This window comes from Schistocerca gregaria, chromosome 1, assembly GCF_023897955.1.
Source record: "Schistocerca gregaria isolate iqSchGreg1 chromosome 1, iqSchGreg1.2, whole genome shotgun sequence".
NCBI lineage: Eukaryota > Metazoa > Arthropoda > Insecta > Orthoptera > Acrididae > Schistocerca > Schistocerca gregaria.
The window spans coordinates 803,799,837-803,871,925 of record NC_064920.1 but is presented as its reverse complement, the minus strand read 5'-3'; positions in this window follow the sequence as shown (position 1 = coordinate 803,871,925).

The following is a 72,089-nucleotide window of genomic DNA, read 5'->3' as shown; positions in this document are numbered from 1 at the left end:
ACTTCCTGATCTCAATCAGCGCACACTCCACTGCAGAGTGAAAATCTCAATCTGGAAACATCCCCCAGGCTGTGGCTAAGCCATGTCTCCGCACTATCCTTTCTTTCAGAAGTGCTACTTCTGTAAGGTTCGCAGGAGAGCTTCTGTAAAGTCTGGAAGGTAGGAGACGAGGTACTGGCAGAAGTAAAGCTGTGAGGACGGGGCGTGAGTCGTGCTTGGGTAACTCAGATGGTAGAGCACTTGCCCGCGAAAGGCAAAGGTCCCGAGTTCGAGTCTCGGTCCAGCACACAGTTTTAATACGCCAGGAAGTTCCATACCAGCGCACACTTCGCTGCAGTGTGAAAATCTCAATCTGGAAGCATAAAGTGCTGATAACACCGTCTCACAAGACTACTCAGGATCTCTTTGTCCTTCATAGTGATCACTCAACATTTGTCGATGTTGTTGCCCTGTATATATCCTACCAGGCCTGCAACACTAATCACAGACAGCACTAATGCATTCTCGTTGTCGTTCTGATTGACAGAGAGAACTGTAACTCTAACCATTTATATACAAGCTGATGGTGTGTGCGTGTCTGAAGTTATATTCACATCGGACCATGTCTTCTGGAAGTTTCACTTCTGTTTTTTTCAGGCGGTCTAGATCCTGTGACATGTAAGTAGGCGGAAGTGGGCCTATTGCCTGATCCTAGACATCTACGTTGTTCGGACGTACAGCCACTGGACTTGTAGAGTTATATGAATGCTCCCTAAATGTACTCTGTTACAAGGTGCAGAGAATCATCGTGCCTTTACTGTAGAAGTCTAAGAAGCCATACTCAATACTCCAGCGATACATCAGCGTCTCTAGAGGAAATGTGATCGTTGGTTGGAGCTTGTGTCAGTGCTAACGAAGCCCTTTTGAACACTTTATGTGAACGAAGCTTCGTGTTACATTTCGGTACGTTCTGTTCATACGTATTTACCATGGTTAGCGTATCATAATGAGTTGTGTAAAATGAGCTCCAACGTAGAAACATTTTCCGGACCCATGTCCATGTAACACATATTCTTAATCAAAGTGTGAGGAATGCGTCCTGCAAGTTTGGCCGAACTGTTTTGTTACACGCTGTATAAAAAGACAGAAAGAGTATCTTCTGGACAGAACCATTTTAGAGACAAGCAGCTCTGCATCACATTTCCTTTCATTTTAATACAGGTCGAATATACGTGGTAATACATCAAAGAAGACAGTAGAATTCTAGGAATCTGAACATCTAGGAGAGTGGATTTTGAGTCTTTTGCCATTGTAGAGGATGTGCTACAGAAAACATAAGGAAACTGCCGGCAAGGGACGTTTTGCTTTGCGCTACTGCCATGGAAACAGCAGGAGACTGTGTAGTACAGGGAGGGGATGTCGTCTCTGAGGTTGCAAGTGGCAGAATTCGAGGAAGCTCGGAAATGCCAGTGTCAGACCCACTTGTTGCTAAACGCTTGAAGAGCGGAGCAGTATCTCGTTCGTGGAACAATAGTTGCCAAGAGCACCTACCTCAGCAGATGAAGCCACTGACTAAAGCACGTCAGCAATGAGGCACTCTAGTCGAATCCTGGTACTGGAAATAAATTTCATAATCAAAATTACGCCTGCAAGAGGATAGAAGGTGATGGTGTAATACTTGTAGTCAACAGGTAACTTACATGTCGCTAGGAAAAATAAGTGCGTATAAGTGCGAATTACACGACCGCTACTGCAACCACTAATAGTAAAACATAAAGAAATCGTGTGATATGAATAGTAGTACTGATAGAACATGCACAGTTTATCAACAGTAGATGAACAGTGTCAATTAAAGTACATTTATTATACCGTTTTTTCTCATGGCTGCAATATAGGCATCAGAAGCTGACTAGCATGCGTGCACACACACTCACACACACACACAGACACCTGTATAAGCTGTTTTACTTAAGAAATACAGACAGCCACTGTTGCGACCAAACTACAATTACAAGAAAACTGCTCATACAACGAACATGATTGTGTACCGTATCAAAGGTAAAAGAGGGCAGCTAGGAAAACTTCGGTGCAGTACAAGGGTGAGCATGGAAATCGTAAATATGTGTGTCGGTGAAGGAGTTTTAACTACACTCCTTCTGAGTAAGGGTTCAGAGTCCCTCCTCGCAACGCACATGTATATATATAATCATCAGAGATATTCATGTACTGAAGGACAAAGGCGTAGTTTATCGAATGTATCACAAATAAAGAAACAGAGTTAAGGGCATTCCTTCTGGAAGAGCTATTTCTCAAGTACAAAAATATGTGGAAATAAAACAGGGGCGGTTCCAGATTACGCTACAGTTTATTTACAGTTGCGATTTAGATTAATTTATTAATAATTAGAAGTGCGTTACTGCATTAGCACCATTACATAATGAAGTGCATAAAGTCTGACGACGTTAAATTCTAACGTCCGCTCTACTTTTTCATTTTTACCAGAGTTGTAACGTAGTAAGTAGAATGTTACTAGACTCTGTACTATCTGCATTTCTTTTCTCTTGTAACATAGATGACCTCATCATTCTGTTGTGATAAAATTATACCTCAGGGGTAAAGTAATGTATGTTCATATGATAGTTTCGTGTTTTTGTTTCTGTCGTACAAAGAAAGCAACAAAACAGAAAATACTTAAATGCGGGATACAACATTCCCAGACTATGTGATGGAATATTCTTTGTCTATAAAGAATGACAGCCGGCCTCGGTGGCCGAGAGGTTCTAGGCGCTTCAGTCCGGAACCGCGTGACTGCTACGGTCGCAGGTTCGAATCCTGCCTCGCGCATGGATGTGTGTGATGTCCTTAGGTTAGTTAGGTTTAAGTCGTTCTAAGTTCTAGGGGACTGATGACCTCAGATGTTCAGTCCCATAGTAATCAGAGCTATTTGAACCATTTGAAGAATGACATTTATTCTGTGATGAACCTACTGATTTAGCGTAGAAATAGCTCGGTGAAAATAATTGTAAACTATTACAGTCATGCTACAACACATGCAACTAAACGTTATTTCAAATCATTTAACCTTGAACACCAGTACACGTCGCAGGAATGCAGCAGAAAGAAGAAACGAAGAAGAAGAGCTGCCCGACAACTCGACGAATACCAGTAAGTTGATGATGTGCCTAGAAACCAAAATTTACGAAATTTAGGCTGTTGAACAAACTAATCCGAAGCAGAATTGTGTTCGGGAGCTAACAAAAGAATTATTACGACTGCCATAAGAGAGCAAAGTTATGAAATCTTTCTATTCATTGGTCCCTCTGTGGTACACTGTAGTCAGCACATTTTTTGTAAATACTGTAACTATTTTCTTGTAGATCATTTCTTACCACGACATACTGTAAACTGGAGTAGATGAGGGCAATCTGCACTTAAAGTGGACTGCTTATGATGCTTTTGGGATAAGCAACTGTTCGTTTGCACCATAACTTACGTCTGATGAGGAAAAACACCAGACTGCAGAAGCCGATCAAAATAAGCTTTTTTTGGAGAGATTTGTCGGTAAATCTTATGTTCTTACTTTTACAGGCAGACGAAGAATTTCTTTTTGACTTGAACTTTAAGCTTCTCAAATGCTCGAGCAAACTGGTGCAGTGATAAGACAATGGAATCGCATTTGGGAGGACGACGGTTCAAATCCCCTACCAATTACCTTGATTTAGGTTTTCCGCGATTTGCCCAATTCACATGTGGAGTCTATCCGGATGGTTCCTTTGAAAAGAACGTGGCCGATTTCCTCAGCCACCCTCACCCAATCCAAGCTTCTAATGACTTTGACAGATTCTTAAACCTTAATCTTCCTTAATTTCACAGATGAAATTGTGAATTTCACTGAGCTAATTTTGAGATCAAAGCTAATACTTGCGCTACTGATTTACATTGTTGTTCTACAAATGAAGTAATTTAAGCAGTGTCATCTACAAGTAGAAGATGACACAGACATTAATAAATACGTACATCTTCTTCATCTCAGTTAAATCATTTTGAAGTTATTGTAGAAGATACACTGCAAACAATAGTTTTTCAATTTTTCGATCGGTTCCTGTTGTCTGAACCGAGTTGCAGACTTTTGTAGATGTTCTTTAAAGTAGAGTTACAGTTAAATATAATTAGAGGTAAGTGTGGTTTCATTTTCTTTTGTCTCAAATTCTTTCATTCTGGTTTTATCCAGGAGGTGCAAAAAGTCTTATAGAAATTTCAAAACCCTGGATGAAGTCATAATTCACACTGACTGAAAGATCTGAGAGAGATGACGCTGTGGTTTGTGATGAGCAGGGTTCAGATCCCTGAAAACAAAGAATTTTCTCTGGTAGCAATACTGCACCAACAGTGGCACTCCTTCCGTCGCCACCAATACTTACAAATTCGTTGTTGACACTAGTACTCCACTTGCTATACTTCTGGTCAAATCACATTTTAGCCGTATTTGCCCAACCATCTACTGTGTAATATGTAAACAAAAACAAATAATGTCCCTGAGAAGAGTATGTTTTATCTTTGTAAGAAAATCTTTGTAACAAGCATCAGGTGAACGGTACATGCTGGGTGCTGGCAACTCTTCGTGGCAATCGGCGTTTATATTCATTTCCAGTGAAAAGTGAGTGGTCTCTAACCAGCTGGTAATCACAATGACAGCTGCTAGGTATATGCGAAGTACAAAGCCTCCGATACTGTCACAGTAAGTACAGAATTCATTTCTGGATACAAGTCACCACATAAACATTACTCACGGCGATACATTAAAGCATTTTACGTCTTCTTGTCACAGAGCCAGTGCCCAACATTACGTTATGAAATAGTCCATGTTAACTTCCATGCGCACATTCTGAAGGTGAGTCAGAAATCTTGAACAACTGGTTTATGGAATAAACAAGTATTCCGAGAAGTGACTGGATGCAGTTTTATATTTTTACATATCGAAGGTAGCGTTTCATCTGACTAGCTGCCTGTTCTACGTGTCGGCGAAGTAACCAACAAAAGTCTCCCATCTGTCTGGTGTTGCAACGGCTCCGGTACCGTCTTTCATAACTTTGACGTCTTGATAATAGTACTCACATTGTTCTTCACAGGAATAACCCAAAGAATCGATATAACTGTTTAAAAAATAAATCCCGCGGCGGCTCATCGAACAGTCCAACTTCTTGATCTTTTCCAGAAAGATAATTGTCGCCTAAGACCTTAGTAATAATCTCCTTGAATTTTGTTCTAAGTTGCAATCATTTTTCGAATGTCGTGTCCATCAAGCATGCGTTTCTCTTCTTATAGATGAGGCAGATTCTCGCGGAAATACTTGAAACATTCCCCATTTTTAGGTAAGGGTTTCATGAATGTTCCATTAGCGACATTTAGAAATTTGTGGCAAGGTTCTATGGGACCAAACTGCTGAGGTCATCGGTCCCTAGACTTACTCTCTACTTAATCTAACTTAACCTAACTTACATTGTGCGTTCGAATCTTGTCAGGTTCACATTTTTAAATCTCTATTGAAATTACCTCAATCTTTATTTTATTCAGTTAATTGGTTTAATTTGTTATTTCTCTTTCTTTGTCGCGTCATTTTAATTGTTGTATGAACTTTCCCATTTGTTTAATGTTTTCGTTATATCACTCTTTGTGCAATCGAGATTTTGGTGAATGTGAATTTAATTCTATTTATCTATTACAATATTTAATTATTTCAAAATCCCGATCTATCAGTTAAAAAACAAAAGAGAAAATAGTATATTTATATTTTTGTTACCAGATGTACCATTTTTTTGCACAGTAACCGTCATGCAAACATAACCTAAAAATTGCACTATGGACAAAATAGCGCAGATGAAAATTTAAATGAAGCACTGGTTTATAAGTAAATCGATATTCAAACAAAATTTGAAATAGATATAATAAACACATTAATGTGGGGGAATTAAAGGCTGATAAAAGAAAAAAAAATTAATACATAAAATTAACTAAAAACACATGAACGAAGGTTGCTCGTGGAGAAAGATTGATAGGAAGAAAAATGAGAGGAAACGGAGAAGTTGATATTATGATTAAAAGTATGTGAAGACGGAATTTAATTAAAAATTAATTTAAATCAATTAATTGAATAAAAATGATGACCGAAGTCCTTTCGATAAAGATTTAAAAATAAAAAAGTGTGCATCTGATGAAACTCGAATCTTCTTTCTGCGTGCAAAGCACGCTACACTACATAACCAGACTATATAAAATAGGTTTTTAACTTTATTGAGTACCACTCAAAATTCCCAATTTTTTTTCCTCAGTAACTCTCAAACGAGGGCCTACAGGGTGAATGGCTGCAGTGTGTGATACTGCGATTTTAAACTACATCACTGTATAGATAGTGTGAAAAAGTCGATCGCAGCGCTGGGGATCTCTCGCTGTTAGTTTAACATTTGTGTAGAGTATATACGAAGTATCGAGTGCGTTATACCACTAGCTACAGACACAAAAGGGTTTTGTTTTCAGGCAGTTATGCATAAGTAGATAAATCCGTAAGCAGGCATCCACTGGCAAAATTCCAGAATGGTCACATTTAAAAGAGCATTTCAACTTCCCTCCACATCCTAGTAAAATCGGAGCTTAAAGGCCTTTTCCAATGGCATCTATGTTGTTAATCCGCTGTCTCCCATACTTCCGTCAAGTTGCTTCTTGTTTGCTATTTTCAAAGGCTACTGCTTACGACAGTTGGTTTTGGATATGCTGATTCACTCCACTTATTTCGCATTGTTTATCTGTACATCAGCTCTTTGTTTCTGTGTGTCAGTACACCTTAAAATCCCCGTCGGAGGTTCGAGTCCTCCCTCGGACATGAATGTGTGTGTTGTCCATAGCGTAAGTTAGTTTAAGTTAGATTAAGTAGTGTGTAGGCTTAGGGACCGATCACCTCAGCAGTTTGGTCCCATAAGACCTTACCACAAATTTCCAAATTACACGTTAAAATTCACAACACTTCTCTAAGGTCATCGCCTTCTGAGTGGCAACAGTGCAACTGGGAAATTATCCGTTTACGCCTAATCATAGCAGTTCTGCGGTGCACCCACGCGCGGATGACTCATCATTCCTTTACTTCTTTTTTTCATATCATATAATATCCGGAGTGCAACCAAGTTTACAACCGCAATCTCAGAACCGAACGAGTGTGTGATTAGACTGGTTTTTGTGCACCAACAAAAACGAGCACTCTCATTGCTTCCGATGTTGCTGACCGCAACGGGTGAGTGCGTCAGGCACGCTGTGTAGCGCCGTGTGGTTGGCAGGCATGCAGCAGTGCTGCCAACCACGCGGCAAGGTCGCGCCAAGGCCGCGCCGGTCAGGCACCCCGCGCGCTGCCGGCCGCGGTTCGAATGCCGGCCGTGCTCCGGGCGGGCTACGCTGCGAGATCCGGCCTTTGTTTCCTCTGCCTGCCGAGGTGCCAACGCCAACAGGTTTCACACAAAAATCTCGCTAATTTCGCTCCGGACAACACCTGCGAGGCCGAGTAAATTGGCGCTCTGTCCGCCGCTCATCTTTGTGTGATTATCGTACCTTTGCTGTGGTCGTGGCTGTTTCCTGCGGCCGGTTCGAGGATGTAGGATCTTCAGGCGTCATACTTCGTGGAACTGCGAGGTGCTGAAGTCGGCGATGCGCTCATCGCGGTGACTTCCGCTGTACTTAGGACGGCTGCACATTTCGTAGTCATCGATAATTGGTTTGAGGCGTGTCAGTAATAAAGCTAGTGAGAATAGATGTTCAAGCAGTTTAGCTATAAGATATGCTGGTGTGTCAGCCTCTTTGAAACGCCTCTCGATATTAGTACACCATACATGGCTTATAGTGCTCTCAAAGGGGAAAATAAAATGGAGTGCTAATTGGGTTACTGATTTAGTGACTAACATATCCAGTTCTGTCAGGATGTTTAAGGAACAAAGTGGTTACAGTACCAACAATTCTGAAGGGAAAATACCTTATCCCTCTATTTTGTGAGACACACTTTTGAGTTTGAGTGATGGTACTCCTTTTTTTTAACAACAAAAGAAAAGTACTCCGTCTTCAGGCCCGAGAGGCCTACCGGGACCATCCGACCACCGTGTCATCCTCGGTGGAGGCTGCAGATAGGAGGGGCATGGGGTCAGCACACCGCTCTCCCGGTCGTAAGGTGGTATTCTTGACCGAAGCCGCTACTATTCGGTCGAGTATCTCCTCAATTGGCATCAGGAGGCTGAGTGCACCCCGAAAAATGGCAACAGCACATGGAGGCCTGGATGGTCACCCATCCAAGTGCCGACCACACCCGACAGCTTCTTTTTTTAAAAAAAAGCAGATGGTAATAGAAAGTTAATCACAGCCTCAAAATGATCAGACCGTTAACCTTACTAGACTCCTTTTTTTAAAAATAAAAGAGTCGTCAAACTGAGCACTGTTGAAACTCTATCAACATCACTCAAACTCAAACGGTACTAGATCATCTAATATGGACCATAGCTGCGAGGATGATATCTTTCGGCAAATCATCGCTCGTCTCCTTCCCAACACCAGGAAGGGTTTATGTATAGCAAGCGTCCAAAGAAGCTTGTATATCAGGCAGCTTACTTCTTATCGATAACCTTGGAGATCTAACATCGTGGAAAGCAGCTTATTTTTATTGCATTGTTCCTATTGCTGCTCCTTGGGTTGAAGTATGGCCAAGAATTACATAGATGTAGATCAGCCTAAAAGTGCCTAAATAAGGCGAAAAGTGCAGTTGATAAATAAAAAAAACTAAAATTGCAACCAAGACTGTTTTCTACTAATACTAATCATATCGATATCTTTTTTCACAGGCGACTACAATCGATTTCCTGCCCACATCCGTGTCCAAACGAATCTTGTGCCTCATTTCTAATGATCTAGTGGTAGATGTGATGATAAATCTTTAAATTCACTTTAGTATTTGTTTCGTTGACTCATTTGAGTTTCATGAGCACTAGTAAAAGTTACTGAAATGTAAAATTGTCCTCGGTTCATTATTTTTTCACATTATGAAGAGTGAAAAGAGGTGATACAGCTATCAGCTAAGAAATACTACAAGCCTGGTTTCATGTTTTCAGCTGTTTACACTACACTTTTCACTATTCTCTATTTCTTCCAACTTACCTCAGTCCTTTCACCTTGACTTCGTTGTACACACGGTCCTCAGTAACTTGTATCACCATTCATACTTAGCCTTTTGCACTTGTAAGTATCAGAATTTCTCGATTTGTCTGTCGTCATAACAAATCGATCTAATATAAGCTTTGTGACACCGACGGCACGAGAAAAGCTCCCAGGAATGATAAATTATGGTGTGGTATAGCCTACATTCTGTGTCATTAGAATTCCAGATAAGCTTGCTATGATACTTGACTAACAGTTTTCCACAGATCGATACTCCGTTACCTCTCCTTTCATCGATATCGTATTGCCTGATAAGACACTAAATATAGACTACTGAGCGAGCTGGCGCAGTGGTTAGCCCACTGGACTCGCATTCGGGAGGACGACGGTTCAAACCCGTCTCCAGACGTCCTGATTTAGGTTTTCCGTGATTTCCCTAAATAGTTCCAGGCAAATGCCTGTTGATAAATAAAAAAACTAAAATTGCAACCAAGACTGTTTTCAACTAATACTATTAAACACTGGTTTGCTGATTCATGCCACAGTTGGACTGGAAGAATTTCTATATCTATATGATGTTTTTTCTTGCAGCTGCGCATGCTTTTAGCAGCGTTTTTCGAAATTACGTTCTGTTGGGCCTGTATATTTAACACTGTATAACATTCAATTTCGTAAACACCTGATCCGGCGAAACAAATCCCGTTGAAGTGGGCCAGAAATCCTCCTTCGCAGCTTATTTGAGCAGTTAAGACTATCATATTAATTCGTCGCTTCCAATTTCCATATTCTCCGTATTTCATATAATGAGGTCCTTATGGACGAGTACAAGGAAATAAAATTGTAAGTAGCCCTCAAAACCATGTTTCTCACTCCGTACACGAACAATATTGCTTAATGATCACCCTCTTCGACATCTGATGCTCAGTGTTTTGTTTCCTACTGTGTATAAGCCGACTTCTATACATTTTTTTTACTAAACCGCAAACCGGAATGTGACCTTTGAACGACCAATCTCGTGCAGCTGTGTATGGTTTTTTTACGCTGTGTTACCGTCCTCACTTTAGGCGGCACGTTCCGGTCAAGTGCTTACCTACTATAAAGCTAGAATTTTCCACGCCTTAAAGCTTTTACGCTGTGGGTGATAGTAATCCTTCGGCTTGATATTCTTATCAAATGCTATCACGTCATCTATTGTGCTTTCTGCGGGCTAAAGATTCAAACTCAGAAAAGTACATCGCATTTATAAACTCGAAGTCGCAGCGTGTCCAGACGAGGGGAACGTGTTCCAGACAGTTGCTAACATGGTATTCGCTAAGTAGTTAGCGGGTTAGTGTGATTTTGAAGACCCACAGATGCTTCAGTCGGCGCTAACTTCGCGATTCCTCTCTGCAAGCCACATCGTCCTTGCATGTATCTTGTTGTGAACTAACATTCTGTTCATTATAGATTTTGAGAGCATTACCTCATTTATTTTTTGGTAGTTTGGTCGGTTGAAATCCAGAGAGCATGTCCCGTACTGTAAATAAATATATACATAATGAAGACAGTAATCTTGCAACATTAATTTTTTTCGAAACCTCCAGAGAGCGATACGTCCATTGTGATGCTGTACGCAGAATGTTGTTCCTGTAAAAAGACGACATGGTGCTACAGCTGTCTCCAGCGTTGTCGTGGGGCACACCACTGATGAAATACCTTCCTGTGTTGTCACATCAGGGGCACTCACAACAGCGGCCGCCATGATGACAATCCGTGGTGCTTCAGAAATCATTGTATTGCCTGTGTCGTACTGGTGTCCAAAATCCCATTTTCTGGCTCAAAGTAAAAGCTGATTTTGTGGCTCAGAGTATTCCACGTTTCTGTACGATATTGCACAGCCGAGCAAATATTTAGGCCTTCCTCTCAGGCGCTAGTCGCGTGGTATCACTGAGATGTTGTGTGACGTTGAGTGTTCATGTGTAAGTGACGACAAAAGCGAGCATCAATACCGCGGAACAATGGATCATCTGCTTATCACGCTTGTAACTGTGAACGGCATGTCTCTCAGCACTCTAAGGGCGGCCACCTGAAGGCCACACAACCGAACGCCTCTTCTCGACCATGGTTCGCCTCGGTGCAGCTTCCCAGACGTCATGTGAATTCCGTCATTCGCATGAGGCTGTGACACGGGCGCTATACCCCGCACCTATGTCGGTTGAAGCTCATCATGTCTGGACACCGCGATAAGCACACAACGGCAGTAGTGCATCTTAATCACATCATATTGGCATGTTCCAAGTAAGCGATTGCGCAGTGAGACTTGTATAAGAAATTGGTTGCGAGGGGTTACCCCCTCCCTACCTGTCTTCCTGTTTTACTCCGCCGTTTTGATAAATGCAACTTGCTCACAAACTACTTGATAGCCACTAGCATACAAATTTGATGTATGAACTGCCAAGGTATTCGTTTTCAAATGGCATCAGCCCGATTCATAATCGGGTGCGTATTTTGCTTTTTAATTTGAGTACGGACCTTTATTTGTATATTGCGTTTTCATTGTTGCTCTCTTGTGCATTTTGTGTCACTGTTCTACTGGCACAATTGTACATACCATTGGTTGTATTGTGTTTGTCGTTTTTGGTGTTTCTTTAAGTACGTCTATGTGTATGCTATAATTCTCACATAGTTATATGATGTTACTGGCAGCTCGGTTCCTCAGCTATTGTTGTACTCATTGTATGATGTGGGGTGTTGCCCTTTAATGTTTTGCCTTTCCTATCAGCGCTTGTGTATGTTTTTCGTAATGGTGTGGTGCTATTTGTAATCCCGCTCCAGTGTCTTCGCCACCACTGCCGTTGGCTCCCTGGTGTTTGTCTAATTGTTTTTATTTTACCTTGAGTGTGTGTTTATATGCTAATTTCGTCTTTTTGTGGTGTTCTGCTTTTTTGCCATTATGTTTCTTTGTCACTTTATAATCGTGCTTGGCAGTATGGACCTTGTAACCCAAAGTCAAAATAAAGAAATTAAAAAAAAGAGATAAATCATAGTCTCGATGGGCCGATCTTATTGCTCTCGAATTCCGACACTTGCATGCAGATGTTTCTTTCCCTTACATAGGGCTTAGCAGGATCTTCTCCCAAATAATGAACATTAAAATAAGATTTCTGAATGAGAAACCTGATGCACAGTCTTTCCACAGATACAGAATATAGACAGCGTTACTTCTATTTGTTTAGTGCAGTTGCCCTGAAATGCTAATCATTTGAATATCCACGTATGTAGTACAGTTGTAGATCCCGGCGTTTGGTTTTGTCCTGGGTTGCAGGTTTATCGGGTGAAAATGAAATGTACAGCCTGTCTTTGTTACCCATCTGCAGACGTTCAAGTTCCGCTATCCAACGGTGTCCGTTGGGCATTTTCAAACACTATTCCTCTCAGCGCTCATTCACGAGTATCGCCGTTTTACGAAAATAGTTTTTATGCAATTTCAGGTTGCTTTATGCGGATTAAATCTTGATTAATATTAGGGGAACATTCGCTTATCTCAACTATCACGGTATTACTTCATTAATTCTCAGTGAAATGCGTGAACTTGTAATCGTTCTTTGTTTCTGAGCCAGAGCCTATGACGTGCCTTCAGCACCTCTGTTTGTTAGCTTTATCGAGTTTTCCCTAGCTTAATTGTATGTATCGTTCACAAGAAAATTATATATGTCGAAACAGACACTGCTGCAGCTCCTGGTTTCGATTTCAGTGTGTTTCAGGCTCTGCTGTTGCAACGGTTTCAAGCACACGAAGCCAATACTGATGAACAGAACAATAAACTAGAAAAACAGGAAGCCAGTACTGATGAACAGAAAGCTAGTATTGAGAAGAAAATTGATGGGCAAATGGCAAAACCAGACGCAATTATTGCGGAAAGTAGAAGAACCACTGAAGAGGTTACGACAAAGGTAGCTGAAGTCAAAATGGGTTTGGTAACCGTATATCATTGGCAGGAAGAGGTTTCCGAAAGAGTGGAAGAGCTAGACGAAAATCTATCAGAATTAATCGAACGACTTGAAGACCGAATGACGCCTCAAGGAAGTGACTTGGAGCTGCTATCTTACGGAGTCCCAACGATCTCACGAAACTGCGAGAAGTGTTAAAGAAGTGAACAAGGAAAAAAATGAGTTCTCTTGGTATCAGTGAAAATGAAGAAATACAATCGATGCCACGATTTAAACAAAATCAGACGGATGTTATTACGGAATCATGAGACACTGCACTGTCTTAACGTACAGCTGCTCGCAATTACGAAACTCTAGAGAGTGTGAGTGACATAAATGATAATTTTGGGAATGTACAATAGACAGGGTGAACAGAAACTGAAGAATTTTGGGATTTGCAACAAACATTATGTCGTGTGCATGATACCACATCATGACTGAATGCAAACATACGTGATCAGTGAATTAGACAATAATGAAAGCTGGAGACAATTTGTGTCAGTACAAAAGTACCTCTGTTCTCTGACTCCACAAATTAGCATGCGGTTTCGCGAATGCGTTGCCAGTATAGAGGAGCCCGATGCTGAAAATAATTTTTTTTTATCTGTGTCTCAGAGAGGAAGGGGCAGCCTGTATACATTTACTGATGTTTAAGTGTCGCACCTATGTAGAATTCAGGCTTGCATTGTTTTGGTCCAAGAGTACGTAAGATCAAATCAGAAGTCGAAAGACAAGAGCAAACACAATAGACAAAGAATAATTTTTCACCAGAGCATCATATCATGGAGCAAAGACATTGGCGACCACGGTACCTTCCATTAACCCTTGACCGCAAGTCATGGAGAGACCCTTGGTCACCTTATGACAGGTTCTATCACAGTACCTTCGACTTTGAAAGATTGTTCTGATGTGTAAAATAATAATCTTCACGTGTGTATCGTCACTGTTTAGTCATAGCAAGGCCTTGCTGATACCGAACGCGCAAATAAAAGAGATTTTCTAAATAACTGGGGTTAAAAAGAAGTTTATTTTGGCTTGCACGGCATTGAGCGAGAATCATAAGGAAATATATGAGAAATTTCTCTCCTCCATTTTGAGATGTCAGTGTATTTAAATAACTCCAGACTACATGGCAAAGAAAGATAATTAAAAAGATTATCTCATTACAACGAGACGCCTCTCATAAATAACGATATTTCCTTCTCCTTCTTATACTGCTAATGCTGTTCGAGAGCTTCCATGATCAAGGAATCGGTTTTTGTGCCCTCCGATAACTTCTGTTAACTGACAACAATTTTGGCAGAGGGCATGCCGAAAATAGGCAGGTGGGCTTGCACCCTTGCGGTACTGAATTCGAGCACTCACTTGGATCCTCCTCACTGGGTTTCCTTCACTGGATCACTGCCTCCAGTAGCGTTTCTGCAATCGATGACTGGAAGTGCACTTTCATGTCCTTCTGTTGCACGAGAAGAGGCAAATCGTCAGTCGAACAAACGTTAGGATTGTGTGGGTGTATTGTTATTTCAGATGCTTTTGCTGACTTCCCTTTTGTTGCTGTCCAGCAGAAGACTCTTCTGAATAAATCGCCACATTGGTGATACCCTTAGTCGAAAGTTCACTTGTGACAAATTTATCGGTAGATACCACCAATTAACAAACAGCTGCTACCGCCTGGACAAAAGGTCAGTGTCGTTAGCACTTAAGAGCTATTGTAATAAATTACAATGTAATGACTGTTTCATTAAATTCGCTTAAATTTCGAGGGCACATATTACTTTAGATCTTAACAAAAACGCTTTCTTATCTGAAAATGAAGAAAGACTATATGAGCCATAGTAATCGTCTGGCCTATGTACCACTAAGCACAGCCACGATGCTTAGCAAATACCACTTTCCCACTAAGTGCGCGCAACACAGACGATGCAAATTCTTGACCAAACTTCCAATATATGGTAGTAGTTATGAGCCTATAAAAGTCTTAAAAATGTAAAGGGAAAGGACGCTTAGGACTGAGGATCACTTACATCCCTAGATCATTCTTTTAAAAGGTTAGATATCCTGCGTATAGCCAAGAAATAATTCATCTGTTTTGTAGATTAATCTGATGTTTCTAGATGATTTTAAACGGCAAGTGGGACAGGAATTATGTACAATTTCGTTTTCGAAGATCTCAATAGCTTTGAGAGATCGGTATAGCACTGAGTACCCTAGTGAAGTGAGGTATATTTAACTACAGCTTTCTCTGCAATGGCGACTACGTGAAAAAATATTTGTGGTGCAGTAGTCAAAATTTGCATTAGAAAATGAGAATAATAACTGAGACCCTCTAATGTTTTCACAAATGCATAAACTAAGTCATTTATCTCAATAATATCTGGGCTAGAGAGCCGTAATTACAAAAAATAGTTCTACTAACGCTAATGGCGGAAACAACAGGGCAAAACTGAAACTAATAATACTTCAAATTACTGCAGGAAAGGACACAATACTTCTGTAAATAAGAGATGGTTTCAACAATAAGAAATAACATTTTGTATTCTGAAAATGATTTAGATAAATAAATAATTATCACACTTATTACAAACCTCTTAATATGGCCGCGCAGGGTAGCCTAGCCTCAAAGGTCTAAGGCGCCCTTTCACGATCCGTGCGGCTCCGTCCGTCAGAGGTTCCTCCCTCGGGCATGGGTGTGTTTGTTGTCCGTAGCGTAAGATAGTTTAAGTTAGATTAAGTGGCGTGTAGGTTTAGGGAACGATGACCTCAGCATTTTAGTCCCACAAGACCTTACCACAAATTTCCTCTTAATATGGAACGTACGAGGAGTGCCTCTTGCTAGGTTTATCGATACTACTCAAAAAGGGCACAATGTCTTTTTTATCAGACAAATGAAAATTAACAGACTATATTGTCTTCTTTAATCATTGTCTACACAGATAATACAATGAAGCGCCAAAGGAACTGGTATAGGCATGCGTATTTCATGTATCTGGCGCTGTTGTAAGAGCGCTTACTACTGCTGCAATGGAAATTTATCAAGATTTAAGTGAGCTTCATCGTGGTGTTATAGTCGACACACGAGCAGTAGGACACAGCATCTTGTACCGTGAAAATCAGGAATTCGGTACAACATCAAATCTCCGACATCGGTGCGAACGGAAAAAGATCCTGCAAGATCTGGACCAACGACGACTGAAGAGAATCGTTCAATGTGGCGGAAGTCCAACCCTTCCGCAGCTTGCTGCAGATGTCAGTACTGGCCCATCAACAAGTGTCAGCCTGCGAAACATTCAACGAAACATCATCGATATGGGCTATCAGAGCCCCGCTGGTGTACCCTTGATGACTGAATGACACAAATCCTTTTACGCTTCACCTGGGCTTGTCAACACCAAATTCGACTGTTAATGACGGGAAACATGTTCCCTGGTCAGACGAGTCTAGTTCCAAATTGTATTGAGCGGTGGACCTGTACGGGTATGGAGACAACCTCATGAATCCATGACTGTGCATGTCAGCAGGGGATTGTTCAAGCTGGTGGAGGCTCTGTAATGACGTGAGGCGTGTGCAGTTACAGTTCTATGGGGCCCCTGATACATCTAGATAGGTGACACGTACGTAAGCATCCTGTTTGGTCACGTGCTTCCATTCACGTCCATTGTGCATTCTGATGGACTTGGGCAATTTCAGCAGGACAATGCGACACCCCACACGTCCATAATTGCTCAAGATTGGCTCCAGAACACTCTAATGAGTTTAAACACTTGTTTGGGCCACCAGTCTCCCTAGTCATGAACATTATTAAGCATATCTGAGATGCCTTGCAACGTGGTGTTCAGAAGAGATCTCCATCCCCTCATACTCTTACAGGATTATTATGGACAGCCCTGCAGGATTCATGGTGTCAATTCCCTTCAGCACTACTTCAGACATTAGTCGAGTCCATGCCACGTCATGTTGTGCACTCCTGTGCGCTAATGGGGGCCCTACACGATGGTAGTGGAGCAAACTATGTACCACGCCACTCTACATTGTTGCCAGATGTGTCCAAAATGTCGGCGATGACACATCCAAGATGGCGGCCTGTAGACTTGGCAACAGTGCATGATGGCATCCAACAAGCCGGATTTTAGTGGGAAGATAGGTCAACTGGGCTACCTCCACTAACCTAACCCCTGCCCTCCCCCCTCGCGCAGAAAATGGTGGGAAGCTCAAATTCCATCAGAACAATGCAAGACACCTCTACTAAACTAAGAAAATGGCGGTAAGATAGGTCACTTGGGCTACCTCCTCTAACCTAAGTCATCTGACAGCCACCTTTTCCTAGGAACTGGTGGGAAGTTTGAATTTTGGAGGGAAGATTGGTCAATTAGGCTACCTCTACTAACCTAAGAAAATGGAAGGAAAGAAAGGGCAGTTGCGCTATCTCCACAAACATAAGTCATCAGACAGCCACCTCATCCTAGGAAATGGCAGGAAGAGGACTCGACCTGTGCTCTACATAAGTCTCTATTTTGCATGTACTATTTATTTAAACAATTAGAGGCAGTACCACTATCAAGTGTAGTCGCCAAGGGTTCTGGAGTCCAAGCGACCTAGTACACAGTACTGCCACGAGAAGACACTGTCGTCCGTTCTGTGACATAATCAAAGATGGAATGGAAAATGGAGGGAAACAGTGTGGTCGCCATGGGGTCTGGCGTCCAACTGATCTAGTAGACAGTACCACCACCAGAGGGCACTGTCGTCCATTCTGTGATGTAACCCGAGATGTGTGTCTGGAGAGGAAAATGACTCAGCCTACGCTGAGCTGCTGCAGAGGGGAAGGGGTGTACTCTATTTATTTTAGAACAATTTATTTAGAGATGGATTTTAGACAGTATATTTATCACACTGATACAAAACACACTCTGACATGCTTGGGATCATGACACACAGCCTACAGACCCGTAAACTACTAGTAAGTTACTGAAACATTGCTCTGCAGACTCGCAAACATCTCCTAAATTACCGAAATAATTTCAGTACATAGCACACAGACATGCAAACTAAATAATGCAGTATATTGATGTACAGACACAAAATCAACTCATAAACTTTCCAAATAATGCATAGCACAGCCTACCGACCTGCTCACAAAATAATGCAACAGACATGAAAAAACGTGTGCAGGCAATGCCTGCAGCTCCTTGTCCACTGGGCCACATGAAGGCAACTGCACACGCTCCCAGAAGTAGGGATGCACTGGCAGCTGCTATGCCATATACAGGTGCTCGTACAGGTCCCTCAGGCACATCCCTTTCATACTTGACACCTGAGAAATTCCTCTCGAAATTCGTGATCACCTAGGCACCGTTGCTGACGTGACCGTACGGGAGCAAAGACCTATTTGTAGAGTGCAGACGCTCCAAGAGCACATGCACATGCACATGCACGTCAACGCCGCACGCAGGCCAACATCAGCCATCGCTCTCACGCCGTTGCTGCCTATAGTGAGCAAGTGAAAGTTGGGTATATTTCCGGGTATACAATTATAGTTCTTAGAGTGTTATACTGACATCACAGAACTCCAAGGCACGCTCATGCCGGTCCCATATGCGAGACGCCTCTGGGCAGCACGTGCGTTTACCATTGCTGATGCGATACCTGTGGGTACTGACGTCACAGAATAGCATAGGGTGCATTGTTCCTAGCGATCCTAACAGGGCATGCGAGTTGCGCCTAGCCGTACATGTGTACCCAGTGTGGTTAACGCGAAATGTTTGTCCTGCTATCCTTATACGTCTCAGAAACGTTAAACGTTCTCACCGCTGAAAGCCTGTGCACATTCGCAAAAATACTGTTAATCACAAAAGCATTCTTGTGTGAAAAAAGAGCACTCTCTAAGCACAGTAAGGGGGGAGGGGGGGGGGGGGGAAGTCAGAACAATTATGCAAACAGAATTTGAAGAACTGTCTTACAGAAAACACTCGCTTTCTTTGGACTTTCTGTACATACCTTGCCTCTATATTGTTCAAATCAGTTTGTAGATGCTCCTATGTCCCGGCACAACTGATGTCTTCTATATGAATAGAGCATAATGACTGTAATACAGATCACCATATTGCGCCGACAATTAAACCCTGCAAAGTGGCCTACAGATCGTCAAATACGGAAAGGCTCTTACTCCATTACACTGCTCGTCCACTGATGACAGGAGCTTGAACATAGAGAACGAAACAAATCTTCAACCCAGCAATATATCACTGTGTACCGTGTCGATGTAGTAAACATACAATTCGTATCCTATGCCATATAAAATCAGACCATCTACTTCATTCGTAAATGTACCGCAAAGACAGACAGCACCGTGTACACTCCTTGCAGCACTAGATACTTCCCTGTGCCATCAGCGGTCATCCACCCCTATCAGGTGACCAGAGTGCCCTCAGCGGACCGAAGTCACACTCAGAACTGTTCTACAAATTCCGGCTCGTTCCACCTTGACACAAATTTGTTACTGTTTCTCTTCTGGACCTGCTTGCTTGCTTGATTTTTCTACACCCATCTCCAGACTCTGAGATTACAAGAACATATGTATATTCGCATGGTTTGCCATAAATTGTACCAGTTTCGCGGTACTTCTCGATATCAAGCACACAGCAGTATCCTACCGATTGCTTACGCTACAATTTCTCTACAAAGCTGAAACGTTTGCTAGGTGGGGCGTGCTGTAAATCACTGACTAACTAGAAACATATTAAGTCTGCAAAGACATTTACGCGGAAACTCGAAAAAAAATATTTCCACTCGTGAATACCGAAGTCAGTGATGTAGCAGATTCCAAATCATCCCTATAATTTACAAGGTCAAATAAGGTGTTTCTCATGTCTAGAGAACCGGCAAATATGTCTTCCACATGCTGGATGCACACACCACAATCGATCTTCTCTCAATTAAATAAAGGCGCTAAATGTACAGAAGCAGTCAACCGAACAATTTACATGGAAGGGAATAACGGTAGAGCGCAAACACACCTCCATATTCAGTCTTCTCAAATTTCCACGCGATCACATAAACTATCCAACACACACTAATTATTAGTTCGCTATTCGGTCGACTAGAGAGAACATGGTTATGTCATTTACATTCCTACACTCCAACAGGCCTCTCCATTCAGACAGCTCCAACCTATGTGTAATGTGAAACATCCCCACACAGGTCACCAGCGCTGCGCGCCAAGCACTCACAGGTAGAATCATCATCTTAAGAAATCGGTCACATATATATTTTATCTCTGTACTTACAACTAAATGTTACGATGGTGGTCTCAGTTGAACGAAAATCGAGAATGTGAGTAGTAAAGGGAAATACACCCAGTTGACAGCTGTGGCTCTGGAAATAGAAATATCAGTACCATTCTTATAACTTGATATACTCTTCCCTTTGCTATCAGAGTACTTGACATCAAATACATACCTTCCTTATGAATAGACATAGTCATTTCCTTTGCACATGTTGGAACACAAATACATACTTTATAAGCCTGATGCTCAAGGCGAATCTATCATGCAGCCCCTACTACTAAGTATAATACTTTGTCAATAACTGATCGCTGGCGATACGAAATAATATTGATCAAAAATCAACGATGGGTGGACATGTCTCGTAAGTTATTCTTGTGAGTGCTACAACTGTGTCTTAGAAAGAGAAATTTAATAATCGTCCTACAAACTGCCAGATGTTAAAAAAACCTGATTCCAACAGCTACTATATGTTATTGTCACGAGCAGTCTTCGTTTTACATGTGTACACAAGCATCCATGTTAAAAGCTATATCGGGTTTATAAAAATCACGTATGGTATTACGTACGAATCACGTGGTTTTTCCAGACAAATATCGAGACGATGATCGCCAGAATGTATATTTTAGACCAGCAGTCCGGTTACACGTAGCCCATAATGCAACCTGGCCATAAAATCGCTGAATTTTCAAAGTGATTCGGTTAAGAAAGGTGGTATGAAACCGTTATCTGCACCACTCTCACGCCGCCGCCACTACGTAGATGCTTCTCCAGTAGCAAGCAAGCAAGCAGGTCTGGACCAGAAACAGTAATGCGTTTGTGCCAAGGTGGAACGAGCCCGAATTAATAGAACAGTTCTGAGAGTGACTTCGCTCCGCTGAGGGCGTTCTGGTCACCTGTTGGGGATGGATGACTACTGACCCCACAGGGAATATCTAGTGCTACAAGGAGCGCATACTGTGATGTCTGTCTTTGCGGTATATGCATGAATGTAGTAGAAGGGCTGATTCTGTATGGTGCAGGATATGAATTGTATGTTTACTACATCGACACGATACACAGTGATATATTGCTGGGTTGGAGATCTTCTTCGTGCTCTAATATTCAAGCCCCTGTCCTAAATGGGAGAGCAGCATAACTGAGTAAGAGTCTTTATGTACACTCCTGGAAATTGAAATAAGAACACCGTGAATTCATTGTCCCAGGAAGGGGAAACTTTATTGACACATTCCTGGGGTCAGATACATCACATGATCACACTGACAGAACCACAGGCACATAGACACAGGCAACAGAGCATGCACAATGTCGGCACTAGTACAGTGTATATCCACCTTTCGCAGCAATGCAGGCTGCTATTCTCCCATGGAGACGATCGTAGAGATGCTGGATGTAGTCCTGTGGAACGGCTTGCCATGCCATTTCCACCTGGCGCCTCAGTTGGACCAGCGTTCGTGCTGGACGTGCAGACCGCGTGAGACGACGCTTCATCCAGTCCCAAACATGCTCAATGGGGGACACATCCGGAGATCTTGCTGGCCAGGGTAGTTGACTTACACCTTCTAGAGTACGTTGGGTGGCACGGGATACATGCGGACGTGCATTGTCCTGTTGGAACAGCAATTTCCCTTGCCGGTCTAGGAATGGTAGAACGATGGGTTCGATGACGGTTTGGATGTACCGTGCACTATTCAGTGTCCCCTCGACGATCACCAGAGGTGTACGGCCAGTGTAGGAGATCGCTCCCCACACCATGATGCTGGGTGTTGGCCCTGTGTGCCTTGGTCGTACGCAGTCCTGATTGTGGCGCTCACCTGCACGGCGCCAAACACGCATACGACCATCATTGGCACCAAGGCAGAAGCGACTCTCATCGCTGAAGACGACACGTCTCCATTCGTCCCTCCAGTCACGCCTGTCGCGACACGACTGGAGGCGGGCTTCACGATGTTGGGGCGTGAGCGGAAGATGGCCTAACGGTGTGCGGGACTGTGGCCCAGCTTCATGGAGACGGTTGCGAATGGTCCTCGCCGATACCCCAGGAGCAACAGTGTCCCTAATTTGCTGGGAAGTGGCGGTGCGGTCCCCTACGGCACTGCGTAGGATCCTACGGTCTTGGCGTGCATCCGTGCGTCGCTGCGGTCCGGTCCCAGGTCGACGGGCACGTGCACCTTCCGCCGACCACTGGCGACAACATAGATGTACTGTGGAGACCTCACGCCCCACGTGTTGAGCAGTTCGGCGGTACGTCCACCCGGCCTCCCGCATGCCCACTATACGCCCTCGCTCAAAGTCCATCAACTGCACATGCGGTTCACGTCCACGCTGTCGCGGCATGCTACCAGTGTTAAAGACTGCGATGGAGCTCCGTATGCCACGGCAAACTGGCTGACACTGACGGCGGCGGTGCACAAATGCTGCGCAGCTAGCGCCATTCGACGGCCAACACCGCGATTCCTGGTGTGTCCGCTGTGCCGTGCGTGTGATCATTGCTTGTACAGCCCTCTCGCAGTGTCCGGAGCAAGTATGGTGGGTCTGACACACCGGTGTCAATGTGTTCTTTTTTTCCATTTCCAGGAGTGTATTTGACGATCTGTAGGCCACTTTTCAGGGTTTAATTGTCAGTGCAATATGGTGATCTGTACAACATACAATCATTATGCTCTATTCATTCATAAGACATCCTTTGTGCTGGGACATAGAAGTGTGTACAAACTGATTCGAACAAGATGGATGCAACGCATGTACAGAAAGGTCCAAGAAAGAAAGTGTACAAAGACCAGTTGAAGCAGACCATCCATCTCTGGCGGGGATGCGGTCACTCAACCGCCACTGTGGCATTAAGACATCTCGAGACCTGAGAGCTGTAGGATATCGAAAATTCCGGCCATTTTTTCTTTTCTGTAAGATAGTGCTTCGAATTCTGTTTGTGTAATTGTTCTGATTTCGCCCCTGTCTGTGCTTAGAGAAGGCTGTCTTTTCAAACGAGTGCTTTTGCGATAAACGGTTTTTTCGCTAGCATGCGCAGGCTTTTAGTGGTGAGAACATTTAACATTTATGAGACATATATTAATAGCAGGACAAACAATTCGAGCGACACATCAGCCACACTGGTAATGTGTGCATGACTAGATGCAGCTTGCATGTCCCGTTAGGTTCGCTAGGAACAATGCACTCTGTGCTATTCTGTGACGTCAATATCCACAGGTATCGCGACAGCAACGGTAAACACATGTGCTGCCCAGAGGCATCTCGCATATTGAACTGGCGTGAGAGCGCCTTGGAGTTCTGTGATGTCAGTATAACACTTGAAGAACTTTCACCTGTACACTGTAGGCAGCAGTGCCGTCAGACCATTGGCTCGCATTGGCCAGTGTCTGGTGGTGACTCACAGCAGCGCCAATGTGCACGCACTCTTGGAACATCTGCACTCTGCAAATAGGTCTTCCCTCCTGTCGGTCGCGTCAGTAACGGTGCCTAGGTGATAACATATTTTGAGAGGAATTTCTCAGGTGTCAAGTATGAAAGGGATGCTGCCACCTCATGCTTGAGGGATGTTGGAAACAGGCACATGTGCCTGACTTGGCAGCTGCTGGAAGCGTGTGTGACAGCCTCCTGTGTCGACCAGTGGACAAGGGGCGGTGGGTGTTTGTTGCATTATTTTCTGAGCAGGTCTGTAGGCTGTGCTATGTGTTATTTGGACAGGTTATGAGTTGACTTCATGTCTGCACATCAGCAGAGGAGTTTGCATGTCTGTGTGCTGTGTACTAAAATTATTTCGGTAATTTAGGAGTTGTTTGCGAGTTTGCACAGCGATATTTCAGTAATTAACGATTAGTTTACAGGTCTGTAGGCTGTGTGGAATGACCCCAAGCACATTATAGCGAGTTTTTCGTATCAATGTGATAAATATACTATTCAGAATCCATCCCAAAATAAATTGATCCAAAATAAATGAAGTACACTCCAGCGGCTAGCACAGGCTGAGTCATTTACCCCTCCAGACAACCATCTTGGGTTATGTTACGGTGGCAGTACTGTGTACTAGGTCATTTGGACTCCAAACTCTATGACCATTACACTTGTTGGTGGTACTGCCTCTAATTGCTTAAATAAATAGTACATGCAAAATAGAGACTTATGTCCAGCACAGGTAGAGTCCTCTTCCCACTATTTCCTAGGGTGAGGTGGCTCTCTGATGACTTATGTTTGTGGAGGTTGTCCAACTGGCCTGATGGAAATTTAACTTCTCTCCATTTTGTGGGGAAGGGGAGGGGGTTTAGGCTAGTGGAGGTAGTCCAGTTGACCTATGTTTTTGTCAAAATCAGGCTTCCTGGATGATGTCATGCTCTGTTGCCAAGTTCTCAGGCGGCCATCTTGGATGTCATCGCCGCCATCTTGGAATAATCTGGCAACAATGTAGAGTGGGGTCGTAGATAGTTTGCTCCACTAATCACGATATTAGGCAGGTATACCAGTTTCTTTGCTCTTCAGTGTAAATCGTGCTTACTGTCTTTGTTCTTCTCACTCGATGCACTTAACATGAAAAAATCTCATTATGTTACACATATTACATAACTATATTAAGTCCTTTTTTAAGTATAATCGCAGGGAAAAATACGCCAGGTGAGGGTATATAGTGGTCTCATCTGTTTGATGATACTTACATGAAATGTATGAAATGTTATGGCTTTAAGAGGCCACATACGTCTATCTGCCACAAGTTTATTTCGTATATTATATATAGTCGTATCAGTTTTTCACACATGAGTACACTGAATTGCAGTTGCACGCTTCACATTACTTGAAGTTGCAAGGTTACATGTAAATGAAGAAACTCAAATAGGAATCTCTGGAGGGAAGACGCCGTTTTTTTCGGGAAACACTATTGAGAAAATTTAGAGAACCGACATTTGAAACTGACTGTCGAACGTTTCTGCTGCCGCCAACATATATCACGCGTAAGGACTATGAAGGTAAGATACGAGAAATTAGGGCTCATTCGGAATCGTACGGAGAGTCGTCTTTCCTTTACTCTATTTGCGAGTGGAACAGGAGAGGAAATGACAAGCAGTGATACAGGGTACCCTTCGCCACGCACCTTACGGTTTCTAGCGGAGTATTTATGTAGATGTAGATGTACATAAATCTTGTATTTTATTTAGAGTAAAGTAGATTTTGTTCATTGCTCTGTTTACTAGTGGTGTAACGGCAAGGTAGATGTAGTCCGGAAAAAAATTTTTGTCTTTGCTCCACATTTGGGTTACGGGACAGAGGAAAACCCAGGATCAAAACCATCCCGGAGCCTTCAGACTACGTCACCTGACTTGTATTGAGGAAACTAAATTCGTATGTTCCTGTATATATACATTTTTTCACAAATATCAATAGGTTGTGAACATCTTTATGGAATTGTTTGTAACAGTTACTGAAATTAATTGAAAAACATTAGTTCTTTAAGGAAATTTACAACATTCATTGAATATCATCAATTCAGGGCAATATTTTGGATAAAAACTGTCAATCAGTTGAAAAATACTATACTTGCGGTTAAAAATCAGTTCGTTTATACTGTTCTGGATAAACTTGAAGTTTGATTGAACATAAATGCCGACTTGTGTAACAGATTAGTAATGCTTTCATCGAAGTCACTGTCTTCATTCTTGCTTTACATTATGAAACGTCCCCTTAGAAAAATTGTATAAGACTGTGCTTAAACTGACACACAATATTTTTTTAGCACAACGCAATCTGACTTTCAAAAATCCCTACAAAAGAATGGCCCTGACTAACATTAACCTATACGTTTCACAAATCACTTACCTCAGAAAAATCTTCGTTACTCGAACTACTGCAATACAGCGAGCGCCACTACTGCTAGCTAACTAAAAGAATCAAACTACGGAAGGCACTAACTACTGATAGGTATAGTTAGCAAATGAAAGATTTTAATTGAGAACAAACAGTGTATTTACCTTAATAGTCAAAATATATGTGGTAGTTCAAGACATCCAGTCTTACAAATTACAAAACTCCACCATCTCTCTCCCCACGTCCACCACTGCTGGCGGTTCACCTCCAACTGCGCAACGCTACGCGCTGTTAGCATCCAGCTGCCGCTGCCCGACACTACAATGGCAGACAACAATGCAAAATAAACACAGACTGCACACAGCACAGCCAGTGATTTTTCATACCGAGCGCTAAGCGGCGTTACCAACAAGAAAACCTAAACAGCCTACTTACATAGCCCCCATGCTCCCCACAAAAAATTTTTACAAATTGTTTTGGGCAGTGGCCAATAATGATTTGATGAAATTTTTCATAATTACTATGACAAAGAAATGAAATGCACACAATTATCGATACAATGTTGGTCAAAAGTTAAAATTTTCTCACACTCCATAAAGACAGTCCTGATCATTCATCAAAGTAAAATTGCAGTGTTTTTCTCAAAGTCTGAGTAGTAAAAGAAAATGCACACGAAAGTAGAGGATTTCCATGCAGTCTTGAAGAAGTAGTGTTGTCCTTCCAACAGAAAGACAGTGCTGACTCTTGACATGCTGACAGGTAATGGGCCACAACAGAGCAAACCCACAGCAGAGTCAGTCCAAGTTTTGAAGAACGTTGGTAGGTAGGTCGTCACAGAGCAGACCCACTGTAGTCCTGGTAGAGATTACGGTATTGGTGGGCCACCAGAGGTGCAGACCCATTGCAGTCCTTGTAGAAATAATGGTATTGGTGGGTCATCAAAGGTGTAGACCCACTGTAGTCCTTGTAGAGATTACGGTATTGGTGGGCCACCAGAGGTGCAGACCCATTGCAGTCCTTGTAGAAATAATGGTATTGGTGAGTCATCAAAGGTGTAGACCCACTGTAGTCCTTGTAGAGATGGCCAGCAGCCATCTGTTTGACTGTGCAGGCGCACAATCACCATTGAAGAGTCTTGCGGATAATATAACCAGTCCATAACCACCATTTGTGCACTCAGAAAAATTGTTTTTGAAATGTCCTTAGAACCAGCAATGCTGTTATCCAGTCCCTTACTGAGTTATTAACACATGTGCAAACACTATCAGTCCCTACTTCTCACATATTGTCCATATACTATGACCAACAGAAACGTGTGCAGTGAAATGTAATTTACAATTATTTAATTTGATGAACTGGTGTCAATTACAATTTTATAACATAAGAATGCAATAACAAAGGTACAAAATACATCATTAAAGAACATAACAATACAGATAACATTAGAAGTAGTACAGGCTTTACAAAAGAATCGAAATAGCAAATACATCAGTGTTACAAAATTATGACATAAGTACATACATAAAAGATCAGAATAACTTTTGAAACATCAACTCCACACATGAGCATTAAAACAGAACAGAATAAATAATTTCTAAACATATTTACAAAGAAAACGACATATTATTAATGCAAATTATATTTGAGGATAACAGTAATCCTCATCATAGTGAATGTAACTGAATATTAGAAAATTCTACAACATAAGTCTTATCAGATGAACATATAAAGACAGGAAGAACATAAATACACAAGGGTACACAAACACATAGTGGGATAACACAAGGAAAGGACAGGGTTTGTTTTACTGCAGTATTTTGCAAACAAAACTTTCTTTACTTCTCGGAGATCTCCCTTCGTTCTTCATTATTTCCAAAAAGTCCTATCTATACCTGATTTCTGTACTTTTTTCGTATAACTTCTCAATGCATTTCTTCCAATCCATCGCAAATCATTCTCTTATATAGGCTACCGCCTCTTAAGCTAACTTAAATCTACTGAGCTCAGATGCTTAACTAAGGGATGAGGCAATGCAGCAGCACAAAACAATTTACACAAACAGCAATGTTAAAAAATGGAAATTGGCAAAAAAAGGCAGCAATATTACAACTAATATAAGGCAATGCGCAGCAAACAAGAAAAATAATTCAGTAATAAAATTGGCTTAACCTAGTAATACAAAGTGACATTCAGTAGCAATATGAATGGCAAACAGCCGCAGCAAATGCTATAACTTATACCTAAACATGACAAAGCTCAATCAGAAAAAATGTTACACTAAAGACAACAATGCAGATAAGGACAATGTCTATTCACATCTTAATGTCTATGCAATTAAAGTGGTGCACCACAAAAATTTATTGTAAAAAAATATTACCATGTACTTGAAAAGACAGTTCTGTATGCAATTTCTGTGAAGGGAAATGTCTTTTTGTGCTACTTCGTTTTTTAAGTACATCATAAAGTTATTATTTATATTAGTACATCCATAAAATTTATTTTAACCAATGCTTCAGTGCAGTTAGAAACTAGATATTAAACAAAATGAGTAAATAAATGCATAAAGCAAGCCACATGGCATTTCTCTCAACTAGCAGGACAATAGCCATGAAATGTTTCTCGTCGTTTCATTAGGCATTTTAGTAAATATCATAAATTAAGAGCTCCACAGTGTAATCATATGTTTTCAAGTTTGGGCGTGTAGTATTTGCGATGCTTTCTACAAAGGATTCTCAATAGCGAGGATAATGACCTCTTTTTTTTCTCCACCTGTGCCTCTGACAGGCACACACTAATGGTTTTCTTTTGTCAGGTGGTTGTCGCGCAGCTGGGTAACCACGACGCATTACATGCAGGTGGTCACTTAACTGTCTTATCGAAATATTTACGACACCAGTTTCCGCTACAGTGGCAGTCTCATATAAAAAAAATTCACAGGTCAATAATTTGCGTTACAAATATGTAGAAACAAAATCCTTTAAATAGAATAGTGTCCAAATAATTTTCGCCAACATAGTGATACATTCACACATATACACTCATTTCATAACTCTTAAAGTACGATTCTCGGTTTCCAACATCCTTTTTCACAAATCAGAGTCCCTAACCACTACTCATTATTTCTTACCTTATTACACATATATATATATTCGTCGACACTTCTTCAATATTTCATCATAACAGATACGTAGCATAACCAAATAACTCATATAGCATCAGCTAAAACGTACCTCAGCAGCATAATTCACATCGTCATCATAATAATAACATCATAACACCACAGTCAAATTCTCAAAATCTCCGTACCTTCCTCCAATAATTTCAAAACCTAAAAAAAAAAATCTCTGCTCATGTCAAAAGTGTCATCTGCCTCAAACGTACTTTAAAAATCGTGATCCCATACCAAATATGTCATTCAAAGCTCTCATAGTATCACAATGGTTCCGAAAAAGTATGAACAGTTGACAAAGTACAGACGTTTCACAAATCACTTACCTCAGAAAAATCTTCGTTACTCGAACTACTGCAACACAGCGGGCGCCACTACTGATAGCTAACAAAGAGAATCAAACTACGGAAGGCACTAACTACTGATAGGTATAGTTAGCAAATGAAAGATTTTAATAGAGAACAAACAGTGTATTTACCTTAATAGTCAAAATATATATGGTAGTTCATGACATCCAGTCTTACAAATTACAAAACTCCGCCATCTCTCTCCCCACGTCCACCACTGCTGGCGGCTCACCTCCAACTGCGCAACGCTACGCGCTGTTAGCATCCAGCTGCCGCTGCCCGACACTACAATGGCAGACAACAATGCAAACTAAACACAGACTGCGCACAGCACAGCCAGTGATTTTTCATACCGAGCGCTAAGCGGCGTTACCAATAAGAAAACCTTAACAGCCTACTTACAATTATTACGCTGCGTCGATGGAGGACAGCTCATCCGCCATAGTTTCATAAGGAGTCTGCAGAAATCCGTCCTCAAGAATGTAGCGTGTTTTGTACAGTTTCACGGGGGAAAGGTATATGGTCCATTTTTTCTTTCCTGACAACACTGTTACAGGAAGCATATATCTCGATATGCTTGAGAACTTGCTTCTCCTACAGTTAGAGGTTGATTGGAACGACTTCATTTACCAACAGGGAGGGGCGTCGCCACACTGGCATCTGGAATTGCGGGAACTTTAAATCCAAGGATTACTGAACGATGGATCGGTCGCACTGGATCAAATGATTCAGCGTTACAACACGGGCTTCCAACGTCACAAGACCTGACTGTACGTGGTTATTTCTTGTGGGTGTTTATAAAATACTCTGTTCATTTGTCTCCGTTGCCAGCAACAATGAATAAACTGAGACTTCGCATAACAGCAGCTGTGGAAGCTGTAACTCATGACATGCTCGCTGCAGTGTGGGTACGATTTGAATACCGCATTGACATACGGCGTGCATCTCAAGGGAGGCATATTGAACACCTAGAAAAAACGTATGGAAAAAAACTTTTTGAATTTCCCCTTCATCAAAAAACAAAATTCATTGTATTTGTTTATTAGTTTGAGAAATATAGATGTACCAAATCGGATGATTCTTTTTTATACATCCTGTGATTTAGTGTGCGCTGGTACGGCTCGACAGTTTCAAAAATTGATTGTTGGCCGCTACACTGATACAGTCTGTGGCATAAGGTGTGACACTGCACACGCTTTCCAACGCAACTTCATTCCTACATCAGTTTTGGTTGTTACTTTACTTAATTCTAAAGTTACTTAATAAATGAATGTCTTTTCATATACGTAAAGATAGCGCCTCTTTTTATCACTGAAAGCATTAATACGAAATGTTTGATCAGTCCACTTACAGATTTGCGCAGTTAACATCGTTCGTATACAGTTCATGCGCAGCGTAAATTAAGTAAGCATCCTCCTATTTTATGTACTTTAACGTAGGCGCTATCAAATGTAAGTACAGTCCAATTTCATTTGTCACATTTCGTTTGTGATTGGATTACATCTTGTCAAAATTTACATTTGATGCTTTCTTACATTACAGCCAATTACAACTCTAATTTACATCAAAGAAAAGCGTATTCAGCAGAAAGTAAGACCCCGTCGAGTATGTTTTACAATGTTGTTTTCATTCATACAGATTCATACCTTCAGCCTCTCGATTTCTCGAAAATTTTGCCCTTATTTATCGAACACAACGGATTACCACAAACACAGCGACAACTGCTGAGTGGGCATATATTAGCCCTTTAATCAGGACGCTGCAGGTATCTTTCTGTTACATCCTGTGTACCGGAAAGCATTAGGGGTTTTGGAGGGTTCCAGGAGAAAAATAAACTGCAGAGGGAAACCCGTGTCTGAAACCGTCATCCACGAGGCAACACAGCTTCGAATTCGTAGGAGACAAGGCCTGTCTACACAGCCGCTAGCTCCATCTTCTGCACCACCGGCGACTGTGGCAGTCAGTCGCGATCACTGAATAACAAATTGGGAGACGTTCCACCTGCGGTCCGTGATCTTTGCTACCGAAATGGTGGTCTACTGGCAGGCGCTGACGCCTTTAACTTCGTCGCACTATAACGTCGGTGGATGACGTTTCCGGATTTGGGATTTTATCCTCAATTTGTTTCTCAAGACACTCTCTACAACTCCTCGAAGTTTTTCGTATTGTTTTGTAACATTCTGTGTGCAACAGCTGGAGAACACCACATGTGCGCCAGCTGTAGTGGGCGATCGGTTCTAGGCGCTTCAGTTCGGAACCGCGCGACTGCTACGGTCGCATGTTCGAAGCCTGCCTCGGGCACGGATGTGTCTGATGTCTTTAGGTTAGTTAGGCTTAAGTGGTTCTAAGTTCTAGGCGACTGATGACCTCAGACGTTAAGTCCCATTTGTACCAACCACATGACACTCTAATAGTACACTTAGACAAATGTGAACCCACAATATCCTCCCACCCAGTCTGCCGAGTGAGGTGTCACAGTGGTTAGAAAACTGTATTTGCGTTCAGGAAGACAACGATTCAAATCCTCCTTTGGTCATCCCGATGTAGGTTTCTCGTAATTCATCTATATCGCTTAAGGCAAATGCCTGGATGATTTCTTTGAAAAAGGGCGCAACCGATTTCCTTCCCCGTCCTTCCTTAATTCGTGCTTGTGTTCAGTATGTACTGACCTCTTTATCGACAAGACATTACGCTCTAACCTTCCTTCCTCCGTCCTTCCATGCTTGACTGTCGATCTCTATATTTTGATCAACGTAAACACTGTCCACCCAAAATGTTCCGAGACTGATTTTGTTCCGACATCAGCAGAGGCACCATGGAGCAGCCTGAAATAGGAACTGTAGAAAAAAAAAACAAAAAAAAAACCAGATGTGCATTCGATCAATCGGTTGCGAGCAGGCGGTGTTTAGCAGTGGACGTAGGGCGGCAGTCTGTCTACGTTGTGTCATAAATCGCAGTTGAGTAATATCTCTAAATCAAATGTTCGAAACATTCTCCAGAAAATTTTGAAGAAGAAAAGAGTGTGTGCAAAGTTTGTCCCACACACCCGCACACGTTGACTCTCGAACAAAGCCAACGACTAGAACGAAATGGAGAATGCGAACTATTGTTTTCTGGGAAACAATCGTCACAGCGGACGAAGCTTGGTGTTGTCAGTCCGAACCCAACACAAAACGACAGTGAGCAGATACTCACACGAAGGATCAATGCTTTGACGACGTAGCCGACACTGAAGCCATTGTGAGGTGCGAGCTCAATCTCAAAGAAGGAATTTTCGCACAGTTTCACTTGGTTGTTTGAACGTTCTGTGAGTTGTACTCAAGTGGGGCGAGACTATGTAGAACACCTGAAGCATAAAAACACCACCTTAACCTTTCTCTGTTTTTTGTTCAAAAATGGTTCAAATGGCTCTGAGCGCTATGAGACTTAACTTCTGAGGTCATCAGTCCCCGAGAACTTAGAACTACTTAAACCCAACTAAAGTAAGGACATCACACACATCCATGCCCAAGGCCGGATTCGAACCTGCGACCGGAGCAGTCGCGCGGTTCCAGACTGTAGCGCCTAGAACCGCTCGGCCACTCCGGACGGTCTGTTTTTTGTTGATCTATTATGAAAACGCTTTGGATTGACGAAGTTAGTTTCCTTAACCCTAGGTAACTAAAACCTCGTAAAATTTATGATTGCTGTAGGGTATAAAACGCGACATTTTTTACTTAATTTGGCGTGTAACATACCACTGCAGATTAGATAATGGTAATTAACTAATGCATAGACTGTAAATTACGTCTTTCTTTGTATGACATTTGGAGCAATCAACTTTACGATGGTTTAGTAGCAATGTACATTTTCCTCCCTTTAGTGCTCTACGGCTAAATTGTGGAATAATACCTTGCTGCTGCTTCTTTCGCTCATCCTTCAATATTCTGAATAGTAGTGAAACAGTTCTCTCCACAGGCAGATTTCGTTTTTCGTCAAAACTGTCTCATATGACTGTTTGATTTCTAGAACTAGTCCTCATTGTCACACAGCCTGTAGAATCCGGTACGTTTAGATATTCGCCTAACTCGACCCGTGTACTGCTACAGGGCAACATGTTAAGAGAAGCGGAGAAGGAGCTGCCGGAGGAGAGGCTGCAGCGGCCGCAGCTTCCGGTGGCGCTGCACGGGATGGAAGGCCGGCGCGTGTCCTTGGCGCAGCCTGGGCTGACGTCATCGCAAGGCGCATCACCGCCTCGCGCTGGCCCGATGACCGCAGCAGCGCCGGCGGACCCCGAGAGGGCGGTTGCTGAAACGTTGCGCAGGCAAAGCAGCGAGGCCGTGTTTCTGCTCCAGCTGATCTCACACTGACTCACCAGCACCCTAGAGTTCTGACGGTAGCCACCTCAGGGTAGCCGACGTCGTCGCTAAGGGGATTAACACCCATTCTCTAGGTTTTACTTTCTATCTGGTACATGCGCGAATATTTTAAGAGCACCTGTAATACAGTCACAGCCCCTAAGAAATACTACTGCACATGAGATACGCCGTAACTATGGAACGTCATTGATCATTCTCATAATTTTCGTTTACTTCCATCTGCAATAACACATATCCAATGCGTGTCATGGACACTTACACACGTTATGCTCTTCGAGAATAGGATATTACGAGGACAAATTTGCTACAGTCACGAGATAAAGGCTTCAGCGAATTTATATCAAGAAGAAGTGCAGGTATGGAAAAAAGTAAAACAGAATCATATTACTTCAACAAAGAAATGTGTTCTAAACAGGCTATAGAAACTTCCTGGCGGATTAATACTGTATGCCGGACCGAGACTCGAACTCGGGGCTTTGCCTTCCGCAGACAAGTGCTCTACCATCACCTAGGCTGTGGCTAAGGAATGTCTCCTCAGTATCCTTTCTTCCAGGAGTGCTAGTTCTGCAAGGTTCGCAGAAGAGCTTCTGTGAAGTTTGGCAGGTAGGAGACGAGGTACTGGCAGAATTGAGGCTGTAAAGGCCGGTCGTGAGTCGTGCTTGGGAAGCTCAGATGGTAGAGCACTTGCCTGCGAAAGGCAAAGGTTCTGAGATCGAGTCTCGGTCCGACACACAGTTTTAATCTGCCAGGAAGTTTCATATCAGCACACACTCCGCTGCAGAGTGAAAACCCCATTCTGGAAACATCCCCTAGGCTGTGGCTGAGCCATATCTCTGCAATATCCTTTCTTACAGAAGTGCTAGTTCTGCAAGGATCGCAGAAGAGCTTATGTGAAGTTTGGAAGGTAGGAGACGAGGCACTGGCAGAATTCAAGTTGTGAGGACGGGTCGTTAGTCGTGCTTGGGTAGCTCAGATAAATGAGTTGCAGTGCTGCGGTGAGGCCGTGCTGTTTGTGTCCCTGCCGCGGAGCGAACGCTCGTGTTGTTTACATCGTTCTCGCGTGGCGAACTCATCTTCACCATGGCGCACCAATACAGATAATCGACGCTCAAATTTACGCTCCGCAACGAATTAGCACGATCCAAACCACCTGAAGTCGAACGATTCCTACGAGAAGAGGAATCCTTCGGGAGACGAAACAGGGCCTCCGCTTCTGCCATGCTGATGGCTATGTGGTGACTATGCACGTCGATTATTCTGGCATAGGACTTCGCACGATCAGACTTTTCGAACTTCCATTCGAACTACCGGCGGAGGACTTCGTGGCAGCGCTGCACCCCTACGGCACTGTGCATAATAATATTGGGGAAAAATTGACGCAATTCCAGACATACCCTGTTCTGAACGGAGTTCGCCAGGTTCGAATAGAACTTAAAAGACATATACCTTCATATCTGAATATCGGTGGTTGCTGTGCAATCGTCATCTACGACGGACAACCGAAGACTTGTTCTGGTTGCGGGAAGGAGGGACACCTCAAATCCGAATGTATCCAACGTCGAATCACTCAACTGCCGCCGGCCATCGCAGCCGACTTATGTAGCATCCCTCACGACCTCCATCACTTCACCACGACAGCCGATATTCACTGTTGAGTTGCAGCTCTATCAGGAATTGACCGACGCCGCGAGCGATCGCAGTTCTACTCGGAGGATATCGCCCCCCCCCCCCCCCTCTTTATTAGTCGCTTCGAGCAATATACCTTCGGCGGCGACTTCAACTGTGTGGTCCACCCTATAAACCAGCTCCCACATTTTTCGACTTATCAAGAACTTCGGATAATGGTTAATGATTTGCTTCTCACCAGCACTTGGGAGAAAATGCATGGCGACCGTCCCGGACCCACATACCTTACTAGTCGCTGAGCCAGTCGCCTAGAGCGCATTTATGTCCCACGAGCTCTAGCGTCAGCAGTGATGGGCGCCGAATGTTGGCCGATTGTCTTCTCCGATCGTAGCGCTTTCATATGCACGGTCACTCTACAACAGCAGCGGATATGGAACAGCCGTGAACCCTGGAAGCTGAATGTGGCATATCTTCAAAACCCAGAATGCCGTCAATTATCGCCAGCACATGGATGGATTGCGAACGTCGTCTTCCCCGATATCATTCGACTCTAGCATGGTGGATGGGATGTGTGAAACCAGAGTTTCGGCGTGTGCTGACGCAATACGGAAAAGACATCGCAGCGTGGCATCGTCACGCATTGGACTTTATTACACAATGCTCCGCGAACTCGTCACCCAACCACCGTCACCAGACCGGAAAATGGTTCAAATGGCTCTGAGCACTATGAGACTTAACTTCTGAGGTCATCAGTCCCCTAGAACTCAGAACTACTTCAACCTAACTAACATAAGGACGTCACACACATCCATGCCCGAGGCAGGATTCGAACCTGCGACCGTAGCGGTCTCGCGGTTCCAGACTGAAGCGCCTAGAACAGCTCGGCCACTCCAGCCGGCTAGACCGACAAATGGAAAGCAGCAGAATTAAAGGTAAAATATTGTCTTTTACGAGGCAACGCTTGGAGGGGGTCGTCGTGCGGTCGCGACATCAAGAACGAGCGGGAGGAGAAAACCTGTCTATGCATCACATCGTGCTCGACAACCGCCGACGCCGACAGCAACTGATCACGGACCTTATTTTGCCAGATGGTAGGGTAGTAATGACTCAGGTAGCGGCTGCAGAAGCCTTGGCACATCACTATAGCCGAGGTGATACGACGAGGTGAATACAGTGGAAGTGAACGATCACAACATACTGCAGCACGTATCGCACACCCTCGACAATGCAGTAGCGGCGTCGCCTTTAGCTGGACTTACTCGGGACGACATCGAGGACGCGCTTAACAAGGGAGCACTCAACAAGCCGCCCGGGCCAGACAGACTGCCGCTCAAGTTTTATCGGACTTCCCGCGATCTAATGATGCTCCGATGGATCACCATGTACGGATTCGTGTAAGGTCTCCTCATACCGATACATAAGCCTTCCAGAGGTCGGACCGTCGAGTACTACAGGCCAATTACAATGCACAACTCTAATTATAGTATTTTCGCTTGACTACTCGCCGGCTGCATACAGAAGGTTCTGCCACTGAGTTGTATCCATGGAGCAAACGACACAGGGCGGAGTGACCAACATGCAGACGGCAACCGGCGAATGCAGGATTTAATAGCCATCGCCACATCCTGTCGCCTTCGAGCTGCACTGACCTCCATTGATTTTGACCACGCCTCCGACAGAGTTCATCACAAGTTCCTTCTGTCAGTTATGGTCCGCATGGGCTCCCAGCCTGACTTTCTCGACATCTTACAGCGCTTTTCCGCGGAGCTGCATCCCGTGAACTGGTGAACGGAAGGATTGCGAGTCCTTTGCCGATCCGACGGTCAGTTCACCTAGGATGCATACTCTGCATGGTCCTTCACGATATCACACTAGAACCACTTGTCGGGGGGTTGAAAAAAAGGCTCTCGGGCATGTCATTGAGGGAGCACACCTTTCACTGTAGGATATTTGCTGATGACCTAATACTTGTCCGCTCTGGTGATGAGGTGCGGTAGGTGATACAATGGATCGATCGATATGGATTGGCAGCGGGCAGCCTAATGAATGTGGCCAAGTCGGCAGCGATTCCTATTGGGAGAGGTCTACAGGAGGAAGCTTTAGCCCCACTACCACTAGTCAACAAGATCCGGTTCTTGGGCATAAGATTTACACAGGATGTGCGTCGCACAGCTGCCATGAGCTATAAACGATTAATACAGGCGATATGCACAGAAATTCGCCGGAACTTACTTCGACGTATGGACCTCCTACAGCGTGTGGAATACCTCACCCTTCACGTGGCGGCTAAGATGATCCATATGGCTCAGGTTCTACCAATATCGACAGCGATGGCACACAGACTGCAAGCAGCGTTTGGATATTAACTTACCGCTGGACTCCTATTCAAAGTCTTCTACGAAACGCTCACCCTGTGAGTAGGCTGTTTAGACTGTTTAGGTTTTTTTATTGGTAACACCACGTAGCTCTCTGTATGAAGATCACTGGCTGTGCTGTGTGCAGTCTGTGGCTGGTTGGCATTGTTGTAATACTCGCCATTGTAGCGTTGGGCTGATGGATGTGAACAGCGCGTAGCATTGTGCAGTTGGAGGTGAGCCGCCAGCAGTGGTGGATGTGGGGAGAGAGATGGCGGAGTTTTGAAATGTGTAAGAATGGATGTCATGAACCGATATATATATATATTATGACTATTAAAGTAAATACATTGTTTGTTTTCTATTAAAATCTTTCATTCGCTAACTATGCCTATCAGTAGTTAGTGCCTTCCGTAGTTTGAATCTTTTATTTAGCTGGCAGTAGTGGCGCTCGCTGTATTGCAGTAGTTCGAGTAACGAACAGCACAGTCTTGTATAATTGTTCGAAGGGGACGTTTCATCCCTCCCTCAGCGTGAAGGCGGACTGGAACTTATAAATGTACGAGCGCGAGCTACAGCGTTATAATTGTGCACAATGACGAAATTATGGACCCATCAAGATGCTTCCCTTACAGGACGTCTGTTAGAGGAATTGCTGCGGGCTTCTCGTCTGCCACCTGTCACGGTTGCACACATTACTCCTTCACTCTCGCACCTCTCGGCATTTATTCTTGAGTAACGTGTACCCAGACCTTCCCAACACTCGCACTCCCAAGGCGAGAGACATTTACAGGTTGCTGCTAAGGTCCATCCCTCGCAATGTGATTGAGAGGAATAGTCCGACGACCCTATGGCCTGCAGTGTGGAGAGCGGTCCAGCAGCCGTTCCTCCCCACGCGGGCACGAGCCATGTGGTACCAGCCTGTAAACGGGAAGGTTATAACACGACAAAGGCTGCACGCTATTGGGTTGACGGATTCTCTCCTTTGCCCACGTTGCCACCTCGTGGATACTGACGAACACTGTTTAACTTATGGATCGGCGTTAGAGGTATGGCTGCTAGTGCAGAAGATCCTCGCGTGCTACCTCCGTATCGCGCCTCGCACAATTGAGCCACGGCTCTTTCTTTGTCCGGAGGATACTTATTTCCCGCCTGCGAAGACTCGCGCTCTCACATGGTTTAAAGGCATGTCCGTATACTACCCCTGTCGAGATGATGAGAAGATGGTACTTGATTACTGGCAATTTCTCAGGACAGTCATAGCATAGTTGATCGTACACCAAGATACTAACAGCTTTGCGCAGTGTCTTCAATAATAACACCCCCCCCCCCCTCCCCACAGTTGGGGAGTACTGGGCAAAGAATGACCGCCGTCATGGAGCTCCACACGCTGCGAAATGTTTATCAACTTGGAACATGGAATCTGTGAGCAGATGGGCTATGCACATGGAATGGCGTGCAAGATTTGCTTACATTTTTCTTTCTCTATTATCGGTCATTATACTATTAGTTTCAAATTCCATTTAATGGTTTATTGCTATGGATGTACACTCTAATTTTGCCTGTCGTAACTGAAAGACACTTTTTTCCTAATAACAAAAAACAAGACCCACCAGAAAAATGGTAGTTCCAGTCAAATTTATTGTATGTTTACGACATTTTTGTAAAAACATTGTAAATACACAAAAATGTTTAATGGTTCTTTTCCAACTGTGCACGTTACTATAACAAAGGTCAAAACACAATTAGAACAGAGTAGCATAAACACTCCATGGTTCTTCTGTACACTTTCACTAAACTTCCATGGATCGACCGACACACTGTCCGGCACACAGTTTTAATCTGCCAGGAAGTTTCATATCAGTGCACACTCCGCTGCAGAGTGAAAATCTCATTCTGCAGGCTATAGAAAGCTGAAAAAGAATGCAAAATCGTCACTGGAACACGGAAAACGTCGAATTGATCACTGTTTTATGTATGAAACATTATTAGAAAATACAAAAACACTTTAAGAGGATGGTAGCTTATAAACGAAGGAAGAAAACAGCGTTCGAATTTCACTTCCTGTCGATGTCGAGGTCATTATTGTCATACACCAACATCACAGTGTGGGCTTGGATATTAAATAATGAAATGATAGGTGCAAGAAAGTACTAGTGCAGGCAGCTTGCCGAGTGAAGTGTGCTGATATTCTCTGAGTGTGCCTAAAAACTACACCTCCGTAGCTGTGGGGCCAGCCTGTCTAGATGCCAACCGAAGGGGCCCGGGTTCGATTCCCGTCCGGGTTGGAGGTTTTTCTTTTCGGGTACTGTGTGTTGCACTGTGCTTATCATCAATGACACGCAACTCGCCAAAATTGCGTCAATAAAAAAGACATCCACCGGACTTTCACGAAGGCGCCACACGAGAGAGATGGTCAAAAGACAACGAGTACACAATGTTGTGATATTCTGAGGCATTTCAAACACGAGAAATCCGGAAGCCAATTTACACTCCTGGAAATGGAAAAAAGAACACATTGACACCGGTGTGTCAGACCCACCATACTTGCTCCGGACACTGCGAGAGGGCTGTACAAGCAATGATCACACGCACGGCACAGCGGACACACCAGGAACCGCGGTGTTGGACGTCGAATGGCGCTAGCTGCGCAGCATTTGTGCACCGCCGCCGTCAGTGTCAGCCAGTTTGCCGTGGCATACGGAGCTCCATCGCAGTCTTTAACACTGGTAGCATGCCGCGACAGCGTGGACGTGAACCGTATGTGCAGTTGACGGACTTTGAGCGAGGGCGTATAGTGGGCATGCGGGAGGCCGGGTGGACGTACCGCCGAATTGCTCAACACATGGGGCGTGAGGTCTCCACAGTACATCGATGTTGTCGCCAGTGGTCGGCGAAAGGTGCACGTGCCCGTCGACCTGGGACCGGACCGCAGCGACGCACGGATGCACGCCAAGACCATAGGATCCTACACAGTGCCGTAGGGGACCGCACCGCCACTTCCCATCAAAATTAGGGACACTGTTGCTCCTGGGGTATCGGCGAGGACCATTCGCAACCGTCTCCATGAAGCTGGGCTACGGTCCCGCACGCCGTTAGGCCGTCTTCCGCTCACGCCCCAACATCGTGCAGCCCGCCTCCAGTGGTGTCGCGACAGGCGTGAATGGAGGGACGAATGGAGACGTGTCGTCTTCAGCGATGAGAGTCGCTTCTGCCTGGGTGCCAATGATGGTCGTATGCGTGTTTGGCGCCGTGCAAGTGAGCGCCACAATCAGGACTGCATACGACCGAGGCACACAGGGCCAACACCCGGCATCATGGTGTGGGGAGCGATCTCCTACACTGGCCGTACACCTCTGGTGATCGTCGAGGGGACACTGAATAGTGCACGGTACATCCAAACCGTCATCGAACCCATCGTTCTACCATTCCTAGACCGGCAAGGGAACTTGCTGTTCCAACAGGACAATGCACGTCCGCATGTATCCCGTGCCACCCAACGTGCTCTAGAAGGTGTAAGTCAACTACCCTGGCCAGCAAGATCTCCGGATCTGTCCCCCATTGAGCATGTTTGGGACTGGATGAAGCGTCGTCTCACGCGGTCTGCACGTCCAGCACGAACGCTGGTCCAACTGAGGCGCCAGGTGGAAATAGCATGGCGAGCCGTTCCACAGGACTACATCCAGCATCTCTACGATCGTCTCCATGGGAGAATAGCAGCCTGCATTGCTGCGAAAGGTGGATATACACTGTACTAGTGCCGACATTGTGCATGTTCTGTTGCCTGTGTCTATGTTCCTGTGGTTCTGTCAGTGTGATCATGTGATGTATCTGACCCCAGGAATGTGTCAATAAAGTTTCCCCTTCCTGGGACAATGAATTCACGGTGTTCTTACTTCAATTTCCAGGAGTGTATGTAACAGTGAACTAATCTCTATTAACCCATATGCCTACGTTCAACAGACGAATAAAAATTCGTCGTATACAGGGTGTTACAAAAAGGTACGGCCAAACTTTCAGCAAACATTCCTCACACACAAATAAAGAAAAGATGTTACGTGGACATGTGTCCGGAAACGCTTAATTTCCATGTTAGAGCTCATTTTAGTTTCGTCAGTATGTACTGTACTTCCTCGATTCACCGCCATGATTTCATACGGGATACTCTACCTGTGCTACTAGAACATGTGCCTGTACAAGTACGACACAATATGTGATTCATGCACGATGGAGCTCCTGCACATTTCAGTCGAAGTGTTCGTACGCTTCTCAATAACAGATTCGGTGACCGATGGATTGGTAGAGGCGGACCAATTCCATGGCCTCCACGCTCTCCTGACCTCAATCCTCTTGACTTTCATTTATGGAGGCATTTGAAAGCTCTTGTCTACGCAACCTCGGTACCAAATGTAGAGACTCTTCGTGCTCGTATTGTGGACGGCTGTGATATAATACGCCATTCTCCAGGGCTGCATCAGCGCATCAGAGATTCCATGCGACGGAGGGTGGATGCATGTATCCTCGTTAACGGAGGACATTTTGAACATTTCCTGTAACAAAGTGTTTGAAGTCACGCTGGTACGTTCTGTTGCTGTGTGTTTCCATTCCATGATTAATGTGATTTGAAGAGAAGTAAAAAAATGAGCTCTAACATGGAAAGTAAGCGTTTCCGGACACATGTCCACATAACATACGTATTATGGCTCTGAGCAGTATGCGACTCAACTGCTGAGGTCATCAGTCGCCTAGAACGTAGAACTAATTAAACCTAACTAACCTATGGACATCGCACACATCCATGCCCGAGGCAGGATGCGACCCTGCGACCGTAGCGGTAGCCCGGTTCCAGACTGTAGCGCCTAGAAGCGCACGGCCACTCCGGCCGGCTTACATATTATGATGTAGCGACGGAGAAACACTATTCTCCCTTCACTGTAAATGAAAACACATTTATCTGCGAAAACACATAGAAAAATAAATTTAGATAAAATAATCCAGCTTCCTAATAGTCAGACTCTGATGCTTTTTTCTCTGGACGGAGAAAGCTTTCGATAACATTTAAGTATTGTGTTAGGTTTCCTTTTTCCCCGTGAGATGATAAACTTTTCGCTTGAAATAAAGGCATAACTAGTTTTTAATGTCTAAATTAAGAGCTTCTATTGCCGATCAGATTATGAGACAAGCAACTGTTGTGCAATTCACTGTGACTGCACACTTTTGTAACTTTTTTATAGTATCTCTTACAAACGCCTTTAGAGATTATTATCACAAACACATCAAAAAATCAATTCTGGCCTCAGACTGAACATGATGAAGGCAGTCAAGTGTATTAATCGGCAACACGCTTGACATATTTCAAACATTACTATCATCTGGAATTATCGGTTAAAAATAACTTTCGATGCTTTGTCCGTCTGCTTAGCTGAGCATGACGGCACGGGAGCTCAGCGTGTTCGGTCAGAGGGTTAGCTGCCCTCTGTGACAAAAAGCTGAGTGAACGGTTGAACAATGAACTTGAACGGGTGTCATGTAACGTCCATTCCGAACAAATGCAACGAACTATAATAATGAATTTTTTTTAAAAAGTTGTAACGTGCTTACCCCCCATGCAGAGAGCTCGGGTTCGATTCGCGGCCGGGTTGGAGATTTTCTCCGCTCGTGTTGTCCGCATCATCATTTCATCCTAATCACCGTCACGCAAATCGCCCAATGTGGCGTCACGGCCGAACTTCCACGGCTGGGGCCTCTCGGCCAGCAATGTCGTACAAACATTTCATTTTTTCCCGCGATGCTTTGTTTCTGGTTCAAGTACGAAACGGTAGTTTGTTCAATATACTGGTGAATGAATAACTTCTTCAACGACTACACCTAGAATGGGACCCATTCGATCAAAGGAACTCAATTTTTTTCCTGAAATCTTCAGCTGTTGCATAGAATGAGGCTTGTGGCAGGTATCACGATCCAAAATCTATTTTTTCCGATCCATTGACACTTTAAGAAATTGTGAAGAAACTTCAAGTCACAATTAACTGTATAGATTGACGCCGTGTGACAGCGAACGCTTTGCTGCAGCTAGCTGTACGGAGAAAGCTGGTCGTGTCCCGTGACTGAGGTGCCATTACGGCTGCCGACGTGGCAGTCAAGTGCAGATGTGAGGCGACAACTGAGCTCCCGACATGCCCCTTTCGGCTGTCGCAATGATCCGCTTCAGCCGGACCTCCAGAAAGTCAGTTAGCTCCCCGAAGACTCAGGTGGAATACTGAAGAAACTGTTGCGCAACGAAATAACGATCCGAGAACGAGTGGCCCCAGTGAATTGAGTCCTGGGTGTCGCTTCTCACACAGTATAATGAAAGGGGGTTAGGTAACTGAATGAAACGTCTCTGTAAATCAACTCAAATTTATTATAATATTCTCTCTTCTCACACAATTCATCGTTGAACAAATGACAGAATGAGATTGATGAAGCACAGAGGACACGAAAATTAACGTTTGCAAACGTTGAACAAGTTTAGACAAACAGTTGAATGGGTTCGCAAAGCGCTCATGAGATAGGTGAATAGGATGACCGACAACTCACAGATCAATATGAAAAGACAAGACCGCGATGGACGAGGAGTAAGTGCTCCGATTTCGCCGTAAAAATAGATGAATACACATGAAAACAACGTAACTATTCTGACCGTAAACGAGCCACCAGTCACTTAAAAAAAGAACTTAGAGATCTCTGAATCCTAATCAAGTGAAACTACGCCCATATAAACAATTAATAATGTTCACAGAGCGGGCAGCAAGTGCGACATCAGCACATTTCATCGCGGTCAATTCGTCTGTGCCGTTAAACGTGAGACTCTCCATATCCGAGGCACGCATTCGCTCAGCATTTTACACCACCGTCTCAAGCATGGGTAGAGTGATTAAGTTGGTTCAGGAGGAAAAGTCGCCACCAGTCACCAGACATAGGTGACGTCGTATTGTTACGGTATGTAACGTCGTATATCGCGGGCTGTAAAAGCAAACGTACGGCCCACAGTGTAGATGATCACTCTCTAACCTATTACAGGACAGCAGCAGTCTTATGAAACCATTTGGCAACTAGGGATGTCAAAATCAGATCAGCTATAATCCAGACCATGGCTGAAAAGAGGAAATGTTATTGTTTCTGACAGATCTCAAATGCGTACTGGTTTCATTAATGAAAATTACTTTCGCATCTTTTACTACAGCTCAGCATTCAAATACTGGAACGGATAACAAAAAGATGTTGCGTTTATCAACATTTTTCGTTCATCATTTTCATCATTTAGCATCCGTCTTACTTTTTCAACTCGTTAAGAACCGAGGAAGGAATAAAATGCATTCCGACATGTCAGAAATTGTATGACAAGACATTCTAGTATTCAGAGGTTCAGACCGCTCTAAACACTATGGGACTTAACATCTGAGGTCACCAGTAAACTACTTAGAACTACTTAACCCTAAATAAACTAAGGACATCCCACACATCCATGACCGAGGCAGGATTCGAACCTGCGACCGGAGCAGCAACGCGGTTCCAAACTGAAGCGCCTAGAACCGCTCGGCCACAACGCCCGGCTATTCAGAGGAAGGTCCGCTTACCTCAAAACTTATTTTAACATTTATTACGAAGATCATCTGAAAAGTTAGCTCCTTACATGGTACAAAAAATGCGCTTAAAAATCAAATAAAATAAACAAAGACTAACACACAAAAGCGATAACAGTGACGTTAGTTTTACGTCCAGGTGCATATGTTACACAATTTCTAATTTTCACAGCCCTACTTCATAGCCGAAAACTTATTTTAACATTTATTACGAAGATCATTTGAAAAGTTAGCTCATTACGTGATACAAAAAATGCGCTTAAAAAACAAATAAAATAAACAAAGACTAACACACAAAAGCGATAACAGTGACGTTAGTTTTACGTCTAGGTGCATATGTTACACAATTTCTAATTTTCACAGCCCTACTTCATAGCCGAGTAGGCTGCAGCATGTCAGCGTAGTGGCCCTCGATTGGGAAATAGCCGGTTCGAATCCTGGTGGCGGAAGAAATTTCACCGCCAGAATTTGACCGACAACGTGATGAGCAGTGGTTGTGTAATTTTGTATTCACCAACAACTTTAGTGTCCAAATAAAGATACCAGGGAGCGGACCCACAGATACAGGATTCTGTAGTTACAGGAAGTGACCTACTTGGATCTTTCCATTTTATCGTCATAGGACAATACATCTAAAACATAATTACTTGGCGACAATTTGAAACAAGAACAGTTATTGATATAAAAGTTGTGAACTTGGTCTAATCTCAGTAGATGATAACTATCTAATCTAACTGAAGTAGAGTTTGGGGTTATAATTCAGTTGTCAATATATAACACTTTGCCTTTTACTTCGACTAATCTTAGACACTCCATGTTAGCTCTGTTTGACGACTGGAAATAGTCATCCGCTTGCAACTGCTGGACAATAACGGTATTCAGCTGGAGACACCTGGATCCGGCCGAGTGTCGGCGTATTGATGAGAAACTGCGGTCTGCTTAGTGGATCCATCAAATAGTTCCGTCATTCAATGCTCTGTGTGGTAGCGGACCTAGCTATTAGCAGAAGAATGAACTATCTAGCCGCTTTGAAGTGAAAGCATTAAGTAGATTCTGTAGTTTCCGGTACGCGCCCCATCTAGGAGGCGACAGACTATACTAAATGTGCCACCACGGCGAGAAAGCCTGTTGTGTGGCACCCTCTGAAGACAGTCGTCGTGTACCGCGGCTGGCGGCGTCATAGCAAGTAAGTTCATGGTCATCTGACTACATGAAATTCCTAACACTTCTGCAATGTCTCATGGAGTGAGGACACGAGTGACTATTGATGATAAGGGACCATTGTGCTCCCAGTAAGAAAACGTGGCTTATACTGTCTTCTGGAGTCTCTCACTTTGTGGATGAAATGTAGAGGGAGACCCCAGGGGCCATCGATGACTTGGGCAATTTCTTGTATGTTTTAAAATGGTTCAAGTGGCTCTGAGCACTATGGGACTTAACTTCTGAGGTCATCAGTCCCCTAGAACTTAGAACTACTTAAACCTAACTAACGTAAGGACAGCACACACGTCCATGCCCGAGGCAGGATTTGAACCTGCGACCTTAGCGGTCACACGGTTCCAGACTTTAGCGCCTAGAACCGCACGGCCACCCCGGCCGCCCCGTTGTATATTTTAGTCATAGAAATTTGCCAGGATCTGTTATATTGAATAACTGTTGGTTTTTCGGACATGGTGTGTTTAACGATTTTTCTGACCTTCCGTCAGCATGAGTGGCTAGCACTGTCAAAGCTTCACCCTACATTGCTGGTGGCGGACCTGTGTCGAGTCCCCACTTGACCGGAGATTATAAGTAGCTGTCACACCAACGTCAGAGTGCTTTATCCTGACCATTTTACTTGTGCTCCTCCCCTTATTACCTGCAATTGTCGTTCGCTGCAGTACGGGAATCCAGGATTCGTTTACTTTGCGACCGTCTTCTTTTTTCGTTTAGTTTGTGCGTGTTTTTCAGTCTCTTAGACGTATATTATAACCACGCACATGGTAAATTTTATGTTTCTACTTTTAATTTAAATTTTTAGGGCAAGATACGATCGCTGGTGTTCGGTTTTTCCTGAAAGCGCGAAACATAGCACCATCACGTTGTGTCACCTGTGAACTAGATGTAGTGGGATACGTCTGTGATGCTGAGACAGAGATGGCGTGCAGGAATGACCACGTCTGCAACTGTGCAGATACGATGGGATAATTTTACTATTAATTTAACCAGCGACGTTTGTCCATTTTTAATGTTGAGTCATTTTATCTATGAAATAGACTGCATACGACGAAGAACACTATGTCACTCTCTGTTGTCACGAACAATGGCGATCGAGGTTAGCCTTCTTCTGCAGACCTACGTCACGTATGCTCAGGCTGCCAATGGGCGTTCAGTGTGTTCTGAGTGCTCTGCTGTGAATGCCGTAACTAATTCGAGCATTAAACGGGATCGTAGCGAGTTGTTTAGTGAATTTAGATTCCATTTGTTGCGAGCTGACATCGCTGATAGTGGTGTCAGTAATAAATTCTGCATAAGTAGCCGAGAGACATAATATACAGATTGCAAGTAAGCTTTCTTCAAGCGGAAAACACGCACATGCGCGTAACGCAACTGTTGCTTGGAATCGTCAACAATGAAATCCCTGTCCGTGAGTCGACTTACGTACGTGGGTCGGACTATAACATGTATCACTTCATAGCTTATTAACAAAGAATTGTATTGTACAATGTTAATTCAAATAGAAGTTATGAGGTTGTCTGCGTAATTAATTTTTCTGTGATTTTTTATGAAGTTGTGTGCTTTTAATGTAAATAAATTTTTAATTCAGTTTGACAGTACTGGTGAAGTTTAGATAAAAGTTTAGTAATGTGTTAGTGAATTGGCAGAGATATCTAGTTTCCTATCGTTCATCATTTTTTTTCTCTCTCTCTCTCTTCCTAATTCTGTCTTCATCTACGCCAGAAATGCACACTCGCGATCGATTCGGTTGAGTCTGACTTTAATCTTGAGATCGAAAAGTCTAAATAGGAATTTATTTTTTTGATTACATGTTAGACATGAGAGTTGAGGTATCAATTCGTACTGAAGACTGAATTCTGTTCACAAGGGGGTATAAGTCTCATTGCACACGCATGGGTAATAGAGTTCTATTCTGATTCTGGCAAAGTACCGTGGTTACTGTAATTTGAATAACCACACTGAAAGTGACACCACTTATTGCGCTTTATGGTTATGGCGGAAAGAGTGAACTATTTGTGGGCGCGTTTGCAATGGCGTTTGATAGCTGTGTGTCGTGTACTATTGTTTCCGGGTGGATGCTGCTTGATGCGCGGCGAAATGAGAGCAAATTGAAAGATACTTAATGCACAAAACGCAGTATTCTCAGTCTCCCATAGAAAAAGTTGCTTGTCAGGACATTCCGACTTGTGTTTGAGTGTTAGCTGAGCCTTTTCATTATCTATTACACCAATTCATACTGAAATTTATTACTTTGTGACATTGTATCTTTTATACGTACAATTTGATATTTATTGTCCCAACGACCATCAAATTGTTTTTTATCTCTATTATTTAGAACTTGCCAAACGTCACAGGTGACGAAGTCCTGATTACGTGAGTGGGGCTCCGCAACTTATCATGATGATTACGCTGTGATAATTCTTTGCATTTTGTTATTGCTATGACTCCGGCAATAAATGACTATGGACATAAACGAAAAAACATTACTGGCTTGGTTTATGTTTATGCATGACGCATGTCGGCTGAAGAGGACACGGCGGCCGGTCAGTACCTTTGGGCCTCCCTGGCTTGTTCGGACGGAGTTTTAGTTTTTTGGTCCTGGGCGGGTACTATCCTCCAACATAACGACGCCCTTGATTTCTTTTGAAATAATAAACACTTTCTTTCCAACTCTCTCATTTTCATTTGACACCCCCTTATACAACATTTACAAGACCCAAGATCAAGAAGTGCTCCGATTAAAAAGGGTGTAAGCAGGGATATATGTCGATCTATAGATCGAAGAAGCAATGACAAAAACAAAAGAAAGATTCAGAAGTGGGATTAAAATTCAGGCTGAAAATTATCAACGATACCATTCGCTGAAGACAGCATTGAGGAGCGACCGAAATGAGATTCGTGATAAACTCAACATCATAACACGTGAACACGAAGTAGATAAAAATGAAAGAATCCTACTACCTTGGAATCAAAATAACACTTGTGTGACGAAGCAAGTAGGACATAAAAAAAGCAGGCCAGCATAGGCAAAGAGGGTCGTTATCATGCTCAAAACCAGTCTAATAGTTCAACCAGTGACGTTAATATCGAGTACAAATTTCTGAAATGTACGTTTGGAGCATAGCTTTGTACGGATCTGAATCATGGATTGTGGGAAGACTGGAGAAGAAGAGAATCTAAGTGTTCCGGACGTGATGTTTTAGGAGAGTTTGATAAGAAATGAGTAGGTTCTTCACAGAACTGGAGACGGAAAGGAACACATGGAAAATACTGAAAAAATGAAGGGACGGAATGATGGAATGTCTTTAGACATTAGGTAACTACTTCTATGGTACTATAGGGAGCCGCAAAGGGTAAAAATTGTAGAGGTACTCAGAAACTGAAATGCATCCAACAAATAAATGAGAGCGTTAGCTGTAAGTACTACTCTCAGATAAAGAGACTGGAGCAGGAGAAAAGATCTGACGGATTGCATAAAACAAGTCAGAAGACTGACGACCCCATAAAAATAAATATTTGCTTGTTCTTGAACAGCATGGTCCGTGGTGAAAGATCTCCACATAGTTCATGGTGACAATGGTATCCATCATTAAATAGGCAGGAGTTTGATTTCAGTGGCTGAGTGCAAAGTCCAACTAGCGTGACAACGTAATCACATTTAGCACTGTACCAGGCCGAAATCTTCAGTCCAATAGGCAAAACCTCGTAAAAATAGTTCTGTAAAGTAGAATGCAAATGTTGTAGCAAAATGGTTTTCGCGCCGTATATTCTCACCAGCCATTCATTCACCATTGACAGCACTGTTTTACTATGAGCATTCGTGCTCAACTACTATCAGTTATTCAGCCACTTCATAGCTAATATCATCTCCTGTCATTTTTCGCACGTTTGAAAGGAGCGCCTGACATCTTGCGACCGTTTAGGTGGTACAACCTCTCATAGTTATTACCAAATTAACATCTATATACAGTTATTAGACTGACGAAAAAAACTGAAGCACCAAAATATTAGTACTGAAATTTCGTTTAGCATTGAAAGATTACATGTTAATGTAATCGCGAGATAAGCCATTAGAGATGTGAAATGCTGGTTCATTAATAACCGGTGTAACCGTCAGAATGTTGAAAGCAAGCATGCAATCTTGCATGCATTATGTTGTACAGGTGCAGGATGTCAGTTTGTGGGATGGAATTCCAGGTCTGTTGCACTTGGTCAGTCAATACAGGGACGGTTAGTCCTGTTTGTGGATGACGCTGGGCTTGTCGTGCGATGATGTCCCATACGTGCTCTTTTGGAAACAGTTCTGGTGATCGAACAGGCCAATGAAACATATCGACACTGTAGAGAACGTTGGGCTACAACAGCGGTATGTAGGCGAGCGTTATCCTGTTGGAAAACACCCCCTGGAATGCTGTTCGTGAATGGCAGCACAACAGGTCGAATCACCAGAATGATGTATAATTTTGCAGTCAGGGTGTGTGGGATAATCACGAGAGTGCTCCTATTGTCATACGAAATTACACCACAAACCACATAGCTCCTACTGTAGGTCCAGTGTCTCTAGCACGCGTGTATGTTAGTTGCAGGCCCTCAATGGCCTCCTTTTAACCAACATACGACCATCAGGTTACAACAGAAAACACAACAGACCTCCATCTTGCCACCTAATGAGCTCTCGCTTGGCACTACTGAATCGCAAATGACGATGGTTTGTGGTCATTGGAATGCAGGCTACAAGGCGTGTGGTTCGGAGATGTCTTGAAGAATCCGATTTGTGACAGTTCTTTGTTCCACTGTAGTGCCACCTGTTATTCAAATTGCTGGTACAGACGCACTAAGATGCTCCACAGCCATCGCCGAAAACAATGGTCTTCCTTCTCGGTAGTTCCACGTGGCCGTTCGGAGCCTGGTCTTCTTGCGACCGGTAAATTCTGTGGACCACCACTGGCAACAATAATGTACAGTGACTACATCCCTGCCACGTCTTTCTGCAGTATCGGGGATGGAACATACAGCATGTCTTAACCATGTTACAGGACCCCATTCGAACTCAGTGAGGTGCTGATAATGGCTTCTTTGTCGCCTTAAAGGCATTCTTGACTAACATAAACTCATCACGTCCAATCTCAAAGGCGACTAACTCTCGCGGCCGTTACAACGAGTATTTTAAAGAAAACCTGAGTTGTCTAATCACAGTGGTGGCACTGGTGCCACTCTTATGCGACTGGATCGAAATTTGTGTAGACATCATCTTTCGAATGTAGAAACACGCCTACCAACTTGCATTTACGTCACACAACTCCTTCTCGGTGTTGCGGTTTTTTTTTCCATCAGTGTACATGCGCGTAACCAAACAGCTTTTCTCTAGCGCACACGCAATTATACGGGAAACATACCTACCGTATCAGCATGTGATGGATCGTATTACAGCATCTTCCCATTTCGCAATACGATAACTTTTGTTTATTTCTTTTAAACTGACAAAAATAGAAGACACTTCAGTACCGCTAGCCCCCTCTAAAGAAAACTCGGCATTTAAGTCAGCTGTAGCCTCAGGTACACGCCTATTAGTGGACGTTGAATGCGTCACGCTGTTTAGCTTGCAAATGTTACTGCCTTTGCTTTCTTGCCTCGTCACTCTGCTCATTACAAAAGCGCACCTTCAAGCTAAAGCTGAGAGTCTTGGCTTTATTTAATGATTGTAATGGAAATTTCTCCACACTTCTATGCTTAATATAGAAATTTCATTTTGGACGTCTACGTAGTCCGAAAAGTTCCGGAACTGATTTTATTCCTGGCTTATAAGCGACGCCAGTGCAGTGTCTACGTGGCAGCTTGAACTAACAATTGAGAACAACAAATGTACATTCGACCACTCAGTAGAGAGCAGGCGGTGTTAAGCGACGGACGTACAGTCAGTCGTAGTGTGTCAACGTTGTTGTGTCTGCCCCCGGTAGCGCCACAGAATGTCAATCCTAAGGGTCCGGGTTCGATTCCCGGCTGGGTCGGAGATTTTCTCCGCTCAGGAACTGGCTATTGTGCTGTCGTAATCATCATCATTTCATCCCCATCGACACGCAAGTCGACTACGTGGCGTCAGCTCGAAAGATTTGCGCCCGGCGAACGGTCTACCCGACGTGAGGCCCTAGTCACACGACCTGGTAACGTTGTTGTGACACAAAGTGCAGTGGAGCAACTCTTCAAATCAAGTGTTCAAGGTATTCTCCAGAAGGTTTTGAAGAATTTGAAAATGTGTACAAAGTTTGATCTGCACGCCTTGACCCCCCCCCCCAAAAAAAAGCTTGGGGGATGTTTCCATAATGAGATTTTCACTTTGCAGCGGAGTGTGGGCTAATATGACACTTCCTGGCAGATTAAAACTGTGCGCATACTCCGCTGCAGAGTGAAAATCTCATTCTGGAAACATCCCCTAGGCTGTGGCTAAGCCATGTCTGCGCAATATCCTTTCTTTCAGAAGTGCTAGTTCTGCAAGGTTCGCAGGAGAGCTTGTGTAAAGTTTGGAAAGTAGGAGACGAGGTACTGGCAGAACTAAAGCTGTGAGGGCAGCGCGTGAGTCGTACTTGGGTAGCTAAGGTGGTAGAGCACTTGCCCGCGAAAGGCAAAGGTCCCGAGTTCGAGTCTCGGTCCAGCACACAGTTTTAATCTGCCAGGAAGTTTCATACCATGTTTCTCCCACTGACTATGCCAACCCAGGCAAACATCATTCGCAAAATAACATTTCTTTCCATGTATTTCAGTTCTCCCAGGCGTCTCGACGCACCTTGGTCAGGGGCCATAATAGTTTTTCATTTGTTGTAGAGAACGACAACAAAGCTATCAACTTCGATAAACGGTTGATTGTTATTTTTCTTTTTAACAATCAACTTACTACCTCCCCCCCCCCCTCACTGCGCCTGTTTTACTTATTATGGAACAGTTCAAGCCCATACACTAAACTTGATTTTAGCTAGTTTTCTCCTCTGCATCAACGTGCAACAGCACCATTCTGCTGTTATATACGCACGCTTAGAAGCATAACAACTTATTTTATATACTGGCCGTCAGAAATAGCAGCCAGTGTTTTGTATTACTGTACATTACTAACGCGTATGAATTTCAACGAGTTAGTTTTTCCATTTATTTTGAGAATGTGCGGAAGGAAAACTAAAATAAGGTAAAAATGCACTGGATTAGCTCCACTACCCACTGAAGACATGCATTTTTTTTATTTTTACGTCTTTATTGGAATGAATTGGTTGAGTCCACGATCATCTTTGCCAACTTTATAAATGTCTGTCTTGATCTCATATGTTATACAAAATACATTACCAGTTTCAGCTTACTGCCATCAGCAGTTCTGTTCCAAATAGTAAACAGAACAAAATTAAAATAAAACAGTAGTTTGATGAAAGGCTAAATATACAGAAAACCTAGGAATACCTAAAAAGATGACATGGTTAACAGCCATCTACACCAGCTATATGCACCATTATAAGTATTCAGATACAAATATCATCGTTAAATAATCTGTATATATGAGTACATGAAAAGTGATGGTAATGGTCTGGGGCTGTCTTATTGTTATTTAAAACAATTATGCACTAGTTCTGCGCTACTGTCTGATCAGAATCATGAATTCAGTAGTTAAAAATAGAATGTTCACAGAAATTAATTAAAATAGTTTCTTACACAAACAGTGTCTCTCAGAAAATGAAAAACTAAGAGCCGTACTTAAAATATGAATAAAACACGTAAAAGGTGACAGTCTACTAATAGAAACATGTTAGCATGACAAGATAAATAACACAATATTGTGTGAAAGTTAAATAAGAGGTCTAAAAAGTAATGAACAGTAGAATATATTAACAGAAAATCTTTCAGGATGACATGGTGAATAAAACGTATATAACCTTATGTGAAGATGGTCATTGAAACATTAATTATTTAATAAAAGTCCAGATAGTCGATAGTGCATTCAGAGTAGAAGTACTACAAAGTTCCTGAAAACATCAAAGTAAACAGTCAAGCTAAACTCATGCTGTTTGTAGAGTAATAACCGCGGTTGCCATTTTCTGTGAATGTAGATCTCCAATAGGTTCAAAATGTATCCTTTTGAAGGCGTATGTAACACATGCAAGGAGAGAGAGGTCCCCAGTAGTGGGATCGACTTTTTGAATCCAAATATATGGTGGCGAAGTTTAAGATCCCAGTTATCACATCCTTCAGCTGTTCATCCTGGTTGGCCACCTTTTGCGAGTAATTGACGAAAAATTTTTCAGAATTTCTCGTGAATCTCAATGACGTTCAAAAATCGTCTTACATAGACTGGTTGTGTGGTGTAGTGAATAGGATAAAAGCTAGACACATACACAGGATGATGTGGTTCCGAATACTGTCAGATGCAGTAATTTTTTTTACTTTTAAGTCTTTATTGGAATGAATTTGATCATTATTTTTATTCAGTTAATTGGTTGAAATGTACTTGTTTTTATTTTTATTCTTTTGTCATGCCATTTTAATAACCATATGAACTTTTCACTTGTTTCGTTTTTTTGTTCATATCATTCTTTTTCTTCCAGTTGGAATTTTTATGGATATGAATTTAATTAGATTGATGTATTACAATATTCAGTAATTTGAAAATTACAAGCTATCCATTAAAAAACAAAAGACGAAATAATCTATATTGACGGTGCAACTGTGTGAAAAACTTATTTTTCTTTACCAGGTGTGCAATATTTTTGCATGGTAATCGTCACACAGACTTTTAAAACATAACCTAGATACTTATTGCAATATGGACAAAATAAAGCAGATAAAGATTTAAATGAAAGGTGGGCTTATAAATAAAATGTAACCCAAGCAAAATGAGAAAAAAAGTATAATGAACACAATATTGTGGATGAAAAAACAGGGTGATTGAACAAAAGAAATTAAATTGAAATTAATGCATTAAATTAATTAAAACACATGAACAAAGATTATAAGAGGAAAAGGAATGACAGCCATATAGGTTGACCTGCATGAAATGTGTGTTGTTAAGTAAACAGTATGAGCCTCCCATATCATACTGCTTTGCAGAGCAGTCTGGTTTGAATATCGTTTTTTGCTGATGATGCGTAGGCTGCCCTGCAAATTAGGTCGATATAGCAAGCTGATACTATTCCCACACAACATGCCTGCCATGCAGGGCAGCCTATATGGCAGGGGCTGGAAAAAAGCAAATTTTAGGCCATACCTCCACCCTACATGTGATGATAGCCATGAAGCTTTGGGTCTGTGCCATATTTTGTTGAAATTAGTCCAGAGGTTTGGGAGAGGACTTGGGACATTCACACTCTAAAAGAAATGTATGGACCCAGAGTTACCAAACATTTCATAAGTTATTGCCAAGTCAGAAATATGTTACCAGCTGAACAGGTGAAGGAATATGTTTCCATAGCTGTAGCCTTAATTGATCTAGTCAGGTACTTGTGATACGAGGAATATACTGTGCTGACATTCCATCAGCAAAGTGCATTGGCTGCTGTGCTGCAGAGTGATAGTGGAGCTTCTCATATAGGCTATACATGTACTGGATTTCTAATTATAAGTTACTCAGACTACCAGTTTGTGACCATAAGAGTAAAATAATTAAGTGTGGTATGTCAACTTCACCTGATCCGATGTGGAATCTTTGACATCGATTCAACATCTTACAAAATTAGTCATATTGTTAGCGAACATATAGCTATTTTACAAAAAAGAAAGAAATGCATCCCTCAAAAACTTCATAGGGACTAAAAATCACCAAAATTTCAGTTTTCTCCATTCTTCATGGAATGAACAACAAGAGTAAAATTGTGGAAACAATGAAGAGACTGATCAGTTTATTTCTCTGTGTGAGATCCAGGAGAAAAAAAATAGTTGAAATGACAGAAAGATGCAAACATTTGCCTACAGAGTTCTCATTTTGCGATTTTCTGAGTGCACAATTTGTTACTACATAACGAAAATTAATTTATTAATTGATTTCCTTTATATATCTAATTTCACAAGTATATTACCACATTTTTGCAATAGCCATGGAATATCACTCTTTTAAAATAACATAAGCTATTTCTTTGCGCTGCCCTATGGTGTTTTGGACAGGCTAACTAAGATCCTGCTTTTCTTGTGGTAAAATATTGAAAAGAGTTTGCCTCATTTGATTTTAAAGTACATTTTAATCATGATGACCTATTGTATACTTCAGTGTTACCCGCCCCATACATTTCTTGAGCAATCACCACATCGCTGACTTTGGCATTTCTATGGTGAAATTTTCTGACACTAGTGTTCACAGCTATCAAGTACTCACATCCTTCAGCACTAGGTCGTTTCAAAAATAAGCAGTTCTGAATAAAATTCTTTCAGACATGTTATGTTCTTCATGAATCCATCGATGAATCTCTAAGGTTGATGTTCTGTATTTCTAATTGTGATACTCTACGTGATATTCCCTTATCATAGATGTTCTCCCTGGAGCAGTCATACAACTGCAATAAAATAATTTATACTTTCCAAACCATTGTTAATAGCAGACACTCGTGATCACTTTCATATATACATACAGTTTTTGCATACAGATGAAATTAAGTACCAAGAAATCGCCTGGGCGTTTCTGTTTATACTGGCTGCCTTTCACTACTAACCGTTACAATATTGGCATAAGCGCCAACTGTCTGCTATATCTATAGAGAAATTTCTATTAATATTTCTGCAACCTATAGTGTAGCCTGCTTGTCCACAGTATAGAAATTAGTAATCTGAGGGCAGTCATGTTTATTGGCACGTCAACGACTGGCTCAGATTAGCCGCTGCGACAGCCAGGACTTTGTCAAAAATTTTCCAGAGAAGGTTCGACTTTTTATAGGATTGAAGAGGACCATTTCTGATTGCAGAGATGGTAAAACTGGCACCAGCCTAGAAACAAAGTTTTAGCATTTTCAGTCACTAGACCACTACTGGGACGTGATTCCGATGTGGAATTTCTGACAGTAGAAAATATAGGAAGAATAGTTACTGATGACCTGAGAACTCTAGGTTCATGTAGCCATTTAACAATGAAAATATTATACTGGAACTGAAATAGTCATTCGTTACCAAAATGAGGAAAACGTACGTGGCACTCTTACTTTCTATTTCCACTTGTAAGTCTGTATAGCAAACACCAAATAGATAAGCTGCTTAGTTTTCTTTCTTGTTCAATGGAGAAGAACGATTTGGAATAATTTTCTTATGGAATAGTCAGTCATGTTAGATATTATTTTACATGTAGTTGCTGTATTCTGCTTCATACACTGAGATCCTAACACGATAGGTTAGTGCACCATACATTCTATTACAGCCAATGGCAGCCATGGTGTAAATCGAACGTTCAACAAAGCCACGATCCTCCTTGAAAATGTCCTTCGCAGATGGGGACGATATGTCGCCCTTAGACCAAGGCTTAATAGCCCGGTACATTTTATTAATTGTGATTCCGTGGTTACTACAGACTGAACAAATCAACACAGTAACATAAAAATTTGTTGTGAATGGGATTATAACCGAACCCTACCAAGCAATAACAACCCTATGAAGAAACACACATGAGTTGAAGCTTGCATTGAAAAAGGAATAAAACATCAATTTTCATCGCGCCAATGCAATTACTGCCATGGGTTCTACGAGAATAAGAAAACTGAGCGGACTGAAATACAAATTATAGGAACATTTGTCCTCTACATCGGATTGGGCTGCCTCTGACTTTCACCTATTCTCACATCTGCGGCTAAAGAAATTTGCTCCTAGGAACCAAAGAGTTTTTCACAAATATCGGTTCATAGTATTTAGTTTCTCCAGAATTGTACTTCAGATAAGAAATAACTGTCCTAGAAACACATTGATGTAAGAGGGAGATTACATTGATAAACATCACCATATTAGAGACAGTCTGGCGAAGAATTTCACACCTTGCCATTGGAGAGCTTTGACGATTGAAGGAAAAACGAACTGCGAGTTAACTCTTGCTCACATCGGAAATGTGAGGAAAGACGTGAAGTATCATTCAGTCGTGCAGTTTAAGACCCAAAATCGTTTTATGGGAATACTGGCCGGATGGGGAAGAATATTAATCTATTGAGACAACTTGGTTTGATGCTGCCTAGGGTATAACGGTGGACACAGTATAGTACTGTACATTCGTAAAAGAACAATTTGGCTTCCAAGAAAACCACAGTTTCAAGATGATCTTTCGTTTTTTTATTCAGATATCTAACAGTAGATAGGAAGTCTTCCATTATCAATGTCACAAGGCTTGTCACAATGTGAAGTTTTTAGTGAGTAAGTCGACGTAACGTACGCTCAGATACTTCAAAAAGTGGACTGTGAAATGACAATCGATTGCAACAGTAGAAAGGAAGTCTTCCATTATCAATGTCACAAGGCTTGTCACAATGTGAAGTTTTTAGTGAGTACGTCGACGTAACGTACGCTCAAATACTTCAAAAAGTGGACTGTGAAATGACAATCCAATGCATCAGATCGATATGGAAATTTCGCTTCAAGCCAAACAGTTATACCATGATATTTTCAAAATCTTAGTTTCTGCTGCCACCGAAACAGAAGAAAGTGTATCACATTTATTCTAAGACGTATAATCTATAAAAAATAACGTTCTGATTTAACAATCTGCGAACTAAAACCAATTTGCGCAGCACTGTATGTCAGCGTGAATGATCCTCTCAAGACACCACAGTAGCGGTAAGACTGATTTCTTGTAGCGACACTTAACGAGCTCAATAGAAAGCTGTGAAGGACGTCTGATGCAACGAACGTGACTGGTGCTGCAGTTCGATATGCGGAGTTGGTGGTTGAAAAAATGTTGAGCCCTTTTATTTTCATGACCTGATGCTCTAGAATAAAATTTCGTAATCCTTTCGATAATTGGATCCCTTTCTAATGTCCAATTTTTAATAGAACATTTTGTAAACGGCTTTATTTGCAATGAAAGTGGCACTTATGTAAAATGTGAGCCTCGATTTATTAATTTTAATAAGAGCGCGCTCGCACACACATACACACACACACACATACACACACACACACACACACACACACACACACACACACAAACACACACACACCACGAAGGAGTTATATAAATTGGCCAAAAATTGATTCTCATACAGGTATCGACAAAACTTGCAAAACCGTGAACTTTGGCGGCCGATGTATGAATGTTTGACGCTCCAGAGCAGTTTCACCTTGCAGCTGGCAAGGATAGTAAGCTGGGGACTTGTCGATACCGGGATGTAAAGTCTTTGTGAATTCCATTCTGTGCACTCACTAAGACAGTAACTGTGCCTCACAGACAGGTGCTTGAACAACATACGTAGGTGTCTGCATTTGAGAAAGAACGGTCATTGGTCAGCAATTGAACAGGGGCCCTATTCTGTACCGTTCATATCGTTCGGTGTAGTTGGTTCGTTTCGGTAGTGACGTCATCTTCGGTTCTTCATCGAAATATGCTACTCACTAAGCTTCTGAGACCTGTTACCGAACGGTCCTCTCACCGCATTCACGACAATTGTACCGAGAGGTTTTGGGTTTCGGTCTGGCCCTATCGATCGGTGATCTGTGGTTTATGTACACCTATAATTTGTTATTTTAAACATATTTACCGGTTTTAGCTTTGGATTTAGTGATTGTGTTGCTGAAGAATCACCAGAGGACGCATCCGTTTGGAAAGTGAGTTCATAATAGACTATTTTCCTTTGTTAGAAATATGGTTAGGTTAGGTTGTTACTGTGAATTATTACATCCAAAAAGAAAACGTTTTCGGTCAATATTCTTCAAGAAAGTATATTAAGAAAGTCAACGCTGCTTCTAAACAATATAAAAACTAATTCTTCCTTGCACTTACTAATTTTGATAGTCGGTACGAATGAGGCACCGATAGCGAATGAGGCTGTATTATCAGATTCCAGAGACAACCTTGCAAACGGAAAGCTGTGATTTAGGGAATGACGGCACAAGGCGTGACTCTAGCAGGACATTCAAATCGCCGTCGTCGTCCATCTCACAGTGCACCAGTATCCACAGTATTCTGTATCACCCTGTAAATACGAGACAGAAGTCTCCTCCGGATACAAATTAGAGGACACGTTTCACCTGTCTGATGGCTTGAAATCTGCGGTGACACATTTCATGAGGTGTCTGGATACCAGTGGAGGAATGGCAGCCCGTTCTCCCGCAAGAACCCGAACCAGAGAAAGTAGTGACGTTGATCGCTGCGGTCTGGAGCTAAGTTGATGTTCCAACTCTTCCCAAGGTTGTTTCATTGACACTCTGGACAGGGTACATCGTTATACTGATACAATCATCGTTTCCTACTGTAGGCAGTAGAAAATGCTGTAAAATGTGTTCATGCCCTTCGGCATTTATCGTTTTTTTAAGCGCAATAACTAGTAAAATGACACCCTCACTGTACCGCCGCCTTCTCCGTGCTTCACTGGTGGCACTGCGCAGGATAACAGGTCTCGTTCTCCAGCCATTAGCAAAATGAAAACCCTTCCATTGTGATTCATCGCTCCAAATCATTCGTTTCGTCATCCATTGTCCAATGGCGTCGCTCTTTACAGCACTTCAAGTGTTATGTAGCAATGACTACAGAATTGTGTAGCTTATGGAGACCTGCTTCAGCACTGTACCCAATTTTTTAATTCCCTAAACACAGTCATTATGCTAGATGGACTGCTGATAGCACTTTGGACCTCACGAACGATTCATTCCGCTGATATCATGCAATTTTTTGCAACCACGCTCTGTAATGCTCGACAGTCCGTGCACGTCGCTTTACATACAAGTGTCCGGTTACTGTATCAAACAGTATACACCGACAAAAACGACGCTACACGTAGTAATTATACGAATGGGATGGATATGTGTAAATGTGATGCATATGTATAGACAAACAAATTATCGTAAAAGTAGTAATTGGAAGATTGATTCATGAAAAGGAGCTTCGGATATTAAGCAAATCAATAACGCTTTGGTCCACATCTGCAGTTTATGCAAGCAGTTATTAGGCGTTGCCTTGACTGATAGCGTTGTTGCCATGTCCTTCTGACGGATATCGTGTCACATTGTGTCCAGTTGGCGAGTTGGATCGACAAAACGTCGAGATGACTGGAGGATCCTGCCCGCAATACACCAAACGTTTTTAATTAGGGAGACATCCGGCGACCTTGCTGGACAAGGTGGGGTTTGACAAGCAGACGAAACTTTCGCCTCTGCAGGTGGGCATTATCTTGTTGAAATGCGAGCCGAGGGTGACTTGCTATGAAGGACAACAAAACGGGGCGCGGAATATTGTCGAAGTACCAGTGTGCGGTAAGAGCGTCGCGGATGATAACCGAAGGAATCCTGCTATGAAATGAAATGGTCCCCACACTATTACTCCCGGTTGTCGGGCCGTTTGGCGGACGACTGTCAGGTTGGTACCCCACCTCTGTCTGGGGCGTCTGCGGACACGTTTTTGCCGCTCACTGGGGCTCTGTTCGAAGCGGAAATCATCAGCGAAGACAATTATTCTCCAGTCAATGATATTAGAGGCCGAATATGCCCGACACCACTGCAAACGGGATTATTGGCGTACAGAGGTCAATGGAAATTGTTTCAAGGGGCGTCAGGAGCTAAACCCCCTTTCTGTGAGCCGCCTATTAATTGCCACTGAAGTACCAGTTGCACACGGGATGGATGGTAATGATGAATCCGAGGCTCTGAGTGTCTCTCTGCTCGGTCCTCATGTCCTGTTGTTTCTCTAGGTCAACTGCTGTGTTCGATCATGCAACATTGTCGAATAGTGGTATCGCTCCTGGATGACTATTCTGTATCTTTCCGTCATTGTGCCGATCGTTTCGGTAGTCAAGAGCACCGAACGGTCTAGTACTCGAATTGAAGTCCCATCTTCATTCAGTATGCATTTCGGTAGCGATACCGTTCGGGTCTAGAGAACCGAAGCGCTGTTTTTGGTTCGCTTGGCGCAAGCCAATCAAAAGCAAGCGGCCGCACATCCGCGCATGCGCACTGCAGCGCGCACAGCGCCACGAACACAGAGCGGCTAGCAGACGAGACAGGCGCGCTATTCTTCCAAGTACCGAAAACTGCGTTTACGTTGCCATAACGCATGACGCCACATTCCATCAAGCTGACGTGCCCGCTCTTGCCTTCTCCTTAACGGTATCAGGCGCAGTACATCCATTTCCATGATTCTCAGTTGGAATGCATAGAAATTTTTAGTTTCCCTGACCGCATTTTTCCATGCATGCATAATAACTATAGCGTTTTTAACTGTATTCTGTAGATTGTCGTAAATTCCGCATTACGTCATCTTACTCTCATTCACACTGACATCGTGTTTTGGATTTTACGTTTCGGAAAATGAGTTAGGAATAGTGTGTAGTACCACATTGCACTGATAAATCTATAAAAACACCCGAAAAATTGATTGGAGTTTCAAAGAATAAGAAGATAAACAGAATATGGTTATAACTCGCTCCTAAAGATCCAAATGATTAAGTAGCTCATTTCCCTATATGATACGTCAATGATTTCGGTCTTAAAAAAAACTGAAAAAACACGTATTCGAGAGCTCCTGCAGTTCGTCGAAGTTTATAACATGCATCTCACGAATGAAAGTGTTTCGTATATGGTGCTACAGTCTAAAAATATTACGGCGGAGATCTTTCATCTCTGTATACTGTTGTTGAGGATTCGATCGCAGATAAAGACTTGTGGCAAGCAAGATTATGAAGATTACTGCTGCTAGTTACATTCCCAGTAATTTAAGTTGTGCTCTTAGATTCCTGTCTAACCGCATACTCGGATATCGCTACATATTCGGAAAAAATGGTGATTTTTTCTGACAAGGAAAAAAAAAGGTCACTGTCGGTTGTTTCACTTCCAGCAATTTCATCTCCAACAATTTCATGTTTCGTGTTTTAAACACACAGAAATCACGAAATCATTACTGAGGAAGTGCGCTATTACATGTAAGTAATGTTGCAGAAAAATCTTAACTTACGCGAATAACAATGTCTCAGAACGACTTGCATATATGAAGAGGGAAAAAATTTTTTGCTCCCATCCGTGCGTGAACCTGTGTCCTTTCGTACAGCAATCCCGCGCGCTAACCACTTTTTTTAAAAAAAATCTCATATTGTTCGTTTTCGTTCGTTGTATCTACTTGGGGCGGACGTCGAAAGACACCCGTTTTAGTTCATCGTTGATCCATTAACTCAGTTTTATTTGTTACCGAGGGTAGCTAACCCTCTGACCGAACACGCTGAGTTCCCGTGCCGGCAACCACTTGACTACCCTAAACAACAGCTAGGCGTGGCTGAATTCTTGTACTATTGCGGAGGAGCGTAGGCTGTCTTCGTTGCCAAACGATGTTGCTTAAGTCAGAAAGGAAGGTTTCTAATATCAGGCTTCACATAATTGCTTTTCATTTTTACCTGAAAGTTGCAAACACGTATCGATAATTACGAACTAAGCCATTTGTGGGAAAAAAATACACAAAGTCGCTAGTAACGTCAGTTCACACTCATGTAATATACGTAAGCAGAGCCGATGTCTTGCTATTTAATGATCTTTAAACTCTTATTTGCATTAAAATAACACGTATTTTGAGAGAATATTGACCGAAAACGTTTTCTTTTTGGATGTAATCAGTCACAGTAATAACCTAACCTAACCATATTTCTAACAAAGGAAAATAGTCTATTGTGAGCTCACTTTCCAACTGGATGCGTCCTCTGGTGATTCTTTAGTAACACAATCACTAAATCCAAAGCTAAAACCGCTAAATACGTTTAAAATAACAAATTATAGGTGTACATAAACCACAGCTCACCGATCGATAGGGCCAGACCGAAATCCAAAACCTCTCGGTACAATTGTCGTGAAATCGGTGGGAGGACCGTTCAGTAACAGGTCTCAGAAGCTTACTGAGTAGCATATTTAGATAAAGAATCGAAGAAGATGACGTCACTACCGAAACGTACCAACTACACCGAACGATATGAACGATACAGAATAGGGCCCCTGTTCAATTGCCGACCGATGACCGTTTATTCCAATCGGCTTCTTTGAGCTCAACTGCTGGTTCTTTCTCAAATACAGGCACTTACGTATGTTGTTCAAGCACCTGTCTGTGAGGCCCAGTTACTGTCTTAGTGAGTGCAAAGAATGGAATTCGCAAAAAGGAAGTAAGTTTCTCGGAATCCTTGAGTGATCTCGACGGAACTCTTGTACCCCGCGCAACGCAACTTAAGGAACACTGCTCTAGAATAAATCCTCACTCCAGACAGTCACACGTCAAAGTGATTCACAGTGTAAGAGCAATAAATGGCTGTCGCATTAACTAATACTCCATTTTTGCTAGAGCTTTTATTGATTTAAACAATTACTATCAGAATGAAAATGACTCATTCAGCAGACTCTTTTCATCATCCCGTGAGAAACGCCAAACAGTACTAAATGTTTAATCAGGTGGTCATAGAGAGTGCGTTTTAGTTCGATCTGTTACAAACAACGAACAGAAGATGACTGATAAAACTCTAATCTGTAACTCTAATATTTGTCACTTTGAATTTTAATAAGGTTATCTGCTACAGAAGTTTTTTCATTCGTAGCCAGTTTTCATTGTCCGCTCGAGAAAATAGCGTTTCACTTTCAGATATTTCCTTTTCTTCTATAGGATGATCCATTACTGCTTCGGCTCTGCTTTTTAGGGTGTGAAAATCCTAACGATCTTCCCGTTGTTCAAGGGCAGTACATAAGCTCGAACGGCTAAAACACAATATTGTGATTCTAACGTACAGAGATGTGTTTGTTCTGCCATTTACCAAGTTCATGTATACGTAAAACTCTGCAGTTCATGTCTCAAGATGAGCTCCACCGTGACTTAATTTCACTGGTGATCCACGTTTCCTAGTCGATGATGCATACGGGACAAATTTCCGACAACAGAGTTACTCTAACGTGTGTGCGTGATTACATATAAAGTGACACCCAAATTTTGAGCTTTTTGCCCAGTAGTACTTAATTTATGATTCTTGTGAACCTGCTGGTGATGATTATCCTATACGCCGTAATTGTTTCTTCACCCACTCGTTCTTCTACAGTCTTTAGATACGTTACCGTTCACTCATTGTTGTACACAGATGCAAATTTAACGGGTAAATGACCTTCTTAAGTGGTAGAAGAGGCTTATCTCCATTTCTGAAACAGTTTTTATTCAGCTTTATCTGTTCGAGATACAGTGCTTGATGGAGTTCATTTTTCTACTGCCACCGTGATTTAAAAAAAAATGTGATAACATCTAAAAAGGCAATCTCCATTCTGAAATGTCCGCCAAGTTGTCTATCTTGGACTACTATACAAAGAGAAGTCATTGTTTAACATTGTTAAGAAAAATTTCGGAAAGTGCTTGACACTGTTACTTCAGATTTATACACAATTCTTTAATGAACATTCTAAAGGATATAGACTACATAGTTTTGATGCACACCGTGTTTAAGTATATATGTGATGAATAAAGGGGAAATATTGTTACCAAAATACGGAAAAGATCTTGACCAATTAACATCACATTTTTACACGATACTTCAATGAACATTCGGATGGGCAGAGACTAATATTTTTTAATACACATAATCAAAAATGGTTCAAATGACTCTGAGCACTATGGGCATCAACTTCTGAGGTCATCAGTCCTCTAGAACTTAAAACTACTTAAACCTAACTAACCTACGGACATCACACACATCCATGCCTGTGGCAGGATTCGATCCTACGACCGTACCGGTCGCGCGGTTCTAGACTGTAGCGCCTAGAACGGATGGGCCACCCCTGCCGGCAATATACATAATCCATAGATGTAATACAAAAAGGGGAATTGTTACCAAAAATGTCGACAACTTCTTGACCGATTTCCTTTAAATTTTACATGTTACTCTAATAAACGTTTGGTTGGAAAAAAGTGACCGAGTTACTTGAAATTTTTGCTCTATGCTCTAATACAAATTCGGACGGACATGGAATGTATATCTTTTCAAATAATGTACAGATTTTCTGTTAAAACCGCCTGTGATAAAGAAAACGCTGTGCTGAGCTGTGTTGTGTAAGTGTGCTGTTTTGTTTCCTTTCTCGCAGACAGTTATCACTTAGATACCAGGGCATTCAAACTATCAGACAAATTATTTCTCCTAAACAGCATAGTGAACGCATTATTGTGGCCAAGATAGATACGAAGCCCACACCTACTACAGTAGTACAAGTTTATATGCCAACTAGCTCTGCAGATAACGAAGAAATTGAAGAAATGTATGATCAAATAAAAGAAATTATTCAGATAGTGAAGGGAGATGAAAATTTAATAGTCAAGGGTGACTGGAATTTGATAGTAGGAAAAGAGAGAGAAGGAAACGTAGTAGGTGAATATGGACTGGGGCAAAGAAATGAAAGAGGAAGCCGCCTGGTAGAATTTTGCACAGAGCACAACTTAATCATAGGTAACACTTGGTTCAAGTATCATAAAAGAAGGCTGTATACATGGAAGAAGCCTGGAGATACTAAAAGGTATCAGATAGATTACATAATGGTAAGACAGAGATTTAGGAACCAGGTTTTAAGTTGTAAGACATTTCCAGGGGCAGATGTGGACACTGACCACAATCTATTGGTTATGACCTGTAGATTAAAACTGAAGAAACTGCAGAAAAGTGGGAATTTAAGGAGATGGGACATGGATAAACTAAAAGAAACAGAGGTTGTACAGAGTTTCAGGGAGAGCATAAGGGAACAATTGACAGGAATGGGGGAAAGAAATACACTAGAAGAAGAATGGGTAGATTTGAGGGAAGAAGAAGTGAAGGCAGCAGAGGATCAAGTAGGTAAAAAGACGAGGGCTAGTGGAAATCCTTGGGTAACAGAAGAGATATTGAATTTAATTGATGAAAGGAGAAAATATAAAAATGCAGTAAATGAAGCAGGCAAAAAGGAATACAAACGGATCAAAAATGAGATCGACAGGAAGTGCAAAATGGCTAAGCAGGGATGGCTAGAGGACAAACGTAAGGATGTAGAGGCTTATCTCACTAGGGGTAAGATAGATACTGCCTACAGGAAAATTAAAGAGACCTTTGGAGATAAGAGAACCACCTGTATGAACATCAAGAGCTCAGATGCAAACCCAGTTCTAAGCAAAGAAGGGAAAGCAGAAAGGTGGAAGGAGTATATAGAGGTTCTATACAAGGGTGATGTTCTTGAGGACAGTATTATGGAAATGGAAGAGGATGTAGATGGAGATGAAATGGGAGATACGATAATGCGTGAAGAGTTTGACAGAGCACTGGAAGACCTGAGTCGGAACAAGGCCCCCTGAGTAGACAACATTCCGTTGGAACTACTTACGGCCTTTGGAGAGCCAGTCCTGACAAAACTGTACCATCTGCTGAGCAAGATGTATGAAACAGGCGAAATACCCTCAGACTTCAAGAAGAATATTATAATTCCAAATCCTAAGAAAGCATGTGTTGACAGATGTGAAAATTACCGAACTAACAGTTTAATAAGTCACAGCTGCAAAACACTAACGCGAATTCTTTACAGACGAATGGAAAAACTAGTAGGGGCCGACCTCGGGGAAGATCAGTTTGGATTCCGTAGAAATGTTGGAACACGTGAGGCAATACTGACCCTACGACTTATCTTAGAAGCTAGATTAAGGAAGGGCAAACCTACGTTTCTAGCATTTGTAGATTTAGAGAAAGCTTTTGACAATGTTGACTGGAATACTCTCGTTCAAATTCCGAAGGTGGCAGGGGTAAACTACAGGGAGCGAAAGGCTATTTACAATTTGTACAGAAAACAGATGGCAGTTATAAGAGTCGAGGGACATGAAAGGGAAGCAGGGGTTGGGAAGGGAGTGAGACAGGGTTGTAGTCTCTCCCCGATGTTATTGAATCTGTATATTGAGCAAGCAGTAAAGGAAACAAAAGAAAAATCTGAGTAGGTATTAAAATCCATGGAGAAGAAATAAAAACTTTGAGGTTCGCCGATGACATCGTAATACTGTCAGAGACAGCAAAGGACTTGGAAGAGCAGTTGAACGGAATGGATAGTGTCCTGAAAGGAGGATATAAGATGAACATCAACGAAAGCAAAACGAGGATAATGGAATGTAGTCGAATTAAGTCGGGTGATGTTGAGGGTATTAGATTAGGAATGAGACACTTAAAGTAGTAAAAGAGTTTTGCTATTTAGGAAGTAAAATAACTCATGATGGTCGAAGTAGAGAGGATATAAAATGTAGACTAGCAATGGCAAGGAAAGCGTTTCTGAAGAAGAGGAATTTGTTAACATCGAATATAGATTTATGTATCAGGAAGTCGTTTCTGAAAGTACACTCATGGAAATGGAAAAAAGAACACAATGACACCGGTGTGTCAGACCCACCATACTTGCTCCGGACACTGCGAGAGGGCTGTACAAGCAATGATCACACGCACGGCACAGCGGACACACCAGGAACCGCGGTGTTGGCCGTCGAATGGCGCTAGCTGATCAGCATTTGTGCACCGCCGCCGTCAGTGTCAGCCAGTTTGCCGTGGCATACGGAGCTCCATCGCAGTCTTTAACACTGGTAGCATGCCGCGACAGCGTGGACGTGAAACCGTATGTGCAGTTGACGGACTTTGAGCGAGGGCGTATAGTGGGCATGCGGGAGGCCGGGTGGACGTACCGCCGAATTGCTCAACACGTGGGGCGTGAGGTCTCCACAGTACATCGATGTTGTCGCCAGTGGTCGGCGGAAGGTGCACGTGCCCGTCGACCTGGGACCGGACCGCAGCGACGCACGGATGCACGCCAAGACCGTAGGATCCTACGCAGTGCCGTAGGGGACCGCACCACCACTTCCCAGCAAATTAGGGACACTGTTGCTCCTGGGGTATCGGCGAGGACCATTCGCAACCGTGTCCATGAAGCTGGGCTACGGTCCCGCACCCCGTTAGGCCGTCTTCCGCTCACGCCCCAACATCGTGCAGCCCGCCTCCAGTGGTGTCGCGACAGGCGTGAATGGAGGGACGAATGGAGACGTGTCGTCTTCAGCGATGAGAGTCGCTTCTGCCTTGGTGCCAATGATGGTCGTATGCGTGTTTGGCGCCGTGCAGTTGAGCGCCACAATCAGGACTGCATACGACCGAGGCACACAGGGCCAACACCCGGCATCATGGTGTGGGGAGCGATCTCCTACACTGGCCGTACACCTCTGGTGATCGTCGGGGGGACACTGAATAGTACACGGTACATCCAAACCGTCATCGAACCCATCGTTCTACCATTCCTAGACCGGCAAGGGAACTTGCTATTCCAACAGGACAATGCACGTCCGCATGTATCCCGTGCCAGCCAATGTGCTCTAGAAGATGTAAGTCAACTACCCTGGCCAGCAAGATCTCCGGATCTGTCCCCCATTGAGCATGTTTGGGACTGGATGAAGCGTCGTCTCACGCGGTCTGCACGTCCAGCACGAACGCTGGTCCAACTGAGGCACCAGGTGGAAATGGCATGGCAAGCCGTTCCACAGGACTACATCCAGCATCTCTACGATCGTCTCCATGGCAGAATAGCAGTCTGCATTGCTGCGAAAGGTGGATATACACTGTACTAGTGCCGACATTGCGCATGCTCTGTTGCCTGTGTCTATGTGCCTGTGGTTCTGTCAGTGTGATCATGTGATGTATCTGACCCCAGGAATGTGTCAATAAAGATTCCCCTTCCTGCGACAATGAATTCACGGTGTTCTTATTTCAATTTGCAGGAGTGTATTTGTATGGAGTGTAGCCATGTATGGAAGTGAAACATGGACGATAAATAGTTTGGACAAGAAGAGAATAGAAGCTTTCGAAATGTGGTGCTACAGAAGAATGCTGAAGATTAGATGGGTAGATCACATAACTAATGAAGAAGTATTGAATAGGATTTGGGAGAAGGGAAGTTTGTGTCACAACTTGACCAGAAGAAGGAATCGGTGGGTAGGACATGTTCTGAGGCATCAAGGGATCACCAATTTAGTACTGGAGGGCAGTGTAGATGGTAAAAATCGTAGAGGGAGACCAAGAGATGACTACACTAAGCAGATTCAGAAGGATGTGGGTTGCAGTGGGTACTGGGAGATGAAGACGCTTGCACAGGATAGAGTAGCATGGAGGGCTGCATCAAACCAGTCTCAGGACTGAAGGCCACAACAACAACAACATGCATTATTCCTCATAACACTTATTTTTAAACAAACATTACACACACAGAAAAGTGCTGTTTTGTTTACTTCGTCGTAGTCGGCTTTCAGAGAAAACAGGAAAGTTTTATGTATTGCTTATTGGCTTATGATGACAGTACTAGTACAGAAACTGAATATTGCGATAGCAACAAACAACTCTCAAAGTCTGAGAGAGGAGGGAAGAGGAGATGGACAGATGTAGGGGAGGAAGTGGGGGAGAAGTAACATGGAACATGGCAATGGACAGAGATAGGCGGGAAGAACATGCAGAGAGAGAGGGAAGAAAGGAGGTGGACAGAGAGAGGGAGGAGCAGGTGATGGACAGAGAGACGGGGGAGAAGAAGTGTAGGAAATATATCCAATTCCCATACATATCTAGCAATTATGAAGCACTGGAGGGTTCTTTGCATAATACAAGAACGACTCATAGCATATTCCGACGGAAAATTTTAATATGTAAGTGGCACTCTTTCTAAGTAGCTATGAGCAACATGGAGGCAAATGCTCGATGTTGAGCCTAGAGACCTCACGATGAACAGGTCTACATTTACACCTATACTCCATAGATCACGTCACTACGTGTGACGGAGGGTACTGAGGCAATCCTGGTGGACCGTTCTCCCTTTTCCCTGTTCTATCTGCGAATAACGTGTGTGAAGAGCACCCGTCGGTAAACCACAGAGAGGGTTCCCATTTCTCTGAGTCTCTCGTCGTGGTTATTCCGCGAAACGTATGTGGGAGGAAGCAATACGTTGGCCATTCCTTCCCGGAACGTAGGTTCTCGTAAACTTAACCGAGCCGATATTTGGCAAGTTCATATTT